This window comes from Camelus ferus, chromosome 14 (assembly GCF_009834535.1).
Source record: "Camelus ferus isolate YT-003-E chromosome 14, BCGSAC_Cfer_1.0, whole genome shotgun sequence".
NCBI lineage: Eukaryota > Metazoa > Chordata > Mammalia > Artiodactyla > Camelidae > Camelus > Camelus ferus.
Genome location: NC_045709.1, coordinates 23565540 through 23637011, shown reverse-complemented (window position 1 = coordinate 23637011; position 71472 = coordinate 23565540). Strand labels below are relative to the sequence as shown.

At 49.2% G+C, this 71472-nt stretch overlaps 2 protein-coding genes across 10 annotated transcripts in view; both read right to left on the bottom strand.

Moving 5' to 3' along the window:
* Positions 1 to 25708, bottom strand: part of XPO4 (exportin 4) — a 102481-nt gene extending 76773 nt beyond the window's left edge. For 2 of the 5 annotated variants that reach the window (XM_032496459.1, XM_032496464.1), the window contains exon 1: positions 18867 to 19949. In XM_032496459.1, the coding sequence (XP_032352350.1) occupies positions 18867 to 18935 (69 nt within the window). In that variant the 5' untranslated portion in view covers positions 18936 to 19949. Of the gene's footprint in view, positions 1 to 18866; positions 19950 to 25142 lie in introns of those variants that run through there. The other 3 variants (XM_032496461.1, XM_032496460.1, XM_032496462.1) reach the window with 3 other exon arrangements.
* An 8557-nt stretch (positions 25709 to 34265) lies between these two features.
* Positions 34266 to 67740, bottom strand: LATS2 (large tumor suppressor kinase 2). 5 transcript variants are annotated; one of them, XM_032496470.1, is made up of 10 exons: positions 67176 to 67740; positions 54883 to 55429; positions 46634 to 46766; positions 44420 to 45759; positions 43316 to 43543; positions 42961 to 43234; positions 41844 to 42026; positions 40506 to 40612; positions 36740 to 37179; positions 34266 to 36326 (listed from the first exon to the last, which is right to left on the bottom strand). In XM_032496470.1, exons 2-10 carry the CDS (start codon positions 55225 to 55227, stop codon positions 36314 to 36316), a joined length of 3063 nt encoding a protein of 1020 aa, XP_032352361.1. In that variant the 5' UTR covers positions 55228 to 55429; positions 67176 to 67740; the 3' UTR covers positions 34266 to 36313. The 5 variants fall into 5 exon arrangements, with proteins under 5 accessions (XP_032352361.1, XP_032352358.1, XP_032352357.1 ...); XM_032496467.1 differs by adding an exon at positions 55560 to 55693 and having other exon boundaries at positions 42961 to 43543; positions 67176 to 67737; XM_032496466.1 differs by having other exon boundaries at positions 42961 to 43543; positions 67176 to 67737.
* Between the last annotated feature and the right edge of the window lie 3732 nt (positions 67741 to 71472).

The following is a 71472-nucleotide window of genomic DNA, read 5'->3' as shown; positions in this document are numbered from 1 at the left end:
AAGGAATTCTTATAATCAGCCAAAGTCAGTTCAGACTACTATTCCTAATGATACAGCACCCTCTACAGCTCTATAAATAAAAATGCAAACATTTCCACTAAAGAACTGCATTACACAGATATGCAACAAGGACATACGGTGCAGCCCTGGGGAGTGTACCTGCTACCTTGTAACAACTACCCTGGAGGCTACAGTCCGCAAAAAATACAGCTGCAACTAAGATAACATTCTAAATCAACTATATTTCAATTAAAAAAAGAACAGTGTTAAATGCTTTAATACTTTAAAAAAGGCCTTATTAATAAAATCCCGTGAACCACTAATTATGCTAAATATAAATATTTGTGTTCTTCCATTTGCAAATTCTTCTTTCCCACCATTTTCCCCAGTTCAACAAGTTGAGTCTGCATTTTGACAAGGCATTTCCTCATTAATGTCTGCTGACCATGCCCTGAACACGTGGCATATTAACCACTGCCACAACGGGTTACACTCTGATGACTACATCACATGTCAACTGTGGGCTGCCCACCCAGGGAACTTCTGAATCATACATGTTTCTTCTCACCTCCCTTGAGAAGCACTACACACGCATAATTTTGCAAATATATATGTTGGTTATTCTACAAACGAAAACAGTTCCCAAAGTGAATGATTTCTGGACACTCTGATACCTACACACTTAATAGGGTATATATAGGCTTGAATATAATTTTAATATAATAAAAAAGACATTCATTTAAAAAATACCATATTTCATAAATAATGAAGTATAATCTAAAAGTTAGTTTATATTAACCACCTGGCTGAACATTATCATACAAACAATAAAATCATCAAGTCAATATGTTAAATGGGAATATGGTATTCACTTTAGTTTCCCAAACTAAAACCTTAAATTCTTTCTTCTTGAAAATGACTTCACAATGGTTTCAAGTAGCAAGTTATCAAAAAGTCCTGAGAAACTTTTTTTGTTAAGAAAACAGATTCCCAGCCCCCAAAGATTTAACAGGTTGGGAGTCAAAACCAAAATAAAAATGTATTTTTCCCAAGAGGTCCCCAGGGAGCACTGACAGAAAGAGTCCCCCACAAGTTGGACTCCCTCCTCTTCAGAATCGGGACTCACCCTTCAAAACCGCTTCCCTCCCTCCTCGGCCTTCCCTGAGCTGACCACGGCGCCCCCGCCCCGCCTGCAGCCCGTCCAGAGCACTGCAAGTCCGCGCTCACCGCTTCCCGTCCCCCCGTTTCTGCAGCTCAGAGGCTTTCTCTCCCTGCTCCCCAGGTGCCTGGGGCCTGGCGCACACACCAGGCAGAGGCAGCAGCAGGAACCGCCACTCACCGTGCACGCGATGGCTCGGCAATGCTCGCAGCAGGCAGGCAGCAGGCAGGGTGTGATCTCACTGACCCCGACAACAAGCCTCTGAGGGGGATGCGAGTACCACCCGACTCACGACACAGGAGTGGGGAGGAGCTGCTCACTGCCAAGCAGGCAGCACAGGCGGAAACTGACCTCGGGCCTCAAGTCTCCACCAGGGTCTCCCCTGAAGCGAAGGTGTGGGGTAGAAAGGGGGCACGTCTGCCCACAGAGTCCTCCTCTGGGACCCAACACAGACGTCGGGATGCGTATAAAGTGTGTGATCCCCCCTCCCTGTGTCACTTCAGAGGCGGGGCACAGGCCGGGGCAGCAGCAGGGGCGGCCCAGAGGGCCGGGCCCCGACGGCGGGAAAGGGAAGGCAAGACCGGGAAGGCCGAGCTGTGAAGGGGCCGCGCTAGCACAGGCGGAAAGCTCCCGAAGCCCAACCTGAAGGGAAAACGGTTCATGAGCAAGAGAACAAGTCAAGCTCCCCAGTGACCTCAGAAGCACACAGCGAAGCAACGAGCTGCTGCGGCTGGCTGACCAGTCAGACAAAAAGGCAGCACAGACACAAGGACGCAGGGAGTCTCAGCTACTCTGGGAAGCTGCAAGCCAGCGACAGTCTAGAAGGAGACACTCATGGGAAATTCAGAGTCATCTAGAAAAAGTTCATGCTCCTGAACAGGGGTATGCACAAGTCACTGCAGCATTTAGTCACAGAGAACGGCTCCCCCCACACACACACAGAAGGCACACAAGAATGTCCCTAAAGGATTATAGTAACAGAAAAAAAAGTAGCAACTCAAATTTCCACCCATAGGGAATACCCTGCAGATGGCTTCTGCAGCAGTTAAAGACTGAACTCGAGCTGTTGTGTACCAAGGCGAATAAACTGAAAATTATTCTGCAGGAAAGAAGCAAATGACAGGACATAATACCATATATCATTTATGTAAAAATGTTAAACTCAGTAGTATGCGCACTATGTTATCTACCTTTGTGTGCAAAGTGTAAAAACACAGAAAGGCAGGATAAACAACTCTAAAAGTGTGGCTGTCTTTGTGGACGAAGAAGGGACACAGGGGCCAGAACGGCATCTGTGCGCTCCTTAAAGATCACAAGTAAAACGGCCACGTTAACGCTGCTAACCCAGGGCTCGGTCCGCGGCGTGATCTGCTTCATTCTAAGTTCTTTGCCACCTATTTTAAATACTGCATTTTTTAAAATGAGCGGCCTTCCAACCCTGATGGTACCGCTGACTAGATACCTTGAACAATTCTTCTGCTAAAACCAAATATAAATAGTGAATAAAAGACTTTTTAAAAAACATAATGCACTGCTGAGCACACAGGAAAGTAAGGAGTCCTCAGAAGCTACAACAGGAAGCGAAAGCAGGATCGAGAGATGGAAATACGTGCACGTGAACTCACCCTGGGGACGAGGGCTGCCCCAAGTGACCCTGGGTGTCGTCTGGGCAGCCGCTGGACAGCGGCCCACAGTAGAGAAGACAGGAGGCGGAGCCAGGCCCTCCTGAGATGCGGCCTAACAGCACATCCCATGTGAAGCTGGGTCCCCAGTATAAGGGTAAACTATTCAAAATAAAATAAGGCAGGCAGGGAGGGAAGGGAAAGAGGGAGAAACCTGCCAGTCCGGACCCTGAGGGCAGGTGAAAGAGAGGATTTATTTTGGACACTGATAATCGCGAGCAGGCCTGCAAACGGGCTTCTCACTCAATTCTACAGGACCCGTGGGGTCCGAACACTTTAACCCAACAGTGGAAAGGAGTCCTGTGCTGCTCAAGCACCAGGCACTAGCGTAACACCTGATTCCAGACTTCACTTTCCCAGAAACACTTCCAAGAGCCAATATCCAAAAACTTCTAAGCATATGAGGAAACAAGCCACCATAAATTCACAGAACAGATCAAAGAATCAGCCCAGCAGCACTCACAGATATTGCAAATGCCAGAAATGTAGTATAAAATGTTTAAAAGGAAAACTAAAAACATATAAAGCAGACTTCATAAAAAATAAAAACCTTTGTACATCAAATGGCACTATCAGCAGAGTCACAGACAACTCACAGGGCACGCGTTACAAACCCTCCGTCTGCTGAGGGATTAACACCCAGAGTCTACAAAGAGCGCTTACAACAGCAACAAGAAAGGGGCCCAATCTAAACATGGCAAAGGACTGAATACACACTCCTCCAAAGAACACACACAAAGGCCAGCAAGCACACGACAGATTCTCAAAATATTAATCATTTGGGAAAATCAAATCTAAAGTGAGATAGCACTTCACCCTCAGGAGAACAGTTAACACACACAAAGAAAAAAACAGAAAATGACTGCTGCTGGCAAGCACGCGGAGAAACTGGAACCCTTGTCCACTGCTGGTGGGGATGCAAAATGGTGCAGACTTAAAAGCAAAAAACAAAACAAAAAACCGCAGCCATGGAGAACAGCGAGGCAGTTTCTCAAAAAGCTAAACATACAAGACAGTGCTCCAGCTTGGGAGAGGTACTCAAAGAACAGACAGCAGGACACAGAGGGTGAAACCCATGCTCAGAGCAGCATCATTCACAAAAGCCAAAAGGTGGAAACAACCAAGAGTCCACCGATGGATGAATGGATAAACAAAACATAATATATCCATACAATGGGATATATTCAGCCTTAAAAAGGAATGAAACTCTGGTACAAGCTACAACATGAATGAATCCTGAAAACATTATGCTCAGTGAAACAAGCACGACAAAAGAAGACAAATACTGTATGATGCATCCACTTACGAGGTAAATTCACAGAAAACAGTTAAAGCCACAGAAAAAGAAAGCAGAACAGGGGTACCAGGGTGTGGGGGGTGGGGAGCTACTGTTTAATGGCTACAGAGTTTCAGTTTGGAACAATGGAAAATGGCTGCACAACAATGTGGAAGTACTCAAAATAGTAACATTTTATTATTTTACTACAATTTTTAAAAAATGTAAGCAGGACGACAACACAACAGCACTTTCAGGAGCAACGTAAGACAAAGCGAAACGTGTCGTGTTCCAGTGCTGGTCACAGGAGGACGCACCACTGTCCAAGCTCATCAAAATGGACACACAAGACTTGTGAATTTTACTGTATGTTAATATGCCTCAATAAAAACACGTTAAAAACTCACTGACCAGAGTAAAAGGCAGACTAGATACACTGAGAAGAAAGCTGAAGACAGCTGGGAGCTACTGAGCGTGTGGAAAGACACCCGCGAAGAGTCTTGGAGGAGAAAGGGCAGGCCCCTTGTCCGCACTCCTCGGAGCCCCAGGAGCCTGGCCCGCAGAGCCTGGTCCTCCGGCTCCTCAGCCCCTCCCGGCCCCCGGACCTCCGCTCTCCCCCAGAAGCCACAGCTCCGGGAAGGCCGCTCTCCAGCAGCTGCAGCTCTCAGACCCTCCACTCTCCCCCTTCAGCCCCCAAAAGGCTTCACAACCATCCCTGTGCTTCCCTTACACTCTCCCCTCCCTGACAGCCCCCAGTCCACCCCCTTCAAGGGCCGCCTGAGCTCTCCCCTGCAGATCCCGACCCAGACAGCACGGAGTAAGAACGGCAAAGACAGAGTCCAGAACATAATGGCACAAGAACATGCAGCACTAAAACTCAAAATCAGAAAAGCCCAATGAGTTCCAAACACAGTAAGAAAGGAAAAAACTCATATACTGGTGTCACAGGGAAACTGAAGAATTCAAAAATCAAAGGAGAACTTAAAAGCAGCCAAAGAAAAAGACAGTTTACCTTCAAAGGAATAACAGATGGAAACTGATTTCTTAAAGCAAGTCATGCAAATAGAACCTGAGCGACCCACCCCTACGACACTCTCCTCGAGGAAATTCTGTAAGGATATACTTTAAGAAGAAAAGTGACCCCATATGGAAAGTCTTGAATGCAAAGGTCTATGGAGCAAAGAAATTAACCACGTGAATAAATCTAAACAAATGCGAATTGTGTTTAAAATGATTAATTTGTGAAATTTAGAAAAGATCGTTAAAACCTGGACAGCAATAGCATATAAATCAGGAGAGAAATATTTTTAAGTTCTGGTACTGTCCTGGCTGAGACAGAATATACAGGTTAATTTTAGGTTAAATTGAGCCTTCATGTTAAAATGTCTACCGTGGTCAATAAGAGAATATATTAAAAAAATTAAGAACATACATCATGACATCTGAACCGTGGAATGAGAAACCAAAGATTATCAAACCCCAGAGAAGGCAAAAAGAAGCACGTACACACAAAATAAGGACAGAAACAAACCATAATCATCAGTGGTCACAAAAGTGAATAAACTAAACTCTCTAGATGAAAAACTGAGATCGTCAGGCCGGATAAAAAAGGCAATCCAACTTCATGCACACAAAAACACGGGCACAGAAAGACTGCGAGTAAGAGATGGGAAAAGGCATAGCAAGCAAACTCCAACCAAAAGGAAGTGATGCAGGAGCTACGGCGGTGACGTCACCAGGGCAAACAGATGAAGGGCAAAATGTTACTGCAGAGAAGCGGGTCATCTAACAATCATAAAGGGGTCAACTGAAATGGTATGGAAATAATACACAGAAAGCAACAAACGACAGGACAGCCAGCAAGTCCACAAACACACCTCTCCTGGGAACCGCCAATTTACAGAGACAGACAGACTTAACAAGCTTAATCCAACGCGCATAAATAATTTCACCTTAACTGGATTTCACACATTTTTTTCCTATATCCTTTAGCTATTTTATCTTATTTTACTTTTTTTTAATTGAAGTATAGTCAGTTTACAATGTGTCAACTTCTGGTATACAGCACAATACTTCCGTCAGACACGAATATACATATATTCGTCTTCATATTCTTTTTCATTGTAAGCTACTAAAAGATATCGAATATAGTTCCCTGTGCTATACAGTATAAACTTGCTTATTTATTTTATATATACCAGTCAGTATCTGCAAATCTCGAACTCCCAATTTATCCCTTCCCACCCCCTTCCCCGCTGGTAACCATAAGTTTGTCTTCTACATTCTTTTTAAACACACTGAACATTCTTTTTAAACACACTGAACAACTGACAACGCACCGGGCCATAAAGCCCTTCCAAACAAATGCTAAGTAATGCACACAACACATTTGCTGAGCACAAAGCAGTTCAGTTAGAGCCTGATTTAACAACATAAAACCTAGAAAAATTTAAGGATAAAAGAAGAAATCATACTGGAATATATCTGAAATTAATCAAAAACCTGCGGTATACAAACAGGGCATGAGAGGGAAATGCATGCCTTAAAGGCTTACATGGAAAATTCAAAAGGTTAAAACAAACCAACTAAACAACCAACCTAAGAGCTTAGAAAAACAGCAGAACCTACCCAAGGAAAACAGACTGAAGGAAATAATAAAGAGCAGAAAATGATGCACCAGAAATTACATATACAAGAGATAAACAAAAAAGCCAGAAGCTGCCTCTCTTGAAATGACAACCAAAGTGGTAAAACTTCGGCAAGATTAATCAAGAGAGGGAGGGGGAGGGCGGAAGAACACAGATCTATAAACAGCCAAGGCCAAGAGAGACAGCAGCTACACATGCCTCAGACAGTAAAGACACGCTGGAAGAACAACTTCATAGTAATAAATATAAAAACTGGAGTAATATGAAAAAATCCCTAGAAAAATATAATCACCGACTTAAGAGACAGAAAACGTGAAAAGTTCTCCAACTATTAAATAAATTGAATCAGTAACTTAAAATAGTTTTTCTTTTAAACCCACTGACCCAGAAGATTTTACCAGTGATTTTACCAAACAGGAGGGAATAAATAGTTCCAATCCTACACAAATTTCAAGAGCATACAAAAGAGGGGACACTCCTCAGCCCATTTTGGGAGGCCAGCACATCGTCATAAACGTGCCAATGGCAAAACCAGATGAGGACACTGCAAGGAAAGACACATCTAGGCCGGTTTCACTCATCAACAGACAGTTCACATGCCAATCCAACAGTGGGATTTCCCTTAAATTAAGGTAAGAATGTACACTGTGCCCAAGTTAGTTCACCCAAACAAGGGAAACTGGGTTAACACCAGAATAATCAACCAACATCTTTCACCACATTAACATATTAAAGGAAAGATTACATTATCACAAAAAGCAGAAATATGTTTAATAAATTAAGATGCACGACTAAACTTTTAGCAGACTTCCTTAACCTGATAAGAATTTACCAAAAAAAACCCAGAGCAAACATCAAACCCAACGAAGAGAGAATAAAGGCATTACCTTACATTGTCAGTAGCTGTCAGTATGCCATCAGGGTCCACTGAACTCAATTTTTGGAGTTTTTTCTTTTTTTAAGCAGTTTTAACTAATTGCAATGCTTGATATTTTATGATTTTTTTCCTTAGAGTTCTCCCAAAGAATAAGGAGAAATTTTACTTTTAAAAAATTGAATAAAACTCACTCTAACTTGAAGTCACCCATGGATCCATTGGACTCTTTTATACACCTAAGAAATACAGTAAGATCTGAGTGATCAGATTTTTTTTATATTGTGAAACATCTTGCTACTTCAACATTCTCAGGATTATTTCATCAGAACTCAGCAGTTATCCCCAACTATGCTAAGAAAAAAGTAAAATAACAAAATTTTTAAATGATGAAATCACCTAGAGAAGTAATGCAATAGCAAAATAAAAACAAACCAGCACGATTACATTATCCTCAATTATTTCTGCTACGCTGCTCAAACTTCAACATGATCTTTCAAGAAGATACAAAAGAAATCTGGAAACACCATCTTTGTAGGGGTTTTTTTTGTTGGTTTTTTTGTTTGTTTTAGGTTTCACTGAATAGTGGTGAGAATTTAGAATTTTTCATTTTCCACCCATAATGACAGAGAAAAAAGTTAAGGAAAGACATTTTACAATTAAGAGGTAAATCAGAAAATGAATGCAAAAAGATACACAGCAATATGAAAATGAATATATGTATATTCATGTATGACTGAAGCATTGTGCTGTACACTAGAAATTGACACATTGTAAATTGACTATACTTCAATAAACAAACAAACAAAAAAGATACGCAGCAGTACACTAAACCTGTACTGTCCAAAACAGTAGCCACTGGTCCATTTTAGTTATTTAAGTTTGTTATAATTAAATAAAAAATTTGGCTCCTCAGCTGCACTAGCCACATTGTTAAGTGCTTAACAGCCACGTGTGGTTAGCGGCTATCACATGGACAACACACATACAGAGCATTCCTGTCCCTGCAGAAGGTTCTAACGCGCAGACTCAGTCACAATGATAAAACTGATCATACAAGTGTAATCTCAGACCCTGAGTCTTCAGTTGATGCCATTTTCAATGAGAGGTTTTCAACTGAGGCAATTTTGTGCCCGAGGGGACAGCCAGCAATGTCTGGAGACATCTTTGGTTGCCACAACTGGGGGTGCTATTGGCAACTAACAGATAAAGGGGAGGGGTGCTGTGGAACATCCTACAACGCAAAGCCCAGCCCAAAATGCCCACAGCGACAAGGGCGAGAAACCCTGCCCTAGGTGAATTTTCTCAAACTCCAGAATCAATGAGAGGGGAGGGTATAGCTCAGCAGTGGAGCACATGCTCAGCATGCATGAGGTTCTGGGTTCAATCCCCAGTACCTCCATTAAAAAAATAATTTAAAAAACAGACCTAATTACCTACCCCCTCCAAAAAAACAAAAACAAAAAAACTGAAGCTTTAAAAAAAATAAAAAAGGATCAGTGAATGAGCAATGTACTTCCAAAGACAAGAAGGAAACAGAGTACTCTCACCCGGTCAGTCATCACACAGGAATTACTTTACCCGATATTCTGTGCCAAGACCTGAACCAGCCTGTTCTGCTGAAAGGGTATGTGACAGTATTCTCTACTCTTTTATGAAATCTATGTAGAAAATTTGCTTGATACAGTTCACAGGTGGACAAATGCTAAAGGCAGGTGTGTGTACAAAGATGATACAACTCACTGTCTTGAATACTCTAATTGATGTCTATAAATCTAAAATGAAAATGATTTACATTACGAAGTAAAAAATATGGCCATCTTCTATCATCGATGTTATGTGTCATCAGTGTTTTCAAAAGCATTGTGTTCTGATGATTCTAAAGCAAGAAAAAGAATCAGAGCAAGAAAGTAAAACGTACTAAGGTACACTTAATTCCCACAATCAGCACTGCGCTGACAGTGCAGGTGCAACAAGCAGAAGGAACAACAGAAACCTGGAATCAGTATTTCCAAAGCAGAAGATGAGGACGAGGAGATGCAGCTACAGCCCAGACCTCCACTGTCCAGCATGGCAGCTCTATCCTGACATGAACTTTTTGATTAATTAAAGTAAAATAATTCAGTTCTCCTTCGCAGTAGCCACATTTCAAGGGCTCAATACCCACATGAGGCTACTGGGGACCCTATTGGAGAGGGCCGACATGGAAGACACTACTCAAGAAGAAATTTAACTCAATAAATGTTCACTCAGTGCCAATTATAAGGTTACCTTGATTCATGTGTCGATACATTAAAATGCAAAATAACTATAACACTTAGAGCACTTACTATGCACCGAGCACCAAACACTTGCCTTTTAATGTAAATGAAATCACTGAACCTTCACATTAACTCCCTGAAAATTATTATTTTCCTATTTTAGAGATGAAGAAACAGACACGCAGAGGTTGAGTGACTTGTCGAATGTCCCACAGCTCGTCACGGGGTGGAGCCAAGAAGACTCCAGTCTGGATCCAGACCCTCTGTATTACACGCTGCTCAGTTCCTACATTTCAGTAACACTCCATGTGTGCTGCCTAATCCAGCAACGGGGTGATTTTTCTAACATCTCATCTGATTAGGTCACTGTCATACTACAGTTGTTTTCTAATTAGTTCTCTGATCCCTGCCACAAAACCACAAAATACAGACAGACCAGATTTCTGAAGTTATTAATCTTATTCAAAGACTGAAGTCAAATACTTTTGTATTAAAACATGAATAAATTATGGACTAGAATAAAATTTCTATTAACTTATTAAGATAAACGCTGAGAAATTTTACATAAGCTGTTTTGGGGTACTCCCCAGCTGCCCCCAAATATATATTCACCAGTAGAGTTACTTCGGCATTAAAAACATTTTTAAGAACATTAATAAATTCCCTTCCAACTCTAACTTAGTCCAGAACCCCATCACCTCTGCAGACAACCTCCTAGCCTCCTAACAGGTCCTCCTACCTCACACCCTGCCTCCCTCAGGTGGATGCGCACACCGCTGTCAGCCACATACCCAAACCACAGAGCAACTCATCCCACTGTGGGGCGAATCCAAGCTACTTATTATGACCAGTAAGGCCTTAGATAACCCAGCCCTGCCTAATTCTCTAGGCCCTTCCCCATTTATTCATTCAACAAATACTACCAAGCAACTATTACGTGCAAAAAAGGTCCTTAAACCAACACGTTAGAATCTAGTGAGGGAGACCAACGTTCATTCATTCATTCATCACACAAATAAACGTAAAGTTTCAGGTGCGGCAGGTGCTGTGAAAGAACTGCTCAGTGATCTGAGGACAGGGCAGGGAAGCTAAGGAAACCCTTCCAGAGAATGTGACTATGGGGAGCCCCAAAGGATCAGGTGAGGGTGAGGAAGAGCATTCTAGGCAGAGGGAACAGCGTCCGAAAGGTTCTGTGACAGGATCAGGACAGGAAGGGAGGCAGGGAGAGAGGGAGGGTGTGGCAGATGCAGAGGAAAAGCCACAGGAGAAGGGTCCTCGGAAGCTGGACATCAAGCCTGTCCAAGGCCGCGCAGCGAGGAACCCAGGTTGGAACCTGGGCAGCCCGCCTCCAGAACCCCCCCGCCCCACACGCCTGCCCTGCAGCAGTCCATTCACGAGTTCCCAGCCACAGATTACAATCAAAGGCTCACTGCATGCAGGCGATGTACTAGCTGCTTCAGACACAACAGTGAGCCAACGACAAGCAAAACCAAACAGAATCTCTGTGCCCATGGAGTTTACAACCCAGTGGAGGAGTCAATCATATAATTAAATTAACAGCATAAAACTGCAGATGTAATAACGTTACTAAACCAAAGGGTGCTATGAGAAAAGAATTTAGTGTAGTTCAGCATGGTCAGAACTTTGACAAAGTAAACAACTACAATGAGATCTAAAACCTTAACCATTAACTAGGCAAAAGAAGGAGAAGGGTGTCCGCAGCTGAGGGGACACACGCACATAAGGTCCAGGAAGGAGGCAGCACATCAAATGTGACAGGCCAGTGCCCAGGCTGCGGCAGCCCGAGGCCAGCTGCAGCAGTGTGACCAATTCGGGAACACAGGGCTCAACTCTCAAAAAGTCCCCGGGCTTAGTGTAATACTCTGGTCATCACCCTGAAATTTGTCATAGTTTTAGCTCTGAACCTGTATTTTGTAAGTGGAGCCCAGTGAGACAATGGAGCATGCGTGGGGGCTATGAAGACAGGCCCTAGCCAGGCCCACACACACACACACCTCCAAGCAGTCTGGGGTGGGAGCTGGGCCCCCACTGGCAGCAGCACCAGGACCCCGGGGGGAGGCCGGCTTGCCTGTCCATCCCCAGGGCCTGTCCCTGAGGCACCTGCACAAACACTAACTCTCCAGCCTGAGCACTAGGACAGGAACACAGGCAGGAACTTTTTCAGTAAATTACAAAACAAAAATGTACACATGGACACTGCAATAAAGCATTTCAGGGAGTTAACACAACTCTCCAGAATTTTACTTTTCAAAGGATCTCTGCTTTTCAAAACTGCTACAGCAAAGCAAAACTACAGGCTTAGAAATTAAATTCAAAGACTGTCGCATTCAATGGAAAAGAGCACTGTTTTTTTAAATTGAAGTATAGTTGATTTACAATGTTGTGTTAGTTTCTGGTGTACAGCACAGTGATTCTGATATAGATATATATTCTTTTTCAGATTCTTTTCCATTATAGTTGGTTACAAGACACTGAATATAGTTCCTTGTGCTCTACAGTAAATCCTTGTTGTTTATCTGTCTTATTATGTAGTAGTTTGTATCTGCTAATCCCAAACTCCTAGTTTATCCCTTCCCACCCCCTTTCCCCTCTGGTTACCGTAAGTTTGCTTTCTATGTCTGTGGGTCTGTTTCTGTTTTGTAAATAAGTTCATTTGTATTATTTTTTTAGATTCCACATATAAGTGTTATCATATGATATTTGTTTTTCTCTGATTTACTTCACTTAGTATGATAATCTCTGGGTCCATCCATGTTGCTGCAAATGGCATTATCTCATTCTTTTTTATGGCTGAGTAATATTCCTGTGTGTGTGTGCGCGCGCGCGCGCACGCACGTACAAAATATAAAAACGTCTTCTTTATCCCATCATCTGTCCATGGACGTTTAGGTTGCTTCCATGTCTTGGCTGTTGTAAATAGTGCTGCTATGAACACTGGGGTGCATGTATCTTTTCAAATTGGAGTTCCCTCCAGATATATGACCACGAGTAGGATTGCTGCATCACATGGTAACCCTTTTTAGTTTTATAAGGAACCTCCTTAGTGGCTGCACCAATTTGCATTCACACCAATAGCATAGGAACGTTCCTTTTACTCCACACCCTCACCAGCATTTATTATTTGTAGACTTTTTTATGTGGCCATTCTGACCAACGTGAGGTGATACTTCTTTGTAGTTTTGATTTGCATTTCTCTAAAAATTAGCAATGTTGAGGGGAAAAAATTCTATTTTAACTAAAGCCCTGGATGAACCATTTATTAATGAGAAGACAATTTTACTTTTTTTTAATTGAAGATACAATGGAAGAATGCAGAAGTACTTTTAATTACATACAAATAATTAAACTTTTGGTTCCTTGTATGACATCTACAAGTAACTAAGAACTGTCACAGGAAATGTTAAAATATTGATAAACCTACACCTAAAATTAAAGTCAAGCACACGTCACATTGACTTCTATGAAGAGTTAATAGAAAAAAATGTTCTGCAAGAATAATCGGCTCTAAATGTACCAAAGTTTACATCTGTAAATAGGAAAAGCTGGCCCTCTGTTCTACATCCATGAATTCAAACCACCACAAATCAAAGTACTTGGGGAAAAAATTCCAGAAAGTTTCAAAATGCAAAACCTGAATTTGCCTTGCACTGGCAAGTATTTATGTAGTATTCACATTGTACTAGGTGTTACACGCAATCTAGAGATAATTTAAAGTATAAGGGAGGGTGTGTGTAGGTTATATGCGAACACCACCATTTTATACAAGGGACGTGAGCATCTGTGGATTCTGGTCGGATGGGGGTGGGGGGGTCCTAGAACCAATCCCGTGCTGATACCAAGGGACAACTGTTCACAGAAATGTATCACCACACTGTCACAGCCTATAAAGTGTAAGAGCTCTAGTAACAGTTGCATTAGCAGAAGGATCCTACTTAAAATAAAAAACTGCCAAAACTTAAGTGTAGGCACCTTTCTTGGGCCCACACTCTATCTATGGAGTGTGTAGCTCCCTGAATAAATCTACTTTCATTTAAAATATATTTGCAATCTTGCATTTGTTGAAAGCAACAGACATCACTTTCAATTATACTGATGGAAAATGAAACTGCCAAAAGCGAAACTTTTGATGGCCTAATAGATTTGCAGAAAAACATGCCAAAGTTATCTTATGACCAATCAAGATACCGCATAAAATATTATTTATTGTATATTATAAAATAACACATTATTCTTCTACAACCTATGTGTATTGTTACTCAAAGCACTATTACTCCTACTGTGTTTTATAAATAATAAGACACTTTTAAAGGAAAAAGCTTTATATTTTAGAAGCTCTAATGGCACTTTTCCCTTCTTTTTGAAACAAGAGATACCACATTTTCATGTTACATGGAGCCTGGATGGAAGACAAAAGACAGTAAAAAGAAACAGCCTTATGGCTAAAACTCGAGGAGGGGCCAGCAAGCAGGCTGAGGGCTCAGTGCCCCACTGAGGGAGCCCCTGAAGTGAGAGGGCAGAAGGAGACAGGCCTAAGAAACGGAACCTTTAGAGTTGAGGCAGGAGTCTGCAGTTTTCACAGTCACCCTGAGACTCATTATGCACCTCCTAAATTTTGAAAGCCCCTAGTCTGGCATATCCCCACAATTACCAATGAATAGAGTGTGGCCTGAGAGTAAATCCCTGTCTCTGCTTCAGGATAAAGTGTACCGATTTCCTAACAGCTCTTTCTCAAGACTTTCTTTTCCTTTCATTTGCTAGCCTGGTTATGCTTTACAAGCAGTGATTAAAGAAATCTGCAGAAAAAACATTCAAACTACTTTATTAAAAACAGAAATTGAGGACTTTCGCCACTTTCAATTGCATTTCCTAGAGAGCCACTCTTAAAAGTTTAGTATATACCTTCTGACTCTGTTTTAATGCATATATAAGCATATGCAGAGTTTTTTTATTTAGGAAACAAAACTAAAATCATATGTTCTGTTCCCCGTTTATTTTGAGTGTCTTTCCACGTCCGTTCAGATCTTTTCATCAAAAACGCTATCCGTGTTGGATCCACGTTTCTTCACGGTTCCCTAATGCCCTACGGTATGGAATACTGTGCTTTATGTAACCAATTCCTTCCAGCTGGAGATTCACATTATTTCCGTTCTTTGCTACAGCAAGGTATACATACAACAGGTTTTCGTATGCGTGCAAGTATTTCTGGAGGCCAAATAAATAGCTAGAGGTGAAATCGCTGGGGCCAAAGCTAATGTTGATTTTTAAGGCTTCTGTAACAGACTGCCAACAGTTAGGGAACTTTTACTCCCCCAAAACACCCTTCTGCCCAGCTTGCATTTCTTACTATTCAGAAAGGTATCACTAAGGTTTTTTTAATCAAGGTTAATATTTATAGTATACCATTTATACCAAAAAATAAAAAAAAAAAACCCTATACAATGTAGATCGTAAAAGCACAGGAAATAAGGTCATAATATATTCAAACTTCATACAGACTGCTTAGGGAGGGGACTGAGTGGGGAAACAGCAAGGAGGCAGGCTCACTTTTTATTCTAGATACTGTGTGTTGTTGATACACTTTAAAATAATACCTTCCAGCATTACTGGCATAATTCCTAAACGACATAAAATGTGTCAGCAACACCAAATTTTTAGGTCCTTGAGCATAACCTGCTAACTTCACTCAGACTCTCACTGCTGGCAACGTTAGCGCAGACGTGTGGTTGACTTTACTTACTCTGCTATGTTTTCATATCCTCTCAAAATGTATGGTTAGGTATCTTAAGCAAAAACCAACAACTGGAATCTTTTTGGAAAAGAAAATTTCAGGACATATTTAAATAATGTTCCATTTATACAATGTTTTCAGGATAGATAATGTCACTTGCATACTGCTACTAATTTTAAAAAACCCTTCCTCATTCCAGTTTGTTCACTTTCAAATTTATTTTCTAGCAAGTAATCTTGAATCAGAAGATTAAGCAGTATTTAAAACCATCTACAGAAAATATTCCTTATTAGTACTATTGGGGGGGAAATCAGTCTTCTGTTGAGACCCATTAAAATTCATAAACATCTTTTTCACTCTAAAGGTCTAACATACTACTTTGTTGGCAGCTTATCCAATAACCCAAACGGGACTGAAGATAGATGTTCACAATGAAGCAACTGCAATATTCAAGAACACTTTGACACTTCCCATCAAGTAATAAAACATAGTATTCATGGTTTTATAATACACTGACTTCAAGAAGCAGCATGGCTGAGTACAAATTTTAAAAGGGCTCTGAAAAGGAGGTCTGGTGACCTGGGGCCTGGAACACTCTCATCACCAATCTGCTCTGTGACCTGCCTTTGGCAAGTCATTTCTACCTCTCTGGGCCTCAGGTTCCCCATCTGCAGAATGGAAGAGAGAACACATAAGCTAGGTTATTTTTCAGGGTCTGTTTCCTGAGAAAGGCTGACAAAAGATGTAGACCCTATCACCAAAAATGTAGGCCTGCACCCCAAAATGCACTTCCGTTCCCTTCTGCTACCCACTGTGAATTCGCTAAGCCCTCTGCACTGAAAGAGTCTGAGGTGGTCCTACACACTAAAACTCTGTGCTGATTTTCCCTAAAGAAATACACGGACTGCCAAACAGGAAAAGTAAGCAAAAATAATTGTGAAAGACATCACTGATTACTTTGAATCCTAAAACATATTAACAGCTAAAATACACAGTAATTTTCTACAAACAAGATTTCCTCAGATGGTCATTCACCTGACCCACAGACAATAAATGCCAAAATCACCCACTCTTTTTTAAATCTTCCAGTGTTAACTGAAGGAGATTTAACATTCTTAACTATCCCCAAATGAATTAGTTTACCTGCTCCCTAGCCCCACTACCCTACAGGTTAAGAACCACAGACTGGTAACAGACAGAGTTGAGTGGGAATCCTCACTCTACAACATTTCTCGAAAATTTGGGTAAATTACTTGGCTTCTACATGTTTCAGTCCCGTGGTCTATTACATGAAAATGAAAGTAATAACCACCTCATAACTATTGAGAATTAAATAAGGTAATACATGTAAAGTGCTTGGCATAGCGCCTCACACTAAATAAAATGTGAGTCACTGTTACTGACTGTAATACAATGGGATGCAGCTCTCATACTGAGAAATCGTGCAGTAACTGCTACTGCAACACGTTTCTGGTACACATTTTTGAATAGTTTAAGTGGACATTTCTAAAAAGGAATTCCTAATTTTAATAACACTTTTTTCAGTACTCTTCTGCTCTGGAAAAGATTAAAGTATGTAAAGGGATGTATATATTTATATAACATAGAGAAGAGGTGGTGGGAAGCAGGAGAGGTAAGAGTGGAAAGAGGCCCAGCTTTACAGCCCCAGACCTGAGTTCTAGACCTAATTCAGCCACTTAAACTCTCTCAACCTTGTAAAGCCGTTGCAAGGATGAACAAAGTATGGGAAGCACCAGGCACAGTACCCCCGTGTAGAATGCACTCAATAAACAGGACTTCATACGGCTCTTCTCAGCTACTCCCTTACAGGTGACGACAAAACAAGCTCTTCTGGGGGGGAGAGGCGATACTGACTAGCACGAATACTAACATTCAGGTGAGCGAAGGGCACTTATTTTATATTATCAATTTAAGTACTAAAGCAGTGTTTTGGGGGTCACATACTCTTTCCAAAGTCAAATGAAATGAAATGGAGCCCCTAGCTCCTAGAAACTTTACAGGTATTTCAGGAAACGCTGTATGTCAGAGACTTTAAGCACCTTATATTAAGGGGGACAGTAGCTAGTCTTTTCTGGATTTAACCTACAAGAGTCTAAAAATGTTATCAAGTCAGTGTTATGACAAAAGGATTCACTTAACTTCACTCACAATGCATAAGTAAATCCTGCTTTTTATTAGCCTTCTCAGTTTCACGAGCTAACTTTCATGATCTGGTGGTGTGTGTGAAAACAAAACTTCATAAAAGAAACTACAAACGACGCTGTAATTAGCTCAAATATTTTTAAATGTGATGCACGAACACAAAACCCAAGCATCGAGCCAAAAGGAAAAAAGCAAAAAGGTAACAAAGCTGGCTGCATTCAATTCTTAGAAAGGCTGAGTCAATTCAAGCAATCAAGGAGCCTCTAACTTTCAAAAACATCTACAAACACGGAAGTAGTAAAAACAAAAACAAAACTGAGCCAGCAAATACACAGTTTATTGAGTGACTGAATATGGTTAATCCTTACTTCTACTCCCTGCGTGGAATGCTTGCTTTATTCTTTGACTCGGCCTTACCTACTTCTTGTACCCTAGTCACCAAAACTGCTCACTGTATTGCAGTGTGAGAAAGAAATCCACGAGGGCCGTACACCCAACTCTCCTCAACGCGCGACCGCAGGGAGCTCAGTCCTAGACCAAGTTTTGCCCCAGTGACCTTGGTCCCAAAGATTCCCTCCTTCCCCGCCGCCGGTCCTCCACGTGCAGCGGCTGCGGCCGCCCCGGCCGCTGCAGGTCGGAAAAAGCGCTCGAGGAGCCGAGGCAGGAGCGGGACGAGGGTTGCTAACAGCATCCGGGACGGACCACCCCTCCGCCGCCGACACCAACTCCCCGGCGGGGCGCCCGCGCCCCGACCTGGCTCCCGCCTCCCCTCGCCCCCGCGCGGGGAGGGCCGCTGCACAGGAAACCCCTTCCCACGGGCCCCGACTCCGCGGCGCGGCCGGGGCGCCGGACAACCAGGGGAGGAAACAGGCCAGCCAGGAGCGCGGAGGTAGGCGCGCGGCGGAGGGAGAGCCCTGCGCCACGCCGCCGCCGCCGCTTCCAGTCCTGGGGCTCCCGGGCGCCCGGCCGGTCTCTAGCCCGGCGGGCGCAAAGGCCGAGCGAGGCAGCACCGCCGGGGGCCGCGGGAGCGGGGCGCGGGGCCGCGGCCACTCACCATCAGAACTTTGGCCGCGTTCTCCAGCTGAGCGATCACTTCTGGGGGCCCCAGCGCCGCCGCCATCATGGTCTCTCTTCAATGACGCGCCATGCGCTGCATTCTGGGAACGGGCGCCCGGCCGGCCAATCGCGCGGCGCCCCGGACTGGCGCGCTCCCGACGTAGACACGGGGTCGCGGGGTCACGGGGCGAGGGCGGTGGGCGGCGGGGGGAGGCGCTTCCCCGGTCGCGACCCAGCCCCGACCTCGCCCGCGCCCACGCCCGGCCCCGCACGCTCGCCGGGCGCCTCCGTCCCGAGCTTGCGCTGTGCGGCCGCGGGGGCTCCGCGCTCCCGGGACCTGCGTCCACGTCTGTGTGCGAGACTCCACCGGGACGCGCATCCTTTCCCCTCGCGCCTCCCCTTCCAGGGAGGGAGAGGCCGGCCTCCGTGAGCGCAGCGCCGCGCAGGGCCCGGGCGGCCGTGGGCGGGCCTCGGGGTGGGGGCGTCTGCCGCGGCGCCGGGCGGGTCCCGTGACCACCGTGCCCCGGTGCGTCGGGCTCGCATTCGCAGCAGCCTCCGCTGTTGGGAGCCCCGTTCGGATGAGGGGTTTGCTTTGCCTGAGCCGACATCTCCTTCCCCTAAGCGGCTACCTTTCGCTGCGCTCTGCTGCTTGGGGCTACACAGAAAGTGAGATTCACTTCCGTGTTAGCGAGTTTCCTCTGCCAAAAGCTCCCCATAGTTCTTCCAGTTATACGTGAGCCGTACTTTTGAGGGTTTCCTTTTTAAGTCACTGCAACCGAAATGCATTATTAGCGGCATTGAAAACCAGGTTTCTCATATTTGGCATCCGTACAGCTTGAAGTTGAGGAAGTAAATTAACAAGAGTTTATTGCTAGAGAGACAAAGGAATTATTTACAGAAGGGCAAGGTGAGCGCAGTGGCCCTTTTTAAGAATTGTGTGAAACTGAGTTAACGCCGTGCCTGACATACAGGATGCATTCAGTCAACGTTTCACTAAGTACAGGCTTTCTTAACTTCACGATTTTTCAACTTTTCGATGGTGTGGAAGTGATAAAATATTCATTAGAAACCGTTTCAAATTTTGATCTTCTCCCAGGCCCGCCCAGTACCCTCCTGGCTCCTAATCTGCCGCACAGTCACAAGCGTGAACAACCGACACCCTTAACAACCATTCTGTTTTTCACCTTAAGTACGGCGTTCAGTTAATTACGTGAGATATTCAACACTTTGTTGTGAAATAGGCTCTGGGTTAGACGATTTTCCCAACTGTCCATGTTGTCCGCCTTAAATGTGCACCATGTTAATATGTCAATTGTATCTCCTTACACCATATACCAAAATTAACTCAAAATGGATCAAAGACCTAAAGTGATAAAACTCTTAGAAAATGGATGAATGGATAAACAAAATGTAGTGTAGACAGACGTACGATGAAATACTAATAAGCTTTAAAAAGGTAGGAAATCCTGTCACACGCCAAAGCAGATGAACCTTGAGGACATAACACCAAGTGAAATAAACCAGTCATGAAAAGACAGACTGTGATTCCGCCATGTGAGATTCCTCTAGTAGTCAGATTCATGGAGACAGTGGGACGGTGGTTGCCAGAGGGTGGGGGGAGGAATGGGGAACAGTTGTTTAATGGGGACAGAATTTCTGTTTCGAAAGATGAATAACAATGTGAATGTACCTAACACTACCAAATTGTGCACTTAAAAATGGTTAAGATGGTACATTTTATGCTACTGTGTTTTTTTAAACCACAATCTTTTTAAGATCAATGTAAATAAACATCCCATTTTTCTTGTGAAATTTGACTGCTTTGCTTAAAAAATAAAATAATTGGAAAAAATATTTTCATAATAAATCGAATATATTACTTGCTTGTTCACTATCTGTCGGTGTGAAATGAACAATGGAATTTTCCAAATACATGATATGTGACATCATAACACAGTAAATGTGGAGACGTGTGAGCATGTGGTTTTCTCCTTTTGAGACAGACATTAAAGACACTTCTGAAAATGTAAAAACAGTGGCACTCCTCTCGCTAAATTTTTTGTTTTAGAAAGTTACTTTTCATATAAATGTGTTAGGTGAACTTGTAGTGAGTTTCCAATTGTTCTTTCAAATGAATTGATATTTTTTAATTTCTCAATTTTAACTTTTTATACAGTAAATAGCAATAAATACAACCCACATATACAAAAGCTCTTTGGAGTCATCAATAAGGTTTTTTTCTCCCCCTTCATATTATTAGTTTAATGTCTGATTCTTTTAAATGTTCAGATTATTTAAGGGACTATAACTTTAATTTTTTAATGTTATAATTAGTCATGAGATTCACTACTAGTAATTAAAAGGCCACATCTTCAAATGATTAAAAGAAAACAAGATTTATAGTCTAATGTGCTCTGTGAAAAATAGAAAAAGTACCAGAAACTGAACCTTTAAAGTGTTTCCAAGAGAAACAAAAGCCAGGGAAAGGCTCTTCTGGACTAACTGCCAACAACCACTGTCAAACCCACGTTGAGGGGAGAGTACAGCTCAGTGGTAGAGCGCATGCTTAGCGTGCACGAGGTCCTAGGTACCTCCATTAAAAAATAAAAATTAAACAAAAAAATCCACATTGACCGTGATTGTGAGCCTCACTGAGTCAACAACCACAATGCGGAGGGTGCTCTAAATTCAGCCATTTGTCTTGCGAATACAAAGCTGTGGACCCTGAGCGCAAGAGGGTCAAGGTGTCTGATGCACGCTGTAAATCCATTTGTCAGCCTTGCCGTGCTGGGTAGGTCACCAACCAGGAGTAAGTAGTTTATTCACAGGTAGGTGGCACAGTATCAGGGTAGCACCGCCCTACTTCCAGAGCCCTTCCTTACAGGAAGATGGATGAATCATGCAACAGAGAGAGCATTCTGCTTTACTTGAGAATCAGGAGAGGGAAAAAAGTCTCTCTTTACAAGGCATCTCTGAAGCCCAGACTAGATGGGACACTTCATGAGAACAGTTCCCTTTGCTGTAGAAGACACTTGGTCTAGAAAATGCTAAGGAATCTGATAACCCAGGAGTACTGAAACCATCCAGGGTAGCGCATAGAACTGAGTACTACGGTGTGAAATTTACAGGAACTTAGTGTATTTCCCCAGAAATAAAAATATGGGAAACAAGGGAAATACCTCTTTAGAATATTTCCTTTTGCACAGAAGGTATATTTCTGCACACGTGATATGCCTGTGAAATGCTACTATTCGGAGTTCTGATATTAAATACTTGATTAATATCACAGTTTTGATGTGTGTGTATCAAAGTAATTGCAAAACGTCATCAGTGGCTTTGTCCCTTCTGCTCTCCCAACTTGCCATCTTAACATTTCTTTGTGAACCAGTTTACTTCTAGAACATAAAACCAGGCATTCTTCATGCTGTTGAACTCTACAGCACCATAAGTTTAGTCTGTTTTTCTTTTATCTTCTTAATTTATACGACATGTAAAAACTTAGCAACTCTCTGATGAAGTAAAACGATTACTGGTTAGAAAACAGCCAGGGACAATATTCCACCTTCCCTATAAAGCTCAGTATTGTAAGGCACCCATCCAGTTAAAAATGTTCTGAGATTGTAATAAAGACCTCTATTTTTCCAGAGAAATCTCAGACTAGTCCTACAGCCCACCGACCTAAAGGCTTGAGTTGCTCACAGATTCCTAGGGTCTTTAAACGAAATGTCCTGCTGGCCTAGCCGCAGACTCGGCCTAAGAGGTGGCCACCTGGGGGCGCTGTGCAGGCGGAGGGTGTGGTGCCATTTGGCGGTGCGTCCTCTGACCCGTCTAGTGGGAAGGAACGCGGCATTTGACAACAGCTGGTTTGCTGGTTTGCTAACTGCCTCAGCGGGGCTGGTACCCCGGCCCCGGAGACCAGCCACACCAACCGCGTTCTGGCCTCTGCCCCATGACTGCTGCTCCCTCGCCAGGCACCTTCCCAGCCTCCTGCAGTGACAATCATCCTGTATATCCAGCAACACTCAAGCCCACCTCTTATCAAAGCCCCCAACCAGCTCTCCCGACTCTGTCCCTACACATTTACTTAAAAGGAATAGTCATATTTGAGGTAAAACTTTTTTCTGTAGTCTCTGGCGCAAGTCTGATGAAAGCAATGCCTGTAGGACGTACTAGCTGAATCATCTAATCCCATCTGCTTTATGCTGTAGGTCTGCAAAGAACCTATGATAAACTTCTGCAGAGCCTCCGATGGGTTTTAAAACAGTCAAGCCTCAACGCTAAGGATTCAATACGTGCAAAGTGGTGCTTCGCACATACGCTGAACGCAATGCCACCCGTAAAACTGTGTGTAGGAAACGAACGGTAGGTGCCTGTAATTCCGGAAGAGTAAGCCATGCCGTTCCAGGGTCCCTGGACAATTGTCCAGCTTCTTATCCCTCTGGGAGGGGGAAGGACACATAATGCAGATTTGCCTTCACATCTAAAAATCTGAACATTTATCACTTCTGAGTGACTATGTAGGTTCAACAGCACCTTCCTAGAATGCATAGATATAAAAAGAAATCACTAAAAGAAAACATTGCAATTTGCCAGTGATTTAATGAAGAATCCCTATTTTCCTCTCTGTGGAAACAGAAATTTTGTGGACCCTTTAAGGTGAGCACCAATCTCACTTGCAAAAGCACATCACCAGCGCCCCCTGCTGTCTGCCGGCTGGGCCCTGCACCCAGGAGCTATGGCACTTTCTGGACTAAAATACCGTACAGAATTCAGGATAAATGATCAGTGGATTAGGCACAGGCAAGTACGTTCTGTATGTATATTCTAGAGTAAAGGAAATCAAACCCCCAAACACACCTGTACAAGCGTATTTCTACATATATTCTTATTATCTTAGTATCTGTTTCTGTTTCAGCTGTGATCATGTAACCTATTGTTGGAAAGAAGTAGGACTTGAAACATTTCTTTACTTGGTGTGAACTCCCATGGCCCAGAAAAGAAACATGTAAACAAAAATCTGCTCAACAAAATTCAGATGATCTCTGGTAACGTTATTTGTGGAAGGTCAGGGCAGAACCACCAAGCCTTTCAGGAATGCTGAAGCCTGCAGACGTGAACCTATGCTGATCAAAATAAGTAACAACCTCAACAGAAGATTCCCAACCCTGTGGTTGCCTCTGTCTTTAACTGAAGCCTGCATCTCTAGGTCATCAGTTCTTTAAGGTCAAAACTCTGGGGCAAAAACTAGTAATTTAATTAGGAAGAAAATCTGCAGTTGTATGTAGAGTAACAACTTAATATTCTTTCCTTAGCCTTAAAGTGTTTCTCATTCCAAGTATCAAAGCCTTCTTGAAATCTCCAAGAGGGGTCGTAGTTACTTCTCTTTAATAAAAGTAAACAGGCGAGGAGGGTATAGCTCAGTGGTAGAGCACGTGCTTAGAATGCGTAAGGTCCTGGGTTCAGTCCCCAGTACCTCCATTAAAAAGTAAATAAAGTAAACTCAGTTTCCTCTCCCCAGAATACTTTTTAAAGTAAATAATAATTTTATACTGTATAGCACAGGGAACCATATTCAATATCTTGTAACCGATGGTGAAGAATACGAGAATGAATGTATGTATGTTTCTAAGTGACTGAAGCACTGTGCTGTACACCAGAAACTGACACATTGTAAACTGTACTTCAATAAAAATATTTTAAACAGTAAATAATAATTTAAAAAACACTCCTAGATCCACCTAAAAAGTGCATTCTTAGTTTCTATACCGTTCCTTTCCTAATATTTATATACCTAGGTACCTCATCTACGTATTTCACTGGTTCCTAAAGACCCCGGACAAGTTAATTTGGAAAAAGGAACCCTTTGTATTTTTATAAAACAATCATTTTGGGGTAAAGAAAGAGTAGTGATCCAAGAAAAAGCACCACGTCAGCAGTGCTGCTGCGGGCCGGGGGCACGGGTGGCTCAGGGGCACAGGGTCTCTTCTGGCTGCAGTGCCCTCCGGGTGTGGCGGGCAGATTCTTCAACTTCGGATGCATTCTGCACAAGTGACTTGGTACCTGAAGTGGGAGTGTCAGGGGGCATCAGCCCCCGTTTTTCCTTTTTCCTGGCATCTCAGGTGTTGGAGAAAGAAAGAGGGTGGGAGACAGAGGTCTCCTGTGACCCACCCTCATAGCTGCAGGCGCAGACCTGAAGCTTCGAACGATGTGCACGACGTGGGGGGCCCTCGAGGATGGAAGTGGAAATGGGCTCAGGCAGGCGAGGGGCACTCACCTCGTGGAGCGCCACCCTCCCGCTGGGCGTCCCGTCTCTCAGGCCCACCTGACGGACGCGAGCTCCGCTCCGTGCAGGGGTCCTCCCCGCGCTGCGCCGCCGCGGTGCCCGGCCGGGCCTCCGAGGGGCTGGGAGGAGTCGGCCAGCCCCGACACGGCACGTCCGGCCCCTCGCCCGGGCGCCGGCTTGCCTTGGTGTCGGGGCTCCCACATGCCTCTCAGAGCAGGAGCCCCGGGCCCTGGCCGCCGCCGCCGCGGCGGCCGCGAGCTGTTCCCCGCCCTCCCCGAGCCCTTGTCCCGCCGCAGCCCCCCTTCTCCGACTCGCGTGACGCGGGCTCCTGATCAGCAGCCACTCCGGCCGAAGTGCAGCCGTGGCCGAGCGCGTTCACGCCGCCGGGGACGTGAGCGGGTCCAGGGAGGCGACGGCCGGCGCCGCGCACGTCCCCGGGCGGCTCCCCGAGCCGGAGCCTGGAGCTCGTCACATCTTCCGTGCCTGCCTCTGGGCCAGAACGAAGGAAGAGCCTGCAGGAAACACCATGTTGCGTACTTATTCAAACTACGGAAGTGAACTGTTCAGAGTGAAATGACGTTCGCAGGCGGCGTCATGGAATCGGCGCCCTCGGGAGCAGGAATCGGCACGACTGTTCCAGAAACCCTCCTGGAAACGTGAAACAGGAACCTTAAAGCTGTTCTTGAGGATTTAATCACAGATGCAGGAAAAGACCTGTGTGCAAAGATATGCCTTTTTTTTTTTTTTTAAGAAACTTTCTCTGCGCGGCGCCTGGGCCTTCGGACCGCTCTGCGGCCTCGGGGCCGGCAGGGTGTCTCCACCCAGCAAGCGCCGGACACCACGCCGTCACCACGCCGAACTGCCCTCGCTCAGGAGGTGGCAGCCCACGCGCGGGGGCGGGGCGAGCGAGAGCTCTGGGTCTGGCTTTAGGGGGTCACGTAAGGGTCTGCCGTGAACGCAGAGAAAAGAAAGGGGCTTCTGCAGGGACGGGACAGTGCGGGACTGATCGAGGGAGAGGAGGGACAAGCCAGGAACGGTGTGTTACCAAAGGCTGGGCCCTGGTCCAGGATACTTGTCCAGAGGGCGCCAGGGCCCTGACTGTGGGGCCAGTCGGGAAGCCGAGGGGCTTGGGGCTGGGCCCCACCAGGACGGGACCCCTGCTGTGACCCGTGCAAGGAGCCCGCAGGGGCTCAGCCAGGTCCCCCGACTGTGACTTGAGAAGGCAGTGCGCTCTCGCTCGGCCGCCTCCTGCCCTGAGGCTGCACCTGTCCCGGGCCAGCCGCTCCACGCGTCCCAAGACAGCCTCCTGCCCCCAAAACACGCCTGGCCAGCTGGGGGGCCTCCTGCCCCTTCCCCGGCGTTCAGACACCCCACTCACCACTCTGTACAACTTCTCCCCCGGTGGGAACAGAGACGAGGACCCGGGAGGGAAGACAGGCACGTGGCCACGCTCAGACATACAAGCTCTCTCCTGTGTTTGCCATTCTGAGCAGACTGGGCGTGCGTCCTTTTCTAAAGAAACATTAGTCACGTTAGAACGATGTGGTAAAATTAAGATGTTCCTTTTTTGAAGTGTGAGCGGTGGGGAGGTAACCAGGTTTATTTATTTACTGGGGGTGCTGGGGACTGAACCAGGACCTCTTGCACGCTAAGCACGTGTTGTACCTCTGGGTTCTACCCTCCCCCAAAGTGCTACACCGACTTCCTACTACTTGTAGCATCATATTTACAAGTAAAGCTTTGTAACTTTCTACTTGCGTTACTATCTTAACTTGGTTCAGCCCTCTGGCAGTGCTGACAAACGTCGTAAGAAATCACAGTCCTGCCCTTGGGTTCCAGACGACACTGAAGTCTTGCCCAAGATTTAGACGTGACAGGCCGAACCAGTACTGCTACGAGCAAACCTGCAACACATCCTGCTGTTACCAGAGAAGGGAAAAAATGTAGAGGTTAGAATGTGCTGTGAATTGTTTAGAATTTTGGAGCCAAACGTGACCTTAGATCCTAGAGCACGGCCCCCACCTCTGCCTTCTTACAATTGTGATGTAAAGCATCACACTTTCATTGTAGAGAATTTAGAAATACACAGAAAATAGGAAGAAAGAAAAAGAAAAAATGACCCACGATTGCACAACCCAGAAGCAACCATTTTTAACACTTAGTCACATTTCTTTAGCTATTGAAAATTTTGGTGTATTTTTCTTCTCTCTACATTCTGTAACGGAGATCATACTATATATAGTTTTATTCCTGCATTTTTTTATTAAACATTATATAGTGATCATTTAGCTTGTCATTAAAACCTCTCTGAAAACAGGATTTCTAAAGATTCATAAAATGTCAATAAGGCATAAAGTTACACCATAATAATTATAATTGTCTTCCTATTACTGGATGTGCAATTGCTTTTAAAAACACTACAATAAACATGTTGGAATAAATGCTTCTGTGCATAAATGCTGTCCCTATGTTTCAGTGTTTCCTTAGACATTATCATCAAGTCATTTTCCAGGAACGTTGTAACCATTTTTACTTTTATCAACAGCACATGAGTGTCTATTTCAACGTAACCACTGTAGAATCCGAATGCTATTGTTTGTAATCTCTGTCATATTGATGGGTGAAAAACAGTATTTGCGTTTGTTCAATTAACAGTGAAGATGAGGCTGAATATCATATATTTATTAGTGCCTTGTATTTCTTCTGTGAATTTCTTGTTCATTTTCTTCACCATTTTTCACACCGGGATACTAGCATTTTTCTTGTTACTTTGTAGGTGTTCATTGTACACTAAGTGCACACACTTTTTTTGGAAAAAAATTAAGTCAGAGTTTCTTCTCACATCATACATGAAATATATTTCAAATGATTAGTGAGTTAAATGTAAACATGAAGATACAGTAACACTGGAAGGAAGAGAGATCAATACTTAATTTCTGAAGAACCAGAATACATACTAAAACCTCAAAGAAAACAACATCCAACTTGACTTTATAAAAATTTTAAAGTTTCTGTAAGTTAGAAAAATTATTCATTCTTCCAATAAACAATTAGAAGGCAAATTACAAAATATTTAATTTTTTTTTTAATTTCCAAAATAGACTGCTTATTTTAATCCCAGAATTTATCACATTAAAAACATAACTATGTTGGTCCTCCCCCAGCCGACAGGGCCCCTGCTGTTCTGTGTTCTGGTTTCCTTGCAGGATGCCTGGCCAAGCTGGTGCTCAATGCAGGTCTGTGGGAGGGGAGAGAGGGAAAAAGGGAGGGGGGGAGGGAGGGGGGAGGGGGAGGAACGACTCTCCTTGGGAAAGGAGCACAGACTGGCAAACAGCCCCCCTCTGGCCGAGCGCAGGGCATCCCCAGAGGAGAGGGGCTGTGAGAGCTTTTCACCAGGAGAGACTTGACGCCTTCACCCTCAGAAGGGGACACAGGCTCTTGAGTCAGAGGAGAGCGGCTGAGGCGGACCGGACGTGACCTCAGAGGGTCCTCAGAGACGCCCTTGGCGACGCTGCGTCTTTCCCTGAACTGAACCTGCACCTGGCGCGGCTGGGAAGGAGGCGCCCAGGGCCCAGGGAGCCGTCGTTCTGGGAGAAGCTTCCTGGCTCCAACCACGCCAGCCACTCTTTCAATTCACATCTTATTTTTTTCATGAAAAGAGTATAATTTATACTGAAAATGGGGGGCAGGGAGAGTACAGCTCAGTGGTAGAGCGTCTGCTTAGCTTGCATGAGGTCCTGGGTTCCATCCCCAGTACTTCCATTAAAATAAACAAGTAAACCTAATTACCTCCCCCCCTAAAAATAAAAATTAAAAATTAGAAAAAAGAAAGAAAATTGACTTGGTTCTTATTGAGTATAGCATTCTGATCTGTAAAGTTGGGGAGGCTGCAATAAGATGACGAATGCAATTAGCTGAAAATAGCCACTTTGGAAAACAGCTGGGCTATTTCTTAAAACATGAATTTGCCATATGTCACAGCAATCTTGTTTCTAGGAATCCACCCAAGAGATGAAAACATAGATCTACACACAGACGTGCATGCAAATGTTCATACAGTGATGTGCACACCAGCCAAGAAGCAGGAAAAAAGCCCAAACCTCCACCAGCAGGTGAAGAGAATGCTATTCAGCAGTGAAAAGGCACGAAATACCCTCACGTGCAAACACACAGATGAACGATCAGAGCTTCCAGGAAGAAAATGGCCTCAGCTTACAGCTGGCTGTCCCTAAAATCCAGAGCACGGGGCAAAACCCCAGCTTCTGGTGTGAAATCCCGGGAAGAGGAGATGAAATCCCGTGGGAAGGCTGACTCCAGGGCCAGCCTCCTTCCACGGCCGGTGCCCGCAGCGCAGCAGCCCAGGCAGCTCTGTCACCTGCGGTCCTGGGCAGAAGAGAGCTGCCCTGGCCCCGACGCACAGACACGGGGAAGCAGCCGCGGCCGACGCCCCTGGCGCCCTCGGGCTCCTTCCCCTGAGGGCCACGGGTTCCGTGGAGCACAATGGGGACGGACCAGGAGGACACAGACGCCCTGCTCGGAAGGCCACACACGTGACTGTGACAAGAACACGAGTGCCCGCTGTGCGCTCGGTGCAGGAAGCCTGCACTATCCCTTCCGCACAAATCGCTAACAGCAGGGGTCCTCTCGCCGGCACCAAGATCCAACACAGCACGAAAGCTCAGAAGCTTCTAGAAGACGACAAAGGACAGTTTCTTCACCATCCGGGGGACGGAAAAGCCTTCTGAAATAGAACACCAAAAGCACTAACCATAAGAGCAAAAGCATCAAATCTGGCTTCATCAAAGTCAAAGCCTTCTGCTCTCTGAATGACGCCACAAGGAAAATGGAATAAAGGACTCTCGGCACCCGCATCCGACGAGGACCCGCAGCCACACGGCACCCCTGTGCAGCGGTTTCCTGAGGCAGCTGTCTCCCATCGTGGAAGATGGCAGCTTACCTCCTTTTACGTCCGCTTGCCCTGATACCCACGCGCCCCTCCTTGGCGGAGCTGCAGGCGCCGTGGGGAGCGCGCTACTGTGCCTGCGTGGTGCCGCCTCCAGTGGGCCGTCCCACGCCCGGTCACCGCCGCCTCTCTGTGTGGCCCTGCGTTTTTCCCAGAACTAGTAATTGGCTTGTGTTGCCCCCTTGCTTAGTTTTCTGTGTACTTAACCCAAATCCAGCCCCAAACGGATCCCCAAGTGCCCTTCTGTCATCGAGGGCTGGGGGGGGGGGCTGCCCTCCACCGTGGTGGGCAGCCGGCGTTCGGCTCGCCCTCCGCACACCCCAGGCCCCTGCCTCCCCACCCTGGGGGGCCCGCGTCTTGGACTTGGTTTCCTCCCTCCCTTGGTGGAATGCAGCTTCCGAGAGCTGCCTGTGAAGAGTATATGGGAAGAAACGATTCTAACTTCTCCAGCGTCTGAAATGTCTTCATTTGACCCTCACAGCTGACTAAGAGCTGAGGTCTGGGTAGAGAACTTAGAGCTGCAGACCAGTATTTCCGTGAATTCTGAAGGCTCTCTTAGCAGCCTTCTGTGTGAGAGGTCTTCTCAGGTTCACGCTACTCTTCAGAGGGCCACGTCTGAGGGCCAGACACCAACAGCTGCTGGGATGCACTGAGTGTGATGGTTACCTGGCTGGGCCCTCGGCCCGTGTCTTCAAGTCTCTCCCCCGCCTGTCCAGAGACCCCAGAGAAGACCAGTCCCCACCCAAGGCTGATGGCTCGTGGCCGGTGTGCTGGGAGCTGAGTGGGAAAGCGGGCTGATGGCTCCAGTGTGTGCATCCCTTTCACAGTTCTGTCCGAAACCACGCCTGTTGCCACAGCAACCCTCCAGGGTACCACCCACAGAGAACATCTTTCCCGCCTTTTTGCAGTTGGGGGAAGGTAGCCACTTCCTGGCCAGAGTTGTGGGGATGATCTGGGTAACTTCTAAAACAGACTTTCAACCAAGCCCCTTCATTTTAGCAGGGAACATTCAAGACAGATCCCATTCTGAGGCATAAAACACGTTTTTATACATTCAAAAGATGAGAAATCATAGCTCTCAGACCACAATGGAATTAAACCAGAAACCAAAAGCACAAAGATACATGGAAAATGCCAAAATACTTGGAGATTAAGCTGCATGCTTCTAAATAACACATGGGTCAAAGAAGAAATCTCAAGAAAAATTTGAAAATATTTTGAACTAAAAGAAAATGAAAGTACAACTTATCAAAATTTGTGAGGTGTAGCAGAAGCAGTGATGAGGGAACCTGGCAGAGCTGAGTGCACTTTTATAAAAGAAGGAAAACACAAAATCCATCATCTAACCTTCACCTTAGGAGCCAAGAAGGAGAGCAATTAAACACAAAGTGACCAGAAGAAGAGAAACGATAAAGATTTGATGGAGCAAAATCAACAGAATCGAAAACAGGAGATCAGAAGAGAGAAAACAATAAACCCAAAAGCTGGTTCTTTGAAAAGATTGATAAAATCAATAAGCTTCTGGCCAGACCAGAGAGCAAAAAGAAAGAGCGAAAACACAAGTTGCTAATATCAGAAATGCAAGAGGGGATCATCGCCAGCACAGGAGCATTGAAAGGGTGAACCTGACAACCTAGATGAGATGGACCGATCCCGTGAAAGACAGCAGCTGCCAAGACTCACACGAGAGGAAATGATCTGAGCCGGCCTACATCCGATAAGGAAAGAAAATCAATAATTAATAACCTTCCCAAACAGAAAGCACCACACCCACAGGGTGAGTTCTACCAAACACTAAGGAAGAAATCACACCATTTCTCTACCATCTCTTCTAGAAAATAGACGCCAACAGAATCCATCCTAACCTACTCCGCGTGGCCGGCATTACCCTAATAGCGAAACCAGACAAAGATGTCACAAGACAAGAAAACTACAGCCCAGTATCTCTCGCAAACGTAGGTGCAAAGTCCTCAACAGACATTAGCAAATCGGATCCGAGAAAGTACAGGAAGAACCCTAACCACGGCAAGTGTGACCCGCCCCAGGCAGGACGGGCTAGTGCAGCATCCAAGCAGGCCAACGTGAAGGCAGGTAACCGACTTTCGAGGAAGGAGAAAAGGCAGTTCAGTGGGGCAAGGGTCATCTTTCCAACAACTGGTCCCAGAGCAACCAGACGGCCTCACGCACAGAAGTGATTCACAAAAGGCATGGCCCTAAACGCAGAGCACAGAACTATACACCTCCTGGAGTGCGACGGGGGAGGGAGCCCAGCTGGCCCTGGCAGTGGTGACGGCGCTTCAGACACAACGCCAAAGGCACAAGCCATGAAAGGAAGCAGCGACTACCTGGCCTTCCAGTAGGCATTAGAACCTTTTCTGTGGAAGACGCTGTCAAGAGGATATGACAAACCTTAGACTGGACGAAAACATTTGTAAGAGACACATCAGATAAAGTACTGTTGTTCAGAACATACAGAGAACGATAAGGAAACAAACCACCTGGCCAAAAAACAGGTCGAAAGGTCTGAGCAGGAACGTCAGCCAAGAAGATACGCAGACAGCACGCAGGCGCGTGGGGAGACGGTCAGCATCGCACGTCATCGGGGGATGCGAGCGACACCGCACCACACACCTCGCAGAATGACCGAAGTCCGAAGCGCTGACGTCTCCGAGTGCTGGCGAGAACGTGGAGCAGCAGGAACCCTCATTCCCCGCTGGCGGGGGACACAAGGTGGCAGCCACTGTGGAAGACAGTTCGGCAGTTTCTTATAAAACTAAACACACTCCAGTAACACGATCTAGCAACTGCATTCCTTAGTATTCACCCAAATGAGCCGAAAAATATGTCCACACAAAAACCTGCACCTGGATGTTTACAGAACTTTTATTCATAATTGCCTGAACTGGGAAGCAACCAACGTGCTCTCCCCTGGGTGAATGGATGAAGAAACTGTGGCCCATCCAGACCACGGAACATTCTTCAGGGCTGAAACAGAATGAGCTGTCGCGTCATGAAAAGCCACGAAGGAGACGTCAACGCACAGAAGCGAAGGAGACAACGCACAGAAGTGAAAGTCAACCTGAGAAGGCTGACTCGCCGTGTGATTCCAACTGTACGACATTTGGAGAAGCCACAACTGTGCAGACAGAACAAAGATCAGTGGGGCTGGGGGAGGGCAGGATGAGCTGATGGAGCGTAAGTGACGGGGCTTCAGCTACACACGCAATCCGATTCAACAGCAAAAAGGAACGACATCCTGATGCGCCACAGCACGGATGGACCCTGAAGGCAGGCTGCTCAGGGGAAGGCCGGTCACCTGAGGCCACACACTGGATGATTCCACTCACGTGATGTGCCAGGAAAGGCAAATCGCAGAGACAGAAGGCGGCTTAGTGGCTGCCTAAGGGGGCAACTGGGACGCGCATGACAAAGGGAGGGGGTCACGGCCCAGGGAACCAGGTCTCTTCTGAGTGATGGAAACGTTCTCTGATGGTGCTGATGCCCGTGCAAGTCTGTGAACGTACTAAAAACTGTCGAACTGTGTACTTTAAATGGGTGGATTTTTTTTATTTATGTGAATTGTATCTCATTAAAGCTATTTAAAAAAAAAAAAAAAGACGGCCAGAGTCATTTAGAAAGTCTCCAATGTGAATTTAGAGAAAGAGCAAAACAAAGAAGCAAGCAGCAAAAACGGTAACACCAAGACGCCTGGAGGGAACAGAGGCCACGCGCAAAGCGGACGAAGAAACCCTTTAAATGTAAGGGGTAATGAACACAGACAGAAACCACGGCAGGCTGAGGAGAACAAGAACAAGCTCCTGAGAGTGAGAAAGGCGAGACCTTCACCCCCAAAGGTCTGACATGAAATCTGAAAGTAGAATAAAAACACATGGACAACAGGCGTAAGAAACTGAGAGCATCACTGAGGAGGTCCAGCCGCAGGAGTCAGAGAACCTGCGGGGAGGGTGGGGCTTCAAATATGCAAGGACACTTCCCAGGGCTGGAGGGCACTCATCTCCCGGCTGCGCCCTGCGTGCCTGGTGGACAGAGACGGTCCTGAGGGCTGCCAGGCAGGGAGAAGAGGTCCCTCAGCAGGACAGAGAGTCAGGGAGACAAAGGACTAATGCCTCCAAAACGCTGCACGACTTCCATCCTAGAATTCCATGTTTATTTATATTTTCAATAAAGTAGAAAAGGGACATTTTCAGACGTGCAAGAACTCCAGTGTTTTTCCAGACATAAATCAAGACAAATGAAGAGGCATTATTTGGCAAAACAGGACCCAACACAGGAAAGTGACCGAGAGGATTCCAAGGCGGTGGCTGTGCGCCAGGCTGGACGGGCGCTGGTCCAGGCTGCGGCCGGGCTGGGCTGGGCGCACAGCTCCTGGGGAGCAGGCTGGGGTCCGATGGCTCCGCTGCAGCAGGGACAGGGAGGGAGGGAGGGACAAAAACGCAAACACCTGTGGTTTCAGAGAAAACAAAGCAATTGAAGCAACAAGGTGATTATTAAGTTCATGTGGACTTTTTTTTTCGGTATAAAAAAGGGGCCGTAATCACATCACACACTCTCCCGACCTGGAGTCTAAGGGCAGTGAGGCCCTGCCTGGCCCGCCAGGATGGGGTCAGGGGAGGGCGTCTCCCGGGGACAGTACTGCCCGCTGGTGACCACACGATTGTAACTATTCAAAGACCAACCCAAAGTCAAACCATTGCGTTTTCTCAGTGTCTTAAAACCACCGACCCTTCCAAACCCGAGGTGGGCTATTACACTTGCCCTCCAGTTCTGCCGCAAGCAAGAGAATGAGCTCCTACGCACGACTGACCCGGCACCCCACGTGACCCACCCAGCAGTCCTGATGGGGCACACCTGTCACCACCTTCTGGCAGGGACGCTGGCTCACGGAACCACACGCTGAACTGGATGCCGAGCTGTGACCCAACACACCCCAGCCCCTCCAGGACAGGACCCATGTGGGGGCCCCTCCCTCGTGCTCCCCTCCGGCTCCGTGGGGATCACGGGGACAGCCCGGGGGAGTCACAGTGCGCCAAGAAAAGCAAAAGTTCACAAATTCCAATAAAATCTGACTCCGAGGGATTTGGATTCAAAATTTTAATAATAAATTGTGCCAGTAGAAGCTTTTCAAAGGCAATGATATATCAATAAATAATAGTTACACTGAGTTCCTGAGAAAGAACCTACCACATGGAGTCCGTCAGAGCGTAAATACACGGCGTTACTGTGAAACAGAGAAACCACGGGCAGTCACGACACGGGCCACTCACACAAGTGTAAACCAGTACACAGGAGTCTGTTTGTGACGTTCAGACGTGGACAGACTTTTAGGTGTTGCTGCCTAGATGTACGCTAAGTAATGGCTACATGATGCGAAAACCTTCAAGGAAAATATGTGGAATAATATAATGAAAAATATGATGCATCAGATTTTAAAAAACAAAAAAGGATTGAACTTTTTACTCAAATATAAATCACTTTGAATAGGAATCATACTAATCTGAAGTAAGAATATTCTGTGTTTATCTATGCAGTTATATACACACCTGCGCTTCTAAGAAAGCATGTATGGCTTACTTTTTTTTTTATTCCAACGTCACTTTCAATAATCCTTGCAGCTTTACAAAGGTTAGAAATAAGACTGATACTTCAAAGCACACCGGAGAGGATGCGGGAGGACCTGGGGATCACGCCTCTCCGCGCCTGCGGCCAGGGCCAGGCGGAGAGCATCCCCACGGCAGGACGGACAGGGTTCCGCCAGGAACTTCATTTTTTGGCAGAGCTGAGTTCATCCCTTTTGACGTATACAAGTTTAGTCGAGGACAAGCCCCCCCAGAGAATTCAGTCACACCCAAGACACACACACAAACCTCACCGCGTCTCAGTTACACGTGCATCTCCTCAGCAAGACAGTAAGGGGCACGACCACGGCGAGGGGTCGCCACACGACGCAGCGTCACACACGGTCCAGGAGGTCTCACTCAAAGACACTCGGTAAAAACGTGTTCACAGAGCCTGCTGTGAACGGCAAGACACGGTCACTTATAAGAGAAAACCCCTGTCCACGCAGCGCTGCCTCCACACCAGACGCCTGAAGCCGCCCTGCGCGATCGCCCGCTCACACCTTCCACTCCACGCTGATGCACAACAGCGGCAGAACACGACAACAAAAGCAGCTTTAACATCATGTCGCAAGTCTGAAATGTGGGGAAAATAAAAAACAAAAACCACTGTGTGAATAACACGTATCAGTAACATCAGAACAGTGTTATCTTTTTTTTTACATTATTGCACAGAGATTTCTTATCACATGTTCTTCAGTTTTACGTCCTTCCCTAAACGTGAGCAAGTGCTGTGGGCAAAACACAAATGCAGAAGACAGCAGCACGACTGGTCAAAACCGGTCCCTATGATCTAGTCAGAAAAATGGCTGAAAACAAAATAAGTGCTCTTTCTAAACTGTACTAATTGTAAAAAATATTGTTTTAATGCCGTGAAGGTCCTCAAAAGCCAATTCAAAGCCACGCCGACCCCCCCCGGCCCCAACCAGACCCTCAGACGGAGCCCTCCGCACGAAGCTCTGTCTGGCCGGCCTGCCGGCTACACATACACGGGCTGGCAGCCCTCGGCCTGCGCCCCCGGCCCCGCCGGCTTCGGGCAGCGGAACGGGTGGCCGTTGTCGTCAAAGAACCTCCGGAAAGTGAACTCGTAGAAGGCGTGCTCGGGGTGCCTGCCGCCCGGGGAGGCGAGCGCGTCCCAGGCCTTGGTGCTGTCCTCGCTGCCGGCCTGCCAGGGGCCCTCCTCGTCCACCGGGTCGAAGTTGGAGGTGTCCATGGGGTGGCTGATCTTGGGCACGTAGGGCGCCGGCTGCCTCCGGATGTCACTGGAGAAGTCGACGGCGCCCAGGAACGGGTGGGCCTTCAGGTCGGCGGCTCCGTTCCGGCCCAGCCGGTGCTCCGCCGAGCAGCACAGCTTGGCGATGAGGTCCCGGGCCTCAGGGCTCAGCTCGGCCTGGGCGGGGATGTGCAGCGTGCTTTCCCAGTTGACCACCTGCGGGGACAACACACCGCGGGTTCCTTCCTCCTCACCCTCGCAGCCGGCGAGTGCTGCCCCGGGACGGAGGTGAGAGGACCCGACTGTGTCCCAATGTCACCACATACCAGGGAAACGCAAACCAAAACTACAGCAAGGTGTCACTCCACACTGTCATCCGAAAGTCCACAAAGGAGAAATACCGGAGAGGATGTGGAGAAAAGGAACCCTCCTGCACTGCTGGTGGGAACGCAGTTTGGTGCAGCCATGATGGAAAACAGTACGGAGATTCTGTAAAAAGCTAAAAACAGACCTGCCCAATGATCCAGCAGCGCCCTCCTGGGTGTGTATCTGGGGGGAGCTCTGATTCAAAAAGACAGCTGCACCCCAGTGTTCACAGCAGCACTATACACCAAAGCCAAGACATGGAAACAGCCTAAATGTCCATCCACAGATGACTGGATAAAGAAGTCATGGTACATTTACACAATGGAATACTACTCAGCCATAAAAAAGAATGAAATAGTGCCATTTGCAACAACGTGGATGGACTTAAGAGATTGTCATACTAAGTGAAGTAAGTCAGAGAAAGACAAATACCATATGGTATCACTTACATGTGGAATCTTAAAAAGATGACACAAATTTATTTATAAGACAGAGACAGACTTACACACATGAAAAACAAACTTACGGTTACCAGGGGGAAAGGCAGGGAGGGATAAATTAGGAGTTTGGGATTTGCAGATGCAAACTACTGTATATAAAATAGACAAAGAACAAAGTCCTGCTGTAGAGCACAGGGAACTAAATCCAGTACCTTATAATAACCTACAATGGGAAAGAGTATGAAAAGAAATATATGCACATGTGTAGCTGAATCACTACACTGCACACTTGAAGTTAATACATTACAAACCAACCATACTTCAATTAAAAATAAAAATGAAAGAAATAAACTAAACTAATTGAGAATTTTTAAAGAAATAAATATTAAAAAAGAAAAGACTGACAGTTCCATGTTGGGAGAACAGAACAGATGCACAAGGACCTGAGCAGCTACCCCGCGGTCCGCGTGGCTGTGGCACAGGTGAGGGCGCCCCAGCACACAAACCAGGAAACCCGCCTGTCACAGATGCGCGTCTCCGTGAGCAGGACGCCTAGGGCACTGCTTGCTCATGCGTGGAGCCGGGGCAAAGCAAGGCCGAAGTAAGCGGGGATGGCCTGGGGGCAGAGGTTCGAGGGCAGCTTGGACCTGAGTAGGTGGTCCAGCAGAGCCAAAGCTGTGAAATTCACAGACAAAAACAAAGGAGAATCTTCATGACACCGGATTTGGCAATGATTTCTTGGATATGATACAAAAAGCACAGGAAATAAAGTAAGTATGTAAAGTACATAAAATAAACTTCAAAGGACACCATCGACAGAGTGAAAAGCACCCCATGGAATGGGATAATAAATTTCCAAAGCATGTCTCTGATGAGCAATTAACACCCAGAATACATAAAGAACTACAGCTCAACAGCAAAAACACGAACAACCTGATTAAAAAAGGGCAAAGGACCCGAACAGACACTTCTCCAAAGAAGACATACACTCAGCCACCGAGCACAACCTTGCTGATCCTCAGGGAGACGCCAACCACAGTCAGACAGCACAGCACGCCCACCAGGAGGGCTACTATTAATTAAAAAAAGAAAAGAAAAGCAAGTGTTGGCAAGGAGGGAGAAACAGGAGCCTCCGTGCACTGCCGGTGGGAACACAGCCACTCGGAAACAGCATGGAGGCGCCCCAGGAAGTTACACTCAGAGCCACCGTGGGACCCGGCAGTCCCGCCCCGGGAAGTACCCAAAGCAACTGGAAGCAGGCCCAACAGCTGTTCACACACTCACCCTCACAGCAGCACCACCCGCAGCAGCCGAAAGGTGGGGGCAACCCAAATGTCTGCACCAGAGGATGAATAAATAAACTGGAATGCTGTTCACGTGCCGTGTAATACTCCTCAGTACTACACGGATGGAATGTTATTCAGCCTTAAAAAGGAAGGAAATCCTGACACCTGCTACAACACGGATGAACCCTGAGACATTACACTAAGTGAACGAAGCCAGTCGTGAAAGTCACGTGATTCCACCCGGCCGAGGGAGGGTAACTTCACAGAGACAGAGACGAGGTGGGGGGGGACCGGGGGCCGGGGGAGGGAGGAGGGGAGCGCCGGTGACCGACGACGGGTAAAGCTCCTGTCTGGCAGGGTGAGAGTGCAAACAGGTGGCGGGGATGGTTGCTGTGAACACTGTGAATGTACTTAATGCCACTGAACTGCACAATTAAAAGTAGTTAAAATGGTAAATTTTATCACAGTTTTAAAAACTAGGCTATTATCAGGCAGGCAAATCGGTGAGTGGTTCAGCAATTCAGTTAGTATACAGGTAATACCAAATTCCAATTTTACTGTTGCTGCAGCGAAACCAAGCCTTAATTCAGGGTTTCTCTAATTTAGGGAGTATTAATTTCGGGTCTACTGTGGACTCCGGGCGCAGGAATGCTTCCTAGGACTGTCAGTGACACACGGAGGCGGTGGCTGTCTGCAGACTGGGGCCTGCCTGAGGACGTGAGGAGAGAGCCCGAGACGGCTTCCCCTCGCGGCTCGCAGAAGGAATCAGTCATGCTGACGCCTTGACTTTGGACTTCCAGCCTGTGGAAGCCTAGGACAATAAATTTCTGTTGTTTAAGCCAAAAAACTAAAAAATAAAAATTGAATTGTCAATGAACACATAAGAGCTTTGTTCTGAGATGTCCCAAAGATTTCATCAGATTCCCTGCGCAATCCCCCTGAAGTAACCGAGCCATTCATTTCTGAGAGTAGATGGCCATCATTCTAGAACTATTAGCATTAAGTTACTTGGCAGGAAAACTTTTTAATTCCTTGAGATGAGTATTAGAAATACGCATAGTGCCTCACCGCATGAAGCGGCAGCGAGGTAACACCCAGCAACACCCTGACTCCCTCCCGCACGGTCCTCGGAGCTTCGGTCCTGCACGGGGAACCTGCCGGCCTCCCTGCCCCACCCGTTCCTAGCTCTCACCTGGGAATTCCAAGAGGGCAGCTGACCGTGGTTCGAGTAAAACTTCAGACACACGTGCACATCAAAACTCAGGTCTGACTCTGCGTCTCCACTTATTAAAATAAAAACTGTCCATCAGGGTAATAACAGTATTACTTTTAAAATCCCATTCTACATCACTGACACTCCTACACTACTCGGAATAAAAGGTCAGTTGTTGTCCTGGCTCCGTCAGAAAGCCACGTGCCTGCAGCCCGCAGACCACATCTGCTCAGTTACCTTCAGCTGGGTTTCTGTGGGAGTTGGGGCCAAAAAGGGCGGCTGCCCCACCAGCATCTCGAAGAGAATCACGCCGACACTCCACCAGTCACAGAGCTGGGTGTACCCTGAAAGACAGAGTCTCACTCAATTCCAACGTGCACACAGGTTCTTCTCAGAAATCCTGAAAAGACTCATTCACTGTTAAGCGGGACAGCACCGAAGTTGCACGCGTGTTACCAAGTGCCTCCCGCACAGGGGCTCAGAGCAGAGCCATCGTGTCGTCTTCAACCATCAGTCTGTGATAAGCACAGGCTGCCTTTGTAATAAGACTTCTTAATTTAAAAAGATTACTGTGACCATTAGTGACAAGACTAGCCGGGATCTTAAGTTCTTAAAGAACACAGACAGACACGGATTAAAACAGTAGAAACCACAAAGCAGAAATGCTGTGGCCCGTGGTCAGGTGAGGTGCATGCTGAGGGCTGCCACAGGGCTCTGGGAGGAGGGGAAGAGTGTGGGTGAGGAGGGAGGGACCCCGGGGTGCAGCCCTCCCGGCAGAGCAGCCTGACCTTCCTGGACTTTCTCCCATTTCCCTGCAGGGCCCACATCACAGTCCAAGCCCCGAGTCCCTGCCGAGGGCACTGCCGCCACCCTGCCGCCGCCTCCCGCTGCACATGGCGGGGAGCGGACACGGGGTGTCCTCACCACCCGCTGTCAGAGGTTCAGCTCTCACAGTGGCCGTGGCCGCCTCAGGTCACACGGCCGACAGGGAAAGCAGGCCTGGCCGGGTCCGCCAGCTCCAGAGACTTGAAGTGACACACGGGGACACGTAGGCCAGCGGCTCAGATCCACACACCTCAGTTGCGGGCCTGCAGCCGACCGTCAGAGCCCCTTGTGCACGGGCAGGCGAGTGCTGGGGCATGGGTGCCTGTCGCCCCCAAACCCTACCCTCAAGGCCCTCAAGGCCCTTCTGGGCTGGCAGGAGCTGGAGGAACCGTGTTTGTACTCTCAGCCTGACAACAAGGCGGGGGCTGCGCTGGGAGCCTGGGACCCCAGAGCCCCGCCATCACACGACTCTCAGAACCAGCCCTGGAGACACCCTCCGGCCTCCAGGCAGGAGGTCCACAGCTGCACCCGGTCCAACACGCCCAGCCCAGGAAAGGGCAAGTGGACGCAGCCGGGAAGCAAAGGCGGCTCCAAGACAGAAGGCGACACCAGAGGCTCGTTTGCCGAGGAAATAGTCCAACCCTCGGCTCCCACAGCACGAACTCAATGGGGTGCGTGGAGGCTTGGAAAGCAGGAGCGGGGGCCCTCAAAGGTCACCCCCCTGCTCAGGCGCACAGCTAGAACACACACCTTTTCGGAGGAGCACCTCCGGGGCGATGTAATTTGGGGTCCCAACCAGGGAGTGAGCCAGGCACCTCTGGTGCTGCCTCCGGGCTCTCTGCTCCAGGGTCTTGAGCCTGTCTCCGCAGCGACAGCTAGACACGTCGTCCCAGAGGTCGCTGGGCTCCATGCTGTCCTGCCTGGTGTGGGTCCCTTCCACCCCGGAATCGGGGCAGTGAGAGAAGGATGAAAAATAAAGTTAACTTTCACTCCTCAACAATGCAGCAAACCCACAGCTTCAAAAGGAAAAGTAATCCGACTCAGCTCCTGACACAGTGAGAAAAGGAAATCTCCCACAGCTCTGCCCGTGGTCCTGGGCCCGAACCCGAGCCACGAGGTCCACACCAGTGCCAAGGCGGGACCACGGTGAGGCGGCCGCAGGGCTGTACCCTGAGCCGGGCGCCCGTGCCGGGTGCCCTGTGCTGGATGGTGGTGTAGTGCCAGGTGCCCCACGCCAGGCGAGAAAGGCCAGGTGACTGTGGGATGGCATCCCCAGCGCCTCTCAGGCCCATCGAGAAAGACGAACAGCAGCCGTTTGACACACGTTTCAAGATGAACGTGGAAAAGCATGAGGGTTTAGGAAACACGAACACAGACGACGTCAGTGCCAGGAAACGGGAAAGGATTAAGTGATTAAGGGTTAGCTTGAAGTAAAAAACAGAAGCTACAGTATTAAAATAACTATTTCAAGAATCCAAGCCAAAATTAGATGGCGACCCGCTATGTCTGACTTTCCCAAGCAGCAGAACCAGGGGGTGCTGAGCCCGACCCACAGCTACGTTCTGCCCACAGGCGGATTCCGGCCGAGAGGGGGCTCCTTGGCAGGCCGCGAGGCCTATTTTCAAGGCTCGTTTTAACAGGGCAGAGTGATGGCTCCTCAGCGAAGCCCCAAGACACCCTATGACCTACTGTCCTAAAAATATTTTAATAAAATTTGAGTCTACTAACTTAAAAAAAAAACCTCACATCAAACTAACTCTTCAGGGAGAAAAGCCTGTCACACCAAACTATGCCATCGCACAGCGACAGGTGATTTCAGCACACGAGGGTCCCGGGCCGGGGGCCGGGGGCCGCTGGAAGACAGTACCTTTCTGGTAGTACTTGGAATTGTGAGTCCACCGGAAGCCAGTGCAGAGGCCGAAGTCCGTGAGCTTAATGTGGCCATCCAGGTCTATAAGGATGTTGTCCGGCTTGATGTCCCGGTGGATGAAGCCCATCCTGTGGACGCTCTCGATGGCCAGCGTCAGCTCCGCGATGTAGAAGCGGGCCAGGTGCTCAGGGAAGACCTCCATCCGGATCAGCAAGCTCATCATGTCGCCCCCCGGGATGTAGTCCATCACGAAGTACAGGCTGTCCTTGTCCTGGAAGGAATAGTACAGCTTGACCACCCACTCGTTGTCCGCCTCGGCCAGGATGTCCCTCTCGGCCTTGACATGGGCCACCTGGTTGCGGCTCAGGACGTCCCTCTTCCGCAGGGTCTTCATGGCGTACAGGGCGTGCGTGTCCACCTTGCAGGCCAGGCACACCTCCCCGAAGGCGCCAACGCCCAGGGTCTTTATCTTCACAAACATGGACTTGTCCATCTTCGCCCTCTTCAGCCTATTGTAATTGGACTCCTTCTGGTAGAGGATCTTCCTCATCTGCTCCTGCTCAGCCTCACACAGTCCCGCCTGTGGACAGAGCACAGTGAGGGACAGTCACGCCAGGGGCTGTGCAGCAGGGCCCAAGGGGACACGCCCCACAGCAGGGACCAGCCTGCCTGAGGAAACAGGGGCAGAGGCGGGGCCCGGACACCACAGGCAATGTATTTCCTGCTTTTGCTCCTCAAATCCAGAGACACAAATCTGGACTCCAAAGAGAAGCACAAGAGAGCTGTTTCTCTAGGTGACTTCAGACTCTAAGAACTAAAGGAAACTTCTAAAGGAGGCCTGTGGGAAAGGGGACCACAAAATTCCTCTAAGGGCAGTGTAATAATTTAACAGTTCAGGGGAAAATGAGTAAACTAACAGAAAAAAAGTCAATGAAAATGGGACAGCAGAAAGTAAGAACACAGATTTTATTCTTAGAATTTGAAGCCACTGGCCTTGTGTTATTCAAATTTACTGCAGCATTTAATTCAAATAATTTAATTAGCAATTACTTTCTCTAACAGTTCAGCATAAACTAAGGTGTATTTCAGACATTATTTGCTAACCAGAGGCTTAAAGGAAGGAACCGACAGGTCACTGCGAGATGTACTTTTCCTTATAAATCCCACAATTTCAATTCATAAAACCTCAAACTTGGTTTCTACTCTTTCAAAACATTTTGTTACTAGTTAGTAAAACTGACGAATTTGTCAGGAATAAGGAAGCAACACGAAAATGGACTTGCTACTGCCCTGCGGGGCACGTGACGCCCAGCTCCCCATCCTGAGAGGGGACGTCCAAGCTGTCCCCCAAAACCAGACCCCCCCCGAGACCACAGGCCTACAGGGAGGTGCAGAAGGCAGAGCCAAGCACCCCGGGCGGCCCGGCCAGGCCAGGCGGGCGGGGTCGGGGGCTCACCTTCGCCATCTCCTGCTCCAGCTGCAGCCTCCGGGCCACCTTCTGCTGGTGGGTCTTCAGGACATTCTCCACGTGCTGCTCCATGAAGAACTTGAACGCGCAGGGCGAGTAGCTCTTGACGCGGGACTCCCTCTTTTCCTCGGCCCTGCTGCCCCTCCGAACCGGCACGGGTGACGTCTGGATCTGCTTCTTGTCTTTCCCTGTCTTCTCGCCTTTGGCGCCCTTCTGGCCCTTGTCGGCCCTGTCTGGGGGCTCAGTGGCCTGGCCCCCCAGGAGGCCCTGCTCCACCCCCGCGCACAGGCGGTCCACGTCACTCTGCTCTGGCCTGCTCTGCAGCAGGAGGTGCTTCGGGTAGGGTGGGGGCCGGCCTCTGGCCTCGGTGCCCCCGTACTCCACATCCAGTGGGTGGGCGCTGGCGCCCCCCAGGGTTAGGGGGTGCTCGTCCTTGGAGGCCAGGCTCTCCCCCGCGGGGGTGGGCGCTGGCACCCAGGCCGGGTGGGAGGGCCCCACGGCTGTCTGGGGCTCAGGCCTCATCACGCGGACGCTCTTCACCGGGTGCAGGATGTGGGCGGCCGTCACGGCTGTCACAGTGTTAGGGGAGGACACTGAGGGCTCGGCCTTGCCTGGTGCTCCCGCCCGCAGGGGCACAGCCACCGGCTGCTGGTGGCTGTTGAAAGAGTTCGTCCTGCTGGGGACCGGGCCTTCGGGAAGGAAGGCCACAGGCTTCTGGAGAGAGTCGCGCCGGGTCAGGGTGGCTCCGGGCCACTGCTGGGCTGAGGGGCTGGCCAGGTCGTACAGGTCCACATTCAGGCTGCTCCTGGAGGGTGTGACCAGGCTGGGCGGGGGGCTGTCGCCTGCAAACACGGGCCCCCGGGAGCCGAGCACGTGCACCTGGTGGGCCTGTTTGTGGTGAGGGTGGGGCGTGTAGGCTCCGGCCGTGGCTCCTGTGGGCTGAAACGCGTGGCCAGCCCCAGGCGGCACGGCCGGGCCCTTGGTGGCCAGGCTGGCGTACCCGCCTGCCTCCGGCGGACTCTTGCTCTGGAAGGAGGGGCTGCGCTGGATGCCGTAGCCCAGGCCCTCCCCGGGCACCAGCAGGTGGGGCCGGTAGTGCGGGCCCTGCAGTGGGGGCGCCTCATAGCCTTTGGGCTGGTGCTGCCGGCCGGGCCCGCAGTGAGGGCCGGCGCCCGCGAAGAGGAAGTCCGAGTACTGGCGGGGCGCCTCCTCCAGGGCGGCTGGGCCCTCGTAGGCTGCCCCGCTCATCTGGGGGTAGGGCGGGAAAGGGTCCCCAGCTCCTTCAAAGCTCGGCCTCCGTGGCACAGAGGTTGGCGCGAGGCCCTTTCCTGCAGACAGAGTGGGAGGCAGCATCAGAGGGTCTGCCCACGGTTCCACAGGCTCAGCCTCATGCCCGCTGTGGCCCTGGGGCTGCTGCTCCGGCTCTTCCACAACCAGAGGCCCTCGGGAAGGCCACATGGGCAGAGCCAGGCTATCTCTGAGTCAAGAGGCCTTGCCCAGCCCATCAGAGACCCTCCCAGGAGTGCCTGGCAGAGCTAAGACGCTCACGGCCGTCACGTTAGCAGAAGTCACAGCCAAATGACAGCTCTGCTCCAGGCTAGCCGCTGCATCACCGAGCCTCCATCCAAGGCAGGTGCAGGGGTGTCACGCGGATGCAGACCCCAAGCCCCAGGCATCTTGACGGGGTGGCAGCGAGGCAAAACTTCTGCTCAACATCCTGAATCCCTCATTACCCCCAGGGACTTCAGGGCCCCAAAATGGTCCCGTCTGCTCTACCCGCAGAGAAACACTCGGTGATAGCCAGCGAAGCAGGCCGTTTGGTGCCAGTGCCTCGGGCCCTCCCACACAGCTTCCCAAGGCCTGTGGTCTGGACAGACCCGCCACTGGGCAGCCTGTCCCCAGAGGCTGCACTGTGGAAGAGAGCATGTTTGAGGACGAGTGAAATCAGCCTCTTTCTCAAAGACTCCTCCCCAGGCCCAAGAGAAAGGACATTCTTACTCTCAGCCTGTTGGCTTGCCTAATTTTAAAATCCAGAGACTTTTTCAGTCTTCCATAAAACAAAACAGACCGACTATACCGACCAGGTAGGAAGTACCAGCCAGCTGCCGGGACCCACCTACCCACTCGGCCCAGGTCTGGCAGGCCGGCTCTGTTCTCGGGCTCCTGGCAGGGAGGAGGCCGCCGCCCAGCCCCATGGCTCACCTGGGGAGGTCTGCTTGACGACCCGCACGATCTGCTCCTTGCCCGGCTCCAGGTAGCCCATCTTGCTGATGAACTCCAGGGCGGCCTCGATGCTGCGGCTCCCGGTCTGCTTGAGGGCCCTGCCCGCCATCTCCTGCCGGCACAGAGATGCCCCATCAGACATGCCAGACGTCCCGCCTGCCCCGCACCCACCACGGGGACTTCACCTCCGTGACAGCCAGGCCAGCAGACCAGTCTCCAGACCAGCACTGCTGGGGTCGTATCCCCACACACCCTGAACTACAGACCATGAGGCCAAGGTCAGGAACATGCGGGAATCCTGATGGTGGACCTGGAAGAGCTGTACATTCTGCTTCCCCTAGAAACTGTCTGCGAGTGGATTGACAAATTCTGGTTTGGGGACAACCGCGGGAGTCAGACAGCTGGCCTGGCCCCCCACCCCAGGCCTCCCCTGGGATGGGGCAGAGAGCTCACCGCATGCCTCCAGTTTACAACGCTCTGTGCTGGCCACAGCAGGGGCCCTGAAAGACAGGCACTGAAGGAGGCCTTGCAGCAAGGCCAGGATGGGCCCAGCAGAGCTGGGCAGGGCGACCCTCCCGCCGAGGGAGAGGTCCCCGGGGCTGGTCACAGAGGAGCCGGAGGCACAGCTGGCTTTTCAAGGGCAGACCGAGTTGGGCAGATGGAAGGCCCAGGAGAGAAAAGGTATCCCTGGCAGGGGGCATAGTCAGAGCAGAGGCCTGGGCAGACAGTGGGGAGGGGCCACAGCCTGGGCCGACTGTTGGGCCAGTTTGAAGGCAGCGGCAGGTCAGTGAGAAGACGGATCTGGGGCAGAGGCAAGAGCGCAGGGCCCCGCGCCAGACGGCACCAGGCCTCCCGCGCAGGCCTGCTGGGGCCCCCAGCACACACCCGTTCCTGTGCAGGACAGCAGGTCCTCTGAAATCTGGCTTGTACAACCCACCACAACAAGCAAACACACAAACCCACAGGAGAGTTAACTGGGCCTCCCTTTCCAAAGTCTCTAAGACAACCTCTATGCCCCAGGAAGCGAGGAAGGAACTCCCGATGGCCCCTTCCAGGGACGCACAAGCCCGGTGTGCGGAGCCCTGGGGGACTCAGCAGGAAGCCCGTGCCGGACAGCACAGGGAGCGGCGCCACGGGCCCCACAGAGGCAATTCTGGGGAAGCTCTGTGAAGCACCAGCCGGAGGAGCAGAGGTCCCTGGTCTCCCCACACGGAGAAACCTGACACTAAGAGACACAGGCTGACGACCAGACGGGGGAGGGCTGGGGGTGGACCTGGTTCAGGGAGGCAGGCAAGGACGGCGGGCGGAGAGCCTGGGAGGACACGGCAGGCCCGGATGCTCTGAACTGGACAGACGCGGGGCTGAGAGGCCGAGGCCGGGCTCCTTGCTCCCCTGCTGAGCGGGACTCAGGCTGGCCCCGCCTGCACTGACCCCGGCACCTCTCAAGGTGGGCCCTGAGGTCAGCACCAGGGCCCCAAGCTCAGGACGAGGGTCCAGAAGGAAGGGCTTGCCAAGCTCTGCACCCTTGAGTCTGAACCTGCACTGCTGACTCTCACAGGGGTAGAGAGAAGCCACCAGAGACGGAAAGACGACGGGCCGCTGGCTACTGTCTTCGGTGGAAGGGCTCAGTTTCTGTCTCAACTCACGATGCGAAGAGAGAGGCCACAGGCCATGGGGGTGAGTGGCACAGGCGCCTGCGAAGGGCAGAGGGCAGGCTCGCCGTGGGAGGACCGCCCGCCGCCTGACCAGATGCACGGAGGACTGGCCTGTGCTGTCACCACATCAGGACACCAGAAGACAGACCAGCCGAGCAGCAACATGCGCTCACGTGATTCTGCAAGAACGGCTTCTCCTGTCGGCCACAGTCAGCCTTGGCTCCCGAAACGAGGCTGGCAGAGTAGTGAGAGGACGCCCCCAGCAAACCCCACCGGTGAGCTTCTGCCGCGCACCCCCTCCAGCCGAGAACAGCACGCGGGCCTCAGTCAGCACCCCTCAGACCTGCCAGCTCCGAGGGAGGAGTGGGGTTAAAGGGGCCTGCGCGACCCTGTAGACGCACTGACCGTCCGTGTCCCTGAGACTCCCGCTGGGTTCCCGGGAGGCCCTCGCAGACCTGCGGGACCTCCGTACTCCTGGGTGCAGACCAAGCCTTTGGGGGGGAATCTTCCACGTGGGGCGCAGCCCCCGGGCACGGCTGGTAGGAGGACTCGGGCCTGAGACAGAGAGCGAGCCGGGAGCTGTGCACGGGGCCCTCAAGTCTCGGAATCACCCTACAATGCAAGTACTTGTGTTTTACCAAAAGCAGGAGATGGAGGCTCAGGACAAGCCATCGTTCCCCAAGTTCACAGAGTCGGGGAGACCTGCCTGGAGAGAAAGGAGAGGAATGCACACGGAACGCTGACGGCACCAAGTAAAGTCAGAGACACTCAAATCCCACTTCCAGAGAAACCCCCCATGTTCACAAGAAGACCCGCAGAAGCCCCTGCTGCACTTCTGTTTACAACAGAAAACCGGGAACTATTTAAACACACGTCAGCAGGATAATGAGCACGTCGTGGTGGTACCGTGACGCATGCAGTACAATCCAGCAAGTGAAGCGAACTGGAGCCTCACCTGTCAGCAGGGACAAGTCTCAAAAACGTGACGTTGAATGAAAAAAAGAAGTTGCAAACTCACATTGTATAAAGTTTCTTTAAAAAGTATGAAACACTACTGTAGACGGGTCAGAGTGTGCACACGCAGTAACAGCACAAAGCACGGGCGGGAGTGAGGGGTGAGCCCAGGACAGCAGCTGCCTCCGGGCAGGACACAGGCTGCTGTGCGGGGTACAGCATTTCTCTAAAGTCTCTGAAAGAAAGGTGCAAGATGCAAGATTATTCTCTCTACGTGCATAACGTTTGAAGTGTGACCCCACCATCAGCCATCACCAGCACACTTAACCGTAAAACCAAGGTCCGGTCTGCCTGCCCCTTCACAGCCCCCCGTCCTTTCCCTGGTTCGTGATGAGTGAACAAATGCAGGAATGAAAGAACAAATGAGACACAGCACAGCCCCTCCTGTGCTGGTGTCCCCACCACATCCTGAGCCCCAGGAGGCAGGGACAAGTCGTTTCACATGTGACTCACTGACCGAGGTGCCGAGAGCCCATTCTCCCTTGGCACCTGTGTCTGCCTTCCAGGCGCCCCCTCTCAGGCGACTACCCAGAAATCTCTCTTGCAGATTGGCTCAAGTTCTCTGCTGGACAACTAGTCTCAAATAGTACTGACCGTGGCCCAGCAATGAAAGAGTCACCTAAGAGTTTACCCACCGGGTGTAGCTTGCGGGTGAAAATGCAGAAACAAGCCGGGGCTTGAGCCCCTGCCAGCTGGGGAGGAAGCCATCCAGGTGCTCCTGCAGCCCCGAGGCTGGACGGCGCTGAGCTCCGCTGTCTCTGGGATTCGATTCCCTCGGACACACTTTTCCAGGTGTCAACACTGAGCTGGAGCTGTGGCAGAGGGCTCAGAAGTCACCCCAAAGCCCTGGGACCAGCTTCCACGTGAAGCACAGGTGCTGGCTTCTCCTTTTCAAGAGCAGCTAAAAACCCAAATTTTAATGTGAAAGCTCCTGGGTTTTAAAAATTGAAAACAGACTTTACAAAAAGTCTAAGACACTGTGTGGAGTAGAATAAAACACAAGCGCAGAAAAGGGAAACCAGCAGGCTTCACACAGCCTGGGCCCCGGGGAATGGCCCGCTCCAGGACTGCGCGTGGCGGGGACTGGCGTTCTCGACAACATTTGGCTCCTGAGTCTCACGAAACTGAGGATCAGCAAAGAAACGAGATCTTAGAATTCCAAAAGGATAGGAGAGAGGTCCAGTTAATGCCACATCTCGTGCTACTGGCTACGGGGGAAAGATCAGGGGACTTGGGGGAAAAAACCAAGCAGGCGCCCGGCATCCTGTGGCGGAGCCCCCACTGAGCGGGCCCCCGCACGCTCCCCAGGAAGTGACGTGAACGAGCTTAAGCCAGACGAAGCAGGACCGGCAGGTGGACAGCAGCAGCAACTCACGGCACGGTAACCTGAAGCCTGCGTCAAAACCAAAAAGCTGCTTTCTTACGAAATGCAGACGTACAGAAGACTGAGGTGTGTACCTATCCAAGTATCAATGGCAAAACTCCAGTCCCACCAGCGACTGCCTTTCAGAGGGCAGATTCTCGGATGCCTCTGGTTCCATCTCATGCCCTGCGAGGAGCAGAAGTTACCACTTAAAATCACATGGCGACGGTAATAAGTAAGTGATCAAAGTGCCCCTTCCCAAGTGGGCCGGCAGCACCGGCACAGGCGCCTGACGGGGGGGCCGAGGTGCGCCCGCCTCCACTGGCACCGCCAACCACTGCCCGACAGACCCGAACTCGGGCCACAGACACCTTCCATTTTCTTGTAGCTCCATTTGAGAGGAAAAAAGTAGAAGCAGAATTAATGTTCGCATGTTATTTATCCCACATACATCTTCTCAAAATGTAATCAACATTACAAATACAGAGCTTCTCTCTTCCACAGGAAGCCTTCCAATCAGGTGGGCATCACAGACTCCGAGCGTCACACGCTCAGGGCCCCCCGCCCCCCGCCAAAGGCAGCCCAGGCCTGGGCGGAGAGGGGATGTGGCGGTCTTGTGAGGGGATGAAGACACGTCCTGGGGGAGACCTCAGGCCAGGAGAGCGAGCAGGGTCTACCATACACGTGTATTTTGGTAACAGGAACTGCGACCACGCTGGATATACTTTTTGTGATTAGCTTTTTTCTACCTGTTGACCTGGGCACATCCCTCCTCACTTACCTTAATTTCCTTTAATTAGTTAAAAAAAAAAGTGGCCATTTTTATACCAAAATGTTCAGAGTGGTTGTATCTGAGCTGATAGAATTACAGGCAATTTTTCCTCTTTATACGTCTCTATATTTTCCAAACTTACAAAAGGAACACAAGCTACTTTAATGACCAGGAGGAGCCCGGGAGGAGAGTGTGACACAACATGATTTGCTCGTGTCCCGTGAAAGTAACTTTAAATCCCACTTTAAAAAGGTACAGTTGATTTTTTGGCAGGGTCGAATTTAATTTGAAAATTAAAAAAAAAAAAAAAAAAGGAAAGGAAAAAGGGCAAAGGCGAGGACCCGCCATGAGACAGGTTCCTGCCACAGGCTGGGCGCTCCCACGCCTCCATGCTCCTTCCTTCCTTCTCCTCGCACCCGTGGGTCAGGGCCGTGCTGGCTGCTCAACAGCCCTGCAAGGCGGCTCCCCCCGCAGAGGAAGAGGCGGGAACGTGCATGTCACCTCAGTCCCTCCTCGCTGGCAAAGAGGACCCAGTCCTGAGGCCCGCCTGTCACCAGGCCGGGGCAGCAGTTACTCCCGACTTCCCCGACGGGCCAGAGCTCTCGAGTCCTCAGAGCTGCCACGGGCCTGGCGCCCTGACAGCCGGTCGCGCTGGAGGAAGGTCAGGACACAGGCTGCCCACAGGAGAACAGCACGTGGCCTGTGCGCGGGGAACCACAGACAAGCCTGAAAGAGCTGTCTCACCCGAGTCTTCCTCTAGGGGGCACCACAGGCTCAACTGCTTAGCTACCCTGAGGGCCCAGGAGCCATGGGCATTCTGTCCCCTGGGAGCCACTGAGTCTGATGCTTGCTCCCATGAGGCCCTGCCATCCAGCTGGACCACAGACTCTGAGAAGCCCAGGGGGCGCGAGCCTGCCCCAAGAGCATCCTCACGGAGAGAACAATTCAGGGCGGGCACACAAGCCACGTGCTTCTGAGAAGCTGAAGTGTCACAACGTTAACATCACTGCAAAATCAAATTAGTGGTTTTAAAACTTCGTAGGAAGAAAAACAGGGAACATTTGGTAATATGGTCATTGGGAACCATAAAGATTAAAAGAAAAAGTAAAACTACATTTTACAAGGAAGATAAAGTAAAAGCCAGATTTAAATCATCACTTACAGCAATGAGTACCCAATGATAAAAATATGACACTCATAAAAAAAACTTCTCTCTCCAATCCTTTAAATCTATATTTAAAGAACAGCTCCTTCCTTAAGAATGTTAATCTATTGGCCTCTGTTTTCCTTATAGAAATTGTCATGTCTCTAGTAATTTATGCACAGATCTTAACACTGTATCATTTGACATATACATTATAGCATTACACAATGAATAGTCTTAGCTTTTTCCAGAAATTTAGTTGTAGCCCAAATAAAATGGGAAAAAAAGGTGTGCGTGCATATGCAACAGACATACACTGCGTGTGAAAGTGTCACCACCGAGGCCCCATACGACCTTGGGAAAGCACGTGGTTTACTGCCATCCTGATAAATACAGGGTTAAAAACGGCACTTAACTCAGATACAGAGAAACCTGGCCCAAGTGGCAGGGCAATGTCCCAGGAGACAAGGGGTCGCTGCCCCACAGGCGTCCCTGCGCCCCTCACCCTGGACTCTCGTCACCTGCTTCACCACGGCTCACCCAAGCCCAGGGGCACTGCCGCTGTCTCCCCGTGCTTGGGACTCACATAATGACTTTCTAACAGAACCCTCTGAAAGCAAACGCACCCTCTAACCAGACCGGAAAAAGACGGAGTTGAGGGTGAGTGAAGGCGGCACAGTTTTATTTATAAAGTTAACTAACACTATACACCAAACTGACGGGTTATTTGAGGAGAATTAAATATGGTAAATGAAGTCTTTTCTGTTTGAAATTAATATAAATTAATGCTGATGGCACTGCCTGGCGCCCAACCCTTACCTTCACCGTATTTGTTTTCGCTGCCCTGGAGATGGCACCAGCCTCATCACCCCCCGCCCGCGGTTATCACTAGCACGTTTTCCCGCAGTGAGATCCACTTGCACTCAGGACTGTTTGCCTGATTCGTTTCTTTTTATCGCGGCTGAAACAAAGCTGCGAGGAACACGAGCTCAATTACCTCTTCTGTTTGCAAGTAACTCAGGGAAGATTTCAGCTCTGCTGCTGGGCTGCGAGTCCCTGCAGCCTCACTCCGTGCTTCCCCAGGGCCGCTCCTGCCCACCTGCAGAGCCATCAGGCGCCGACTGCCGGGGCAGCGCACTTAGCTTCGTGTTTTCGCAGTGACAGAGCCCATGCCTTCGTGGCTTACGCCCTGCACCGTGTCCATCGGCCCTGTGCTGCCTGAAAGCTCCCAACCAACAATGCTTGTGACCCCAAGTTAATCCCAGCACATCCCAAAGTGTCAAGGAAGCCCCACAAAACTGCGCGATGAGTCTCACAAACACCATCTGAGAAACGCAGGCTCCCAGGCCAGGAGCCGCAAGGTGAGGGATGGCCTTTGGGACCTGGGAGGGCGCTGTCCCTCTACTCCGGCTCCTGGGGCTGGGACGCCAGCCATACATAATTAGGTCATTTCAAGGAAACCAGAAGTGCTCAGGCCACCCTGATGTGCTCTGAGCGTGCGTCCTACCATGTTACCTAGCTTGCTTCTGAGCCCAGGCAGCTCTGCCTCTGAGGACGACAGGGGGAGCCGTTTCCCGAGGCGGCCGCGTTCTTGCCGGTTCCGTCGCGCTAATTACACTTTCACCTGGGCAGACGTGAGCCCCCTCTACGCGGTCCTGCCCCCAGGCGGGTCTTCCTCAGCCGCGGGAACAGGACCATAAATGTGCAGCTGTGAGCTGCGTGTCTGTGCATAACTGGTGCCACTTCCACTAACTGGCCTTTACTCTTAAGCAGCTGAGAAGTTAGGCTGCGTTGCCACCATTTGGATGACTCTTCGAGCTCTGTTTTCTAGTCTTTCTCATTTCCTTAATACAGTTACATCTCCTGTAATAGCATATATGCTATTTCTTAAAAGAAGAAAGAGTCAAAAAAGAGCCAGTTCATGTTAATCAATGCTCCCCTGAAGCAAGTCAAAAAAGGCACAAACCAAAAGTAGTTAAGGAAGCCAGTCTCTTCCTCACGACAGCTCAGAATGAGCCCAAACAAACCCCAAAGAAAGAAAGGGCTGCATGTGAAAGCCCTTCGCAACGTCACAAGGGCAGAACTGAAAAGACACTGACACAATTTCAGCAGAGTTAGAAACCTCTGATCTCACCTGCAAAGGAAAGCAGCTAACAAGACGGGCTTGGAGAGAAGGTGGACAACAGTCCGATGGTGCACGTAAAGGAACTAGGGTCTTTAACCCAGACCCCCCCAAGGCTCTCCGCAGTCTCCGCCTGCACCCCGGGAGCTCACACCCACCTGGTCGCAGCCCGCGTCCACCAGCTCCTGCAGCATCTGTCGGTTCACTTCTGCAGCTGCCGAGGGTCCCGACTCGTTAGCAAAGGGCAGCAGGGAGTACCTGATCTCCCTCAGTGCTTTCTGGTAGGGCCCGAACTTCGGGGCGCTTCTCATCTGCTGCTGCTGCTGCCGGGCTGCATCCTTGCCGCCCAGGACCTTGGCGTCCAGGGCTGCGTCGCTGCCAGGGCCCCCAGGCGGCCCCGGGGCCGTGGGCTTGGAGGGCTGCTTCAACCCCTCCCGGATCTCCTGCAGCCGCTGCCGGCTGTTCCCGGAGTACGTTGTGGCAGGGAAAGTCTTTGGCCTCATTGTTACTCCAGTTTCCTTTTACCATAAATACAATCTTCTCAAAGTCTTTTACTGTTTCAAAAAAAACTGTCAACAGTATCAGTTAGTTGTAAACATACTTTCAAAACAACTTCCTTTCAAAAATTGTCTTTCCTTCAAATTTTGTAGTTCCTGCGGAGAACCGAACATTTTCCAGAGTCTTCATCTTGAAGATCGTCACTCTCTGAAAAAGAAAACGGGAAGACGATATTCATGGGTTGTTTCCACATAGTGTGAACACTTTTCAGAAATGGACAATGAATGATCATGAAAATACCCCACTTGAAAAGACTGAGGGAGAGAGAGCACATCACCTCTCAGACATGATAAAATACGGCTCAGCTCTGGCCAGTGTGCGTGGCGTGAGGCCATCCGGGACGCCTCCTGTGGCGTGGAATCTGCAGTGAAGCACACCTCTGCCAGCACACCGAGTTCAGGGCAACGGCAACTATATTAACGACAGATGGCTCCTTTAAAATACTTCATCGGCTCATACAACTTAACAACAACAACAACAACAAAAAACCAATCCAAAAATGGGCAGAAGACCTAAACAAGCAATTCTCCAATGAAGACATACAAATGGCAAATAGGCACATGAAAAAAATGCTCAATCTCACTAGCTATCAATGAAACGCAAGTCAAAACTGCAGTGAGGTATCACCTCACACCAGTCAGAATGGTCATCATTAAAAAGCCCACAAATGATAGATGCTGGAGAGGCTGTGGAGAAAAGGGGACCCTCCCACACTGCTGGGGGGAATGGAGGTGGTGTAGCCACTGTGGCGGACAGTATAGAGATTCCTTAGAAACCTAAAAGTAGACTTACCATATGACCCAGCAGTCCCACTCCTGGGCACACATCTGGAGGGAACTCTAATTTGAAAAGACACCTGTGCCCCAGTGTTCACAGGAGCACTATTTACAACAGCCAAGGCATGGAAACAGCCTAAATGTCCATCAACAGATGACTGGATAAAGAAGATGTGATGTATGTGTGTATGTATATATATATATATATATGATGGAATACTACTGGGTCGTAAGAAAGAATAAAATAATGCCATTTGCAGCAACATGGATAGACCTGGAGATTGTCATTCTAACTGAAGTAAGTCAAAAAGAAAGAAAAATACATGATATCACTTATATGTGGAGTCTAAAAAATGATACAAATGAATAAAACAGAAACAGACTCACAGACACAGAAAATAGACTCATGGTTACTAGAGGGGAGGAGGGGTGGGAAGGGACAAATTGGGAGTTCGGGATTTGCAGATACTGACTACTATATATAAAATAGCTAAACAGCAAGTTCATACTTAAATAAATTAAAACAATATGCTGTTAACAAGAAATGGACACAACATTGTAAACTGACTAGACTTCAAAGAAAAAAAAAACACTCTGAAATAACAAAATAAATAAATAACACAAAATAAAAACAAAAATAAGTAAATAAAATACTTGAAATCCACAGCTTGAGGATTCAGGGCTAAACGTCCTCCACGGGGTTTCGGACTCTGGCTGGTTCCGGCAATCAATCAGCTCCTGGTTCACACAGCTGTCCTTTAGCCCCGGGCTTTGCTCAACAAAACCTCCGCTCGCCTGAACATGGGGTCTGTCCATATCCTTGGAAATTTTTCCTTCTAAAACCCGCCCTAACTTCCTAAAGATACCACGACCTGTCACGCTGAAGCTGGCTACAGTGCAGCTGGAAGTAATTCAACACAATGTGTTATGAGACTTGGAAGGCAAGTACTCCCCTGATTTTTAATAAAGTAGTCAATTTCTTACTGGCATTTTGACCTAAATACTAAAATAAGAAACTGATGCTACAGGGAAGGGCAGGGACCAGCACGTGGTAACCGACCACACAGCAGCCACCCTACCACGTGGCCATGTGGATGTACTTCAATATGGAAAAGCCTCTACACAGAACTCGTTGTCACAAAGGCATTTTCCAACTGCGGTTCCTACCCCAGGCCTACGGCACTGACTACACTGTCATTCCGGAATTCAGAAAATGGAACCAAACCCAGCCCTGACACTGCCCTGGCAGCCAACCCGCTGGAGGCTGGGATCTCCCCTCCGGGCCCTTCCTCTGTGACACAGGCGACCACACCCGGTGAGTGGGGTCAAAGGCTCAGCGCTGGTTTCTGTCTGCTCCTTGGGCTGACTCGGCCTCAAGGCTCTCCGGCAGCCCCAGCGCCTCCCCGCCTCTCGCCCTCACCTGCTCCGCTCCTTCTGACCCCAGGGAACGCCATGAGCAGGCGATAAAGGACAATCACCGAGTTCTCATGCACAAGGAAAAACTGACCCAAAAAGGAGCATCGTTTAAAAGGAGCGGCAGAGGGGTCTGGGCTCTTCCCTTTGGTGAGGAACGTTCACCTCTAAGATGCCCTTCTGCCTAATATTTATCCAGTATTTACTCAGTGCCAGGCTCGGTTCCAGGAGCATTTTGTGAAGTAACTTGTACAGATGTATTACATTACCGCTATGGCAGTAAACCTGAAGAAATGACATAAAATTACTATTCCTTTCTCAGAGGTGGGAAGATGGAAGGTCTTAAAAGGTTTTAACTGTCCCCTTTCTCACTGTAACTAATAGAAGATTCTATTTAGAAAGTAAGAACCAGACTACATAAATTCTTCAGCATGAAATTCGTATTTCAGCACACAACACCTAGTGTGTCCAAGTCCTGAAATGACTGTTTCAAGACCCCACACGAGTGAGTCGCTGGATGAAGGACAGCGGGGACTGCCCTGGGGCCTGGGCTGGCCGCAGACCAGAAGCCCAGGGCTCTGCTTAATTGATGTAAAACGGGGCCATGACTGCAAGCACACTCATTTTCAGAGCCTCTGTGGTCTAGGCACCTGTTCTGAAATACCTAACTTTCTAGAACCATACGTTCACATTCCAGCAACCATGCAAGTTCCCAAGCACATGCGGGGTCTGGGGACAGGTGACCCTCACACAGACCCCTGTGTTTCCATCTTTAGTCCTCTTCCCTCTCTTTGAAAACTGAGATACAGAAGAATAAATCATACTGTCCTCACGATAAATAATCGATGTGAAGGTGCGGCCTGACAGCAGGCAGGGAGGGTCCTCCAGTATCTCTCCCCACCTGTCTGCCCAACGCACTGCCGGGCCAGCTGGGCTGAACGTCAAACCTGCCCTCAGCCCTTCACAGCCCAGCGAGAGGTCGGCGTAAGGGAGGCAAATAAACAGCTTGCAAGAAAGAGGTGCCCCAGAGGAGGAAAAAACATCTGAGAGATGGGAGCACAAAGGAGGAAGTCAGAGGAAGGGCCAAAGCAGAGAACACTGTGTAGGGGAGACTGGAATTCCGGCCCTGGGAACCGCCCAGAGTGAACAGCAGAGGGCCTGGCGCCCGCGGGCTTGGTCCGGGTGGAGGCCCTTCCTAGAGGCTCGTCTGGCAGGGTGAGGCGCGGAGGTGCGCAGGTGGTGACTGGGAAAGACCCCCGAGGCCACGTTCACCATCTGGACTCATCGCAGAGAAGGGGAGCCACCACCTGCGTTTAAGCTGCAGGTGACGTGGTGGGGGTGCCCTTTGGGGAGCTGGGCCTGGAGCCACCTGGAGGGTGGGCTGGAAGGGACAGAGCAGGGACACTCCAGGTGGACAACCAGGCCTGGGTGAGAGGCACCAACCCCATGGGCGCAGCTCAGCTGGAGGCCCCGGGTGTGTGGACGGTGTCCACCTGCTCAGGACTCGGGCAGTCAGCTGGGCGCGGGAGCAGCGGGCCCCGGAGACAGTCCACGCAGAAGGAGCCAGCGAGCTGCGACAACGCCAAAGCCGGGGCGGGGGTGGCCTCCGAGCCCGGCCCGGCCGAGCAGCAGGGAGGGGTCAGGGACAGCAAAGGAGGTCGACTCTAAGGCTTGAAAACTCCCTGGAATTCACTCTGAAGAAGGAAATGCTGGAAGCTGGGAGAACAAGACGGCTTGTTTTTTGGGTGGGGGTAATGTTGTGAGTTTAACACACATTTTTTAAAGTGCACAAATCACAAGATGGATGAAAGCTGACACAGAGTCAGTCATTCCTGCCCCAGAAGCCCTGCCCCCGACCGAAGCCTTCACAAGGGTCAGACCCTCCAAACACGAGCGTTATGGCGACCAGTCTTTGAACTTCAGCCCGTGGAGTCACACGAGCTACCCCTCCGTGCCCAGTGACTCTGCTCAGCGCCGTGGCGAGGCCTGCACGCGGGGTCCAGCAGGCTGCCACCCCCCCCCGCCGCCGAGGATACTCCCAGGGGAACACGCTTATGTCTCTGTCCTGCCACCAAGGACACCTGGGCTGTTCCCGGTCTGCATCTGCTGCCTCCAGGCGGTGATCCCTGTGGTTGCTGCCCCAGAGCTAAGGAGTGAGCAGTGAGGGGTCCACCCCAAGTCCCTGCCCCCGTCACACGCTCTCTGTGTGGTTACTGCCAGAGCCCCTGGGGGGTCACAGGGCCCCACCCCCTCCCCAGGCCGCGTCACTGTACCACATACATCACACAGGCAGCTCCTGCCCTGCGGGCTTTCCAGGGCCTGTGGCAGGGGCAGGGCCGGCCACCTCGGACACCGACACCACACCCGGGATCCAGCACATGCTCTACCCAGGTGGGGGTCAGGCAACGTCTGAATCTGAGGAGGCTGGGACCTGGTCCCCTGAGGCACAGGTCACAGAGCAGGTGTGTGGCCACCTGTGTGTCTTTCTCAGGGGAGGGGACCCTACTGCCACCCAGGTGTTCTGTGAGTGGCCCAGAGACTCCAAGTGGGCGGAACTGCCCTTAAGTGAGTACCTGCTATGTGAGGTACGCCTTTCCCTTGAGCAATGCGCGGCCTCAACACCCATACAAGGTGGCCCTGTTACTAGGTCCTAGGGAGGAAAAAATAACCAGCCTCCGACTTCAAGGAGCTCAGAGTTCAAGATGGGAGACAGACAAGAAAACCAATTATCTAACAACAGTACAGTACCTGTGACAATAAAAAGGCTGCCCAAGGAATGATGGGGACTTAGGCCAGAGTAGTAGCTGGGAGACAGAGAAGCGGGCGCCGGCTGCACTTACGAGGGAGGACCCATAGCGGTTGGTGATGTTCACTAGAGGGGGCTGGTGTGAAAGGTGAAGCCTAAGCGTCTGGCTTAGAAACCGGAGTCAGCGGTGGTGCATTCTCTAAGCCAGGACAACCACCTGGACAGCACGGACCATCGAGAGTGTGACCCCAGTGTGGACAGAGGAGGGCAGTTATTGGGAGGTGAGGACGTGGCTGGCAGAGGCAGAGTCAGAAGATGGCCGTGTCAAATGGAACCAATCAAACTCAAAAGCCTTTGCACAGCAAAGGAAACCATACACAAAATGAAAAGACAACTTACGGAACGGGAGAAAACATCTGCAAATGATGCGACTGACAAGGGCTTAATCTCCAGAATATACAAACAGCTCATGCAATTCAACAACAACAAATCCAATCAAAAAATGGGCAGAAGACCTAAATAGATATTTCTCCAGAGAAGACGTAGCAGATGGCTAATAGTCACATGAAAAGATGCTCAACGTCGATATTTATCAGAGAAATGCAAATCAAAACTATAATGAGGTATCACCCTCACACCAGTCAGAATGGCCATCAACCAAAAGTCCACAAACAGTAAACGATGGAGAGGGTGTGAAGAAAAGGGAACCCTCCTACAGTGATGATGGGAATGGAGTTTGGCGCAGCCGTTACGGAAAACAGCATGGAGATTCTCTTAAAAAACTAAAAGCAGACTTACCATATGATCCAGCAACCCCACTCCTGGGCATGTATTCGGAGGGAACTCTAATTTGAAAAGATACATGGACCCAGTGTTCACAGCAGCACTATTTACAACAGCCTGGACATGGGAACAACCTAAATGTCCATCAGCAGATGGATATGACTGGGTAAAGACGTTGTGATACAGGCATACAATGGAATACTACTCAGCCATAAAAAAGAATGAAATAGTGCCATTTGCAGCAACATGGATGGACCCAGAGATGATCACACTAAGTGAAGTCAGACAGAGTAAGACAAATATCATATGATATCACTTACATGTGGAATCTAAAATATGATACAAATGAACTTATTTACAAAACAGAAACAGACTCACAGACACAATAAACACCTTGATGGTTACAGAGGGGAAAGGGGTTGGAGGGGATAAATTGGGAGTTCAAGATTTGCAGATACTGACTACTGTATATAAAATAGATAAACAATAAGTTTCTACTGTGCAGCACAGGGGACTACACTCAGCATCCTGTAAAAACCTGTGATGAAAAAGAGCATGAAAACAAACAGAAGTCCGTTTATACAGGACTGAAACGTGGTGCTGTGCACCAGAAATGGACACAACATTGTAAATCAACCATATACTTCAACAAGAAACAAAAAATTTAAAAAAGAAGATGGCTGTCTCGGTGCACAGGAAACCGTAGCTGGAGGGGCAGCCTGGCGTCCCCCGGCTCCGGCACTCAGCTCTGAGGGGCTGGACAAGCACGTCGCTGCTCTGAGCTTCAATTCTCTGCTCGGAACAAGCTGCTCTATTGATGGGGCTGTGCTGAGGATCCCGAGTGACACCGTGTGTGAGGTCACTCTCAGCTCTGACGCTCAACACACTGCCCAGTTATCAGACTTGCCGGTAGGTCAGGGCTCAGTCAGACAAAAACGTTCAATCAAGTCAGGAGACAAGCCCAGGCACGTCGGAGGGCTCAGGGGGAAAGGCTGAGCGTCCAAGCGCAGGCATCGCACGCTCGCTCCAAGGGACTCCCTTAACGAGCACTTGATAATGATGTTTTAAAAGTTAAACTATCTTTCTTTTTACCCGAAAGAGAGAAAAGCACAGAGAGGGAAAAGCTTATACCAAGAGCCTCATGGCCTGAAGCAGGAGCCTGCAGCTGGGCCCCGGACAGGAGGGTGCCCGGCACCCGAGCGCGGGGACAGCGCACAGGAAACAGCAGCATCCTTCCCTGAGGTTCAGATGCCATAGTCCAAAGTGAGGCGACACAAATCCATTGTCACAGCTGCATGACCACGGTACGCTACTCAGCCAGAGAAAGGCGTGGGGCTGACACAGGCTGCAGGGCAGGTGACCCGGGGACATCACGCTGAGTGAGGTAAGGCAGACAGACGGACAGAGGCTGAGACTCCCAGAGCAGGCACATCCTGAGACAAGACAGAGGGAGTGACCAGCAGAGGGGAGGGCGGTTACTGCTGGACGGGCACCGAGCTTCCGTCTGGGATGATGAACAAGGATGAGCACAGACTGTGGTGACGACCGTGCAACAGCGTGTGTGCTTCATGTCACCGACTGTACCCTCGTGAACGGTTAAAGTGGTAAGTATTGTTCATGCTCTACCTCGCCGGAAAGTGGACCAGGAACTCACCTGACCGTTGGTACCTAGCTAACTAGCTCTGTGAACACAGCTACACGAGGAAAAGGCCGGACGTCGCGACTGCGTGCTGACAGTGGGGCAGAGTCCCCCCAAGAAGGAGGTCTGAACTGCCTGGCGACCCCTCGCTCCCCAGGGACGCTGAACACAAAGTGGGGAGCTGCTTGGGGCATGCAGCACTCGTGCCCCACAGACTTTCCAATTATGAAGCCAAGCAGCACAGCAGACCAGACTTTGCTGCATCCACGTCTGCATTTACGCACCAGCTAAGAAACACCAAGTGCCCTTGAACAGAGTCCAGATCAGCGTCCTGGTCCCTTTTCCTCCCCTCAACATCTCATGATGAAAATTTTCATCCGTATGAGAAACGTGAGAGAATTCTTCCGTGACACCCTGTAAGCCCAGGGCGTGTGCAGGGAGCAGGGGACCCCTCCCACTGCCATCTCCCTCCCACCACAGCCTGCCAGGAGCCACCGGTCTGCCTGCCCTTCCAAGTGACACCTTCCATCATGCCACTCCTGCCGGAGTCACTGGGGAAGGCCAAAACTCTCCTCCAGATGCACAAAGAATGAAAGTATTTTCTCAGCTTGAGGCCCTGTATTTTAGACTTTAGTTTGAGGACAGTTGATTTCACGGCCAAAATTTGAACCTCTGAAAGAACTTCTCATGAGAATACTCACCAGCCAAATTAAGGTGCAGCTTGAAGGGAGCTAGTCCGACACATCTCTACAGCACTTTAATAAGCTCCGCCGTCAGAGCCCCAGAACCACGGCCCGAGGCCTCAGAGACGAGGACTTTAAAACGGGGGTATCAAGCAAAGTAAATCTAACTGGAAATTTCTTAGGTGTCACCCACTGATTTAAATATACTTTAGAAGAAACTACAAGACTTTGGAATTTTAAAACTTCAGTACAGCTCAGAAAACAAAAACACCTTGTTTTTGATTCTGGAACCGAGACAACCACCGGTCCCACTCTTGCCTGGGTGGAGCCTGTAAAAACTCATGTGACAGCAATATTTTATCCATCCCTTAACTTGGCCCTACAACCCAATTCCAACTCTCAGTCCAATCCTGAAAGACACTATCAGATGTTCAAGAATTTTTATTCTAATTTCTCCTGCTACTTCACAAACCCACACTGGCTGCCAAATACACAATCCAGCACCAAAGAATCAACCAAGCCCATGTGTCACGCGTCCCGCACTGATGACACACGTTGGCATTTTTAAAACAGTATTTCTTGGACCTAAAATTCCAGTTATTATTTAAATCATATCCTTACTATAATTAACTAGCAAAGCTGAAGCTAAATCAGGCAGACAGGCCAGGCCTCCGGCCAGACGCTGCATGTCATGGGCGTAAGCCACCATGCCGATGGACCTCTCCAGGAAAGCGTCCGGTGGGGCCACCCCTCACAACAGGGGTCCCTGAGGTCACCTCCCCAACAGACAGTGCAAGCACAAGGCCGCAGAGGAGCCGGGGCTCCCTCTGGCGGCAGAGGCCTCTCCTCTAAACAGGTGTACAGCCTAGAGGAAAACCAAGCACCACACTCTGTGAGCTCTGTGCTCGATCTCTGTATGATATATGGGCGCATGCGTGCGCGCACACACGCACACAATGAATGACAGCACATAATGCAGCCATAGAAATTCGTACTCAAGGTCACTACACGGAATGACCCGACTGTAGACACACTTATAGTCCGCTCTTTGCCTAATTCCTAACAGAATTCCTAACAGCAAACAGCTGACGGGTTGGGTCTCCTTACACTCAAGTCTACACCCAGCAGGGGGTTTGAGCCTCCAAAAAGCCTCGCCTCCTCTGAACCCTGCCCTCCAAGTTTGAGAAACTCCACAGCCAGGGAGTCCGAACACCGGGCCATCTGAGAGTCACGGCTCTGGACAGAGGTGGCACGTGACCAGCCCAGCGCACAGGCCTATCTGGAGATAATCTTCCAGAGAAGGACTGTTTCACCAAAACTGGAAAGGCTGAAGGCTATGATTTGATGGAGGAAGTGTGAAGCTATTCTTGGAGTCGGGCACTTCCGGTGACAGCACAGGAGAGAGCTGAACAGGCAGACAGGGGAGGGGAGGGCAGGTACCGGAGTGACACTAGGGAGGGAGGACAGACGGCCTGGAGGCAGGGAGGTAACACTCCCAACAGAGGCCCACTCCATTCAAAACCCAACTCACATTCCTGAAAAGATTCTCACCATCTTGACTAATTTAGAGGTTACAGGACCTGTACTGTGCCACAAGAGCAGAACAGTTAATAAACACAAACCACTCCTACAGAATATCAGTTTTCACTTGGCCTCCAGAAAAATTCATATGAATCTCAAATCTTGGCGCACGAACAAAAAGCAATTAACTTAAAAAAACCACTTGTCACAGTTAGTTGACGTGGTCTAGAGGGCAAGTGAAGTAAAGTTTTCGGACACTGAACAGTAAACACGAAGCAATGTCAAATTTCCACCCTGATTTTACCACCATAACTGTTATCTTTATTTCCAACATTACCTTGGTTTAATAATACTTTCAAAATGAAAGTGTAAATTAGATGGCATTAGCCTTAAAAGTAATGAGCGGACAGCAGACACTTGGTAAAACCGGAGGCCACGCAGGTTCAGTTCACACCCCGGAGCTTCGCAGGTGCTCTGCGCAGCAAAGGCCCGCACGGTGTCGGCCACCAGCACACGACAGGAGCGGCGACCCGGGGCTTGGGAGGCCCTGCTCTGCCCACAGGAATTACTAACAGTAGGCTTGTTAACAGGGAAGGCGAGTGACAGAATTCTCCACGCTGGCAGTCAGTCACTTCAGGAATTTTCAAGCCCAAGCTTTCCATTCTGTTGACCAGAATGTTTTGTTCCCTTTTAGAGCAGATTTATGGTCAAAACAAAGTAAATGCACTGAATTTGTCTTCTGTATTTCTTCAAGCCTATTATTTTTCAAAAGTCAGTGAGGAATATTATTCAGAAGTTTCACAGTATTAAAACCATGAAATAAAATATAAAAGCAGCTTTTCAGAAACTTGTCAGTCTGTTTTTTCCCATACAAATCAGAACGCCCCCGGTTCCCCCGCATCCCTCCTGTGTGTTTACGGTGAATTTACCAGCCTCCACACTTCCTGCCGCCCCACTCAGCCCCCCACACAATGGGGTTTAGGGGCCGAGGGCGGGCTATTTACAACACAGCATTTAAAACAACAAGGCATCTTATTGTAAAAACATGCCCCTCCCACCAACCCTGCGATTTGCTAAGAAATATGCACAGGCCCAATTTGCACCTCAGTCAAAACTATTTCAAATTAGATGGAGAGGCTAGAAGAACTCTTTCTAGTTCAAAAATCTCGTGATTCCAGTAATTCACTCAATCGTTCTGCATGGCACCTTCTGCTCAGATATCATTTTAAACAGCTTGACATTTTGAGATTTATTATATGTTCAGAAATTTTAATTTCAAAGGAATGCTGGCACATTCATTAAACAGTGCTCTATATACCTGGATAATGAGAACAAATTTCAGAAGCGACTGAATAACAATGTCTTGTTAATTATCATTTAAAATAGACTTGCTTAAAGAGTCTGCGCATTCTTACACTGAAGACGTTTCTGTTACTACCTTATTAATAATACAGTTGCTAAAGAAAAAACTTAAACGATACAAAGCATCGTAGCCTCTTATTTAGCTCTCAAAGATGGGGATTCGCCGCACAGGGATTTAAGCTGAAATTCAACCGAAAATACGGATCAAGACCTACTGGGCACGAATTTCCTAATAATAAACCAGAAGTAGCTTTCTCCATTACAGGGAAGGTCTGTCACCTACCAGGTTAAGATGTAAACTGAACACCTGTAAGGAACATCGCACACATTCTGTGACTTTTCATCCAAGTTTCAGGACATCCAAGCTTCTAGGGAAAACGTGGGCAAACTCTTCTAAAAACGCAGAGCTGTGAACACCTTGGGCGGAGAGCCGTCCGGCCACTGAATTTTACCTGCCGAACGTGGGAGTCCACACAGCCTCTGGCTGAGGGGTTAAGGCTGAACAGCTCTAAGACCCGGTTCCGTCCACACCGAGACCCTCCCCGCGTCGCACCAAAGGGAAACCTGCCCGAGGAACCGCCCGAGGTGCACGTTCCCAGCCGCGCGGGGCGGCGACTCCCATCGAGGCCCGGCACGCGCGGGCGGGGCAGGTGTGTCACCTGCGGCCCACCTGCCTCCGCGGCCGGCGGCGCGACCCGGGTCGGAGCCCGCGTGCGGAAACCGGCGGGGCGGCGGGGTGGGGGAGGGGAGGGGCCGGCCGGGGGCGCGGCCGGGGGGGAGGGGCGGCCCCGTCGGGGGACGGGCGGCCCGTGAGGGGACGCGGCCCGGGGCCGAGGGAGCCCCGGCGCGGCCCGCGGGGGCCCGACGGCGCGGACGGCCCCCGCCCCCGGCCCCCGCGCGCGCCCCGCCCGCCCCGTCCCAGCGCGGACGCCGCCGAGGGCCGGGCCGAGGGGCCGCCCGCCCGCCTCACCTCAGCTCGCCGCGCCGTCTACGCGGTCGGCGGCCGCCTGCCCGCGGCTCGGGGGCCTCGCGCGGGGACGCCGGGCCCGGGGGGCAGCCGGCGGGCGGGGACGCGGGGGCGCCGGGCGGGCGGCCCCATCTTCCGGCGCTCGCGCCGCGGCCCAGCGCGCAGACCGAGCGGGACATTCGCTACATTGTTGGCATTCCTCGGGCGTCACGTGACCGCCGCGTCACCGCCCGGCTGCGCCCGGCCCGGCCCGCCGTGTGGACGCCGGGGACGGGGGCAGGGCGCGTCCGTCCGTCCGCCCCCGCCGCCCCCCGCCCCTTCCGTCGTCGGCTCCGGCCCCCTGCGGCCCCCTCAGGGCCGGGCCACCGTCCTTCTGGCTGACGGCCTCCGCGACGCCGGGAGAGGGCCGCCTCCGCGGGAGCAGCACGGAGGTCACGACCCGCGGCTGCGTGACCACCGCCCGGCGCCCCCTCCCGGCGCGCGGTCGGACCGCCGGTGCCGCCGGGGCTGCGCTCGGTCCGCGCCGACAGCGGCGCTCGCGGCGGCCCCGCTCACCTGCCGCCCGGAAGCCCGGCCACCCGGCCCCGCCCGCCCCGCCTCGCGTCCCGCGCTTGCCCTGCCTTCAGCGGGGTAAACAAGTGAATACAACTTGGTTTTGGTCAGATGAAATACACTGGAAATAAAAGGAATTTAATAGACTTTAAAATGTATGTGTAAAACAATCAGATTTTGGGATTACAATGGCCATTATAGCATGTAACTCGGTGAAACAATATATGTATTTATATCTAAGCTATATATGCAATATATAATGTATACTATACAATATACAAATGTATAACATGTATTAAGCATATATATATATATACATATGTAAAATTACGTCCAGAAAAGTATGCAGCCAGATATTAAAAGCGGTAGTCTCTGGATATAGTGATTCTGGGTGATTTTTGTCTTATAATTCCCGATACTTAACAAAATCTACGTTTAAATAAGTGCATTCACGTAATGCATCCAGCTGAGAAGGGGAGAAAGGAGAGAGGACACCAGTCCCACTGAGCCACAGCCCGCAGCAGCAGCACCTCCCTCCCCGTGTACGCGCGTACAGATGAACGGATTAACACATGCATACTCTGTGTGTATGCCAGCTGTTGCCCTAAACTTGTGTGCTATTTAACCCTCTAGACAACGATGTTATTAACCCCATTTTACAGAAAAGAACCCTAGAGCACAAAACCCAACGCACTCCCCAAACATCAAAGAGCTGGGATTCCAACCTTGGTAATCTGACTCGGAAACGCTGAATTACATGGCTGTCTTCAGGTCATCTCGAACAGCTGTGACTATAACGTCCTTATTACTCAGGGTAAGTGAGCTCCCTTATACTTTGGGGAGGCAGGAATGCCCTTTGTGGATGAGGAAGAGGGGCCCAAAGACTTGAGGCTCCGGCACCAGCTGGAGCAGAGACATCGAGGGCCCACAGGCACAAGGAACACCTGCCTGCAGATATGGGCCCAGGATGTCCAAGGGATCCTCCTGGGCAGCCCTGGAATTTACCCTCAGGCTGCCCACCTGCTTCCCCTCCACCCATCCCCACCAGTGAATGCAAGAAACTTGATTATGACTCAGCCTCTTTTTACCTGAGTACCTAGAAAGCAGGCTCTGGTCTCTAGACACAATTTTGATCTTTCTGGAAGGAAAAGGCCTCCTTGTGTAAAATCTGGAGGACATCCAGCAAGTCTGTCTAAGTCCAAGCCATGCTCTACACGGGGGCAGTGAGGAAGTGCGTCAGATGATGGAAGGCCTAGTAAACTAGCAAGAAGGTGTGCTGTACTGATTCCAATTGTTTTATACCCATGTGGTCTGCCTCCCTAATCACAGTACACATTCCTCAAGAACAGGGACCACATTCTCCCCAAAACTACGTATAAAGAATTTAACTACTGGCTTGAATGTATTGAATGAACTTTTAAAGGCTGTTTTAATGTCTGAAATACCGAATTTTTAAATACCACCTTTTTCTCAGAACCAAGCACTCTGGGTCAGCCAGCAAGATCTCCTGATCCACTGCTCTTTCGCGATTTTGGTTCTGCAAGGTTGTAGGAACTTCTAGAAAGAGTTAGCAATACCAGGTTTATTAGTTGGGGGCTCTGTTTCAATGACAAAATCTTTTTTTTTAAACTGATTTTTTCACTGTGATAAAATATACATAATAGGAAACTTAGCTAATTTTAGCTAATTTTAGCTGCACAGTTTAGGGGCATTAAGCACATTCACGTTGTTCTGCAGCCATCACCACCATCCACCTCCAAAATGTTTTCCTCATCCCAAACTGAGACTGCATCCCTGTTAAACACTAACTCCCCGTTCCCCTCCCCCTCTTGTTTGTCCTTTTGAGGGATTTTTTTTTTTTTTTGCTGTTGTTTTCCTTCTTTCTCTGCTATCAAAATTCCAGTCCTCAGGTGTATATTATACTTTGCTAATTTTCAGCTTTTAATCTGCTGTTGCGTAAGAAAGATTATTTCGCTTATCAAAATTGTACATAAAGTAAGAGCTAATAGAACCTCTTATTCCTACAAGCCTGACCTATGCAGAGGAAAGCTAGGACTTAGCGATGTCATTTCAACTATTAAAACACCTTCTGTTTCCTCCGTTTCTGGACATTTCCCGAATTGTTTATAGTATTGGAAGTCAGAACTATGGAAAAGTGGATTATCACTGTTTTTGAGAAAGCAGTAGATTAAAAGGTAGCATATGAATAACCAGAAATGGTTTCTATCATGTGTATTTTTTTTAACCTTTATTTAATAGGGTTATATCACTAGGTTTCTTTTTTAAATTATTTTATTTTAATTGTGGTGAATATACCTGTCATAAAATTTACCATCTTGGCCATTTTTAAGTATACAACCTCTTATCTTCTATAATAATGAAACCAATTTTGATACTGGGGGATAATTGCCAGTATTACATTTCAATTCTCATGCGTGTTTTCCAATATTAAAATCATGAGAGAGTAAACTTTCTCATGATTTTAATTTATTTCTAATTGCTTTAAGCCCTTTTAGAAAACAGAACTTCCTGGACATTTTGGTAAAAATCTCTAGTGCAATATTTAGGGGAAGGCCCAGGGTCCCAGCAGGCCTTACCCTATTTCATAGGAGAGGACCCTTGCCAGGCTCTGCAGAGCTGCCTGTCCAGCCACCTCCAACACAACACAGGTTCATTCTCTGAATAGCCTCTCTGCTTCTCAGATGAGTAATGAAGTACATGGTTGCATAAGTCAGAATTGCTCAATAATTTAAGATTTGTTCCCAGACCTCAAAAAAAAAAAAAAAAACTGTCAAGATAAAAATCACATTCTGCATTTAAAGAATTCTTATGTTGACACTTTACACTATTAAGAGACAATTCCTAAAACAGATTTTCTCTCCTTACCACACCTTCCGTTAGTTCGCTTTTTCTGCTGAGTGAACTGTGACAGCAACGCCAGCTACTTACTGACTTACTACATTCAAGGTTGACTGCAGCTTCTGCTTCCTTTGCAGACACAGGCAGAATGTGTGTGTCTGTAATCCAAAGAAAGATCAGACCGCAAAGGCCTATAACGCTCCTATATGTTCTCGAACTTTACATTCAGATTTTTGATCTAATCTTTTGCAGTAAACACTGGTAAAACTTGCTTCAGGAAGAACAAAAAGGGTAAGGCTCCAACTCTTGTCTCAACAAAATCGATTTCTCTGACAAAATTTGCATTTTCAAAGGGAAATGACTGAACCAATGCAAACTGACGAGAAATATTTAATTGTGTGACTGTAAGAGGAACATTTTCATGGTCGGTTTTTAACTTTCAATCTGCAGTTAACTACTAAATGTTGTTTTGCTTGTTTTTAAACAGTTGCGTTTAAGACCATGTATTTTGCTTTATCAACCAGATTTCAAAAGAAAAACTGAGTGTGTTATTCTCATGTGCTGGATAAATGGGTTTTGATGAGGAAAACCATGGTGTGATTATGATAAGGTGTTTTCACCTGCAGGAGTTGGTGAGGCCAGTGACAGACGGCCGCCACGCTTGGAAGAGCAGAGGGAAATCTCCATAAGCCAGGAAGCGGTTGTGGACACTGTATTTGATTTCTGGTAAACCCAGGACAGGAGCAGTCTCTGGGGCTTGGGCTTGGAACTCGAAAAATGTCCCAGAGCTAATCCCCTTCAGAAAGACAGAGGTGAGAGGAGGAACCAGGGTTCAGGGAAAAGATACTCGGAAGGGAGAAAGGGCAGAATCAGGGTCACAGGAAGGCAG

Coding starts and splice junctions, on each gene's coding strand:
- LATS2 (XM_032496467.1), bottom strand. CDS start 55,227: ATGAGGCCAAAGACTTTCCCTGCCACAACGTACTCCGGGAACAGCCGG. Junction 40,613..41,843: donor GGAGGTGCTCCTCCGAAAAG/GTGTGTGTTCTA, acceptor TCTGTCTTTCAG/GGTACACCCAGCTCTGTGAC. Junction 37,180..40,505: donor CCACAGAAACCCAGCTGAAG/GTAACTGAGCAG, acceptor TTGTCCCCGCAG/GTGGTCAACTGGGAAAGCAC.